We start from the raw sequence: 72,089 nt of genomic DNA, 5'->3' as shown, positions 1-72,089 counted from the left end.
TTTTAAACTTAGGTGAGTACTAGACTGCAGCTAAGCCCCCGAGTGGGAGGCTTGCTCACCACTCGATAGGATTTTTAAACTTAGGCGAGTACTGGACTGCAACTAAGCCCCCGAGTGGGAGGGTTGCTCACCACTTGGTAGGATTTTACAAACTTAGGCGAGTACTGGACTGCAGCTAAGCCCCCGAGTGGGAGGCTTGCTCACCACTCGGTAGGATTTTTTAAACTTAGGCGAAATGGATTCGCGGCTAAGCCTCCGAGTGGGAGGCTTTCTCACCACTCGGTAGGATTTTCTTTTAAACTTAGGTGAAACGGATTCGCAGCTAAGTCACCCACTGTGGGATTTCATATGCAAATAAAAGCAACAACAATCGTTTACGAGGACTGTAAAGCTCTTGTCTTTGATAAGCACATTACAAAGGTATTTCTTATTACATTTTATTCGAATGAGTACTTAAGTGTAAAAGGGGCTGAGCAACTCCGCATTCCAAGCCCGTGGCTCGTCCTTCTTATGCTCGACATTGTAAAGGTGGTATGCTCCGTTGTGGAGCACTCTGGTGACAATGAAGGGGCCTTCCCAAGCAGGAGCGAGCTTGTGTGGTTTCTGCTGATCCACTCGAAGAACCAAATCTCCCTCTTGAAAGGCTTGACCTTTCACATTTCTGACGTGGAATCGATGCAAGTCTTGGTGATAAATGGTCGACCGGATCAAGGCCATCTCTCTTTCCTCCTCCAGGAGGTCGACTGCGTCAGGCCGAGCTTGTTCTGCTTCATCTTCAGAGAAGAGCTTGACTCATGGTGCATTATGAAGCAAGTCACTCGGTAGAACAGCTTCAGCTCCATAGACCAAGAAGAATGGAGTTCGACCAGTTAATCGATTGGGAGTTGCCCTCAATCCCCAAAGAACTGATGGAAGTTCATCAACCCAGGCGCCCGCTGCATGCTTGAGGTCTCGCATCAGTCGGGGTTTCAATCCTTTGAGAATCAGGCCATTTGCTCTCTCTGCTTGTCCATTCGACTAGGGATGGGCGACTGAAGCATAGTCGACTTGTGTGCATTGGGAGGCGCAGAAGGCTCTGAATCATCTGAATCAAAGTTCGATCCATTATCAGTGCTGATGCTGTGTGGAACTCCGTATATGAACGTCAATTCTCTGATGAAGCTAACGGCAGTACTAGCTTCCAGATTCTTGATAGGCTTGGCTTCAATCCACTTGGTGAACTTGTCGACTGCTACAAGCACGTGAGTGAAGCTGCTCCTACCAGTCCTCAGCGGTCCAACCATATCTAATCCCCAAACGGCAAAGGGCCAGATGAGTGGAATGGTCTTTAGGGCTGACGCGGGTTTATGGGACATATTGGAGTAAAACTGGCAGCCTTCACATCTGTCGACTATATCTTTCGCCATTTCATTTGCTCGTGGCCAATAAAATCCAGCTCGGTATCCTTTAGCCACAGTGGTCCTAGAGGACGCATGGTGGCCACAGGTCCCCGAGTGGATGTCGTTGAGGATCGCTAGACCTTCTTCCGGGGTTATGCATTTCTGGCTGACTCCGGTTACACTTTCCATGAACAGCTGTCCTCTTATCACAGTAAAGGCTTTGGATCGACGGACGATCTGTCGAGCCTCTTCTTCATCCTCTGGGAGTTCCTTCCTAAGGATATACGCAATGTACGGCACTGTCCAGTCAGGAGTAATAACCAAAATATCCATGATTAGGTCGACCACAGCTGGAATCTCGACTTCAGTCGGATTGGTGGCACTCTTTGGCTGTGGGGGCTCTTCAGTGAAGGGATCTTCTTGAACTAAAGGTGCATGAATGTGCTCCAGGAACACATTACTGGGAATGGCTTCTCTCTTGGAGCCTATCTTTGCTAAATCATCGGATGCTTGATTTTTCAGTCGGGGTATATGATGGAGCTCTAACCCCTCAAACTTCTTTTCCAACTTCCTCATCGTGTTGCAGTAGCCAGTCATGGCTGGGCTTCTGACGTCCCACTCCTTCATCACTTGATTGACTACCAAATCTGAGTCGCCATAGACCATGAGGCGACGGACACCGAGTGAGATGGCCATATGTAACCCATACAAGAGTGCTTCATATTCTGCTTCATTATTGGAGGAATCAAAGTGAATCTGGAGGACATATCTGAGCTTGTCTCCTCGGGGGGATACCAGTACTACCCCAACACCGGAACCATTCAGAATCTTGGAACCATCAAAGAACATGGTCCAGTGCTCCGAGTGAACTTGAGTCGGCCGTTGCTGTTCGATCCACTCGGCGAGGAAATCCGCTACTGCTTGGGACTTGATAGCTTTCTTTGCCTCGAACTTGATATCTAAGGGAAGGAGTTCAATCGCCCACTTTGCCACTCGACCAGTTGCATCTCTGATGTTCAAAATCTCTGATAATGGAGCGTCGCTGATGACTGTAATGGAGTGGTCAGAGAAGTAATGTGCAACCTTCTTCGTGGTCATATAAATCCCATAAACAAGCTTCTGATAATGTGGATATCTTTGCTTTGATGGAGTCAAAACTTCAGAGACATAGTATACTGGGCGCTAAACTTTGTAAGCTTTTCCTTCTTCTTCCCGCTCGACCATAAGTACTGTACTGATGACTTGTCCAGTGGCTGCAATGTAAAGCAGTAAAGGCTCTTTGCTAATTAGAGCAGCAAGCACCGGCTGGGTGGAAAGCAGGGCTTTAAGCTCTGCAAATGCTGCATCAGCTTCAGGAGTCCACTCGAACTTATCTGACTTCTTCATCAGTCGGTAAAGAGGCAGTGCCTTTTCACCAAGGCGGGAAAATGAATTGACTTAGGGCGGCCAAACAACCAGTAAGCTTCTGGACATCATGCACACGCACAGGGCGTTTCATCCGGAGTATGGCACCCACTTTCTCTGGGTTAGCATTGATCCCTCGTTCAGAAACGAGAAAACTGAGTAATTTTCCGCCTGGAACTCCAAACGTGCACTTTGATGGATTAAGCTTGATATTATACCTTCTAAGGTTGGCAAAGGTTTCAGCAAGGAAAGCCAGTAGGTCGGAACCTTTACATGACTTGACCACAATGTCATCCATGTATGCTTCCACATTCCGACTGATTTGAGTGAGTAAACACTTCTGAATCATCCGCATGAATGTGGCTCCAGTGTTCTTCAAGCCAAATGGCATAGTGACATAACAGAAGCACCCAAATGGGGTCATGAAGGCTGTTTTTATCTCATCGGGCCCATACATACGGATCTGATGATACCCGGAATAAGCGTCCAAAAAGGACAAACACTCACACCCTGCAGTCGAGTCGACTATTTGGTCGATGCGAGGGAGAGGAAAGTGATCTTTCGGGCAGGCCCGATTGATATGTTTGAAGTCAATGCACATGCGAAGTGAGTCGTCCTTCTTTGGGACCATGACAACATTAGCTAACCACTCGGAGTGGTAAATCTCTTGAATAAACTCAGCTGCTAGAAGCTGAGCCACTTCTTCACCGATTGCCTTTCTCTTCTGTATGGCGGACCGTCGAAGATGTTCTTTGATTGATTTCACTTTTGGGTCGACTCGCAAACGATGCTCAGCCAGTCCCTTGGGAACACCTGGCATGTCAGAAGGTTTCCATGCAAAGATGTCCCAGTTCTCATGGAGGAACTGGATGAGCGCTTCTTCCTATTTGGAGTCGAGTGTTGTTGAAATGTGAGTCGGAGCAGCATTGGGATCCATTGGGTGAATATGAATCGGCTTCATTTCACCACACGACTGGAATGCTGAATCTGTGGCAGGCTTCTTAGCTCGCAACAAATCACTCGGATCTGCATTTTTTTGATACTCCTGCAATTCCACTACTGCCATCTATGCATCGGCGATCCTTGAGCCCTTCTAGAAGCACTCTTCTGCCTTCTTTTGATTGCCAGTGATCACCCCTTTAGGACCAGGCATCTTCAATTTGAGGTACATGTAACATGGCCGAGCCATAAAACATGCATAAGTTGGCCTGCCCAAAATAGCATGATAAGCACTCTGGAAATCCACAACTTCAAATGTCAACTTTTCTTTGCGGTAATTCTTGGAATCACCGAAAACTACATCAAGGGCGATCTGGCCGAGTGATGCAGCCTTCTTGCTAGGAATAACTCCGTGGAAACTCATATTGCTTTCACTGAGTCTGGACATCGAAATGCCCATTCCTTTCAACGTATTTGCATACAGTATATTCAGACCACTGCCACCATCCATCAGAACCTTAGTCAATCGAGTGCCTTCGACTACTGGGTCGACCACCAGCACTTGCCTCCCAGGGGTGGCTATGTGCGCTGGGTGATCGGACTGGTCAAATGTAATGGCAGTCTGAGACCACTTCAAATAACTGGGTGTCACCGGAGCGACCATGTTCACTTCTCTGTTGATGACTTTCGGTCGACTCTAACTTTCAACATCAGCGAAAATCATTAGAGTGGAATTGACGTGGGGGTAACCATCATCGTCGTCTTCCTCATCCTCAACTTTGTCCACTTCCTTCTCCTTTTCCTTGGGTTGTTTCTCTCAGAATTGCTGGATTAGGAGTCAACACTGTCGAGTGGTATGCTTCGGGTAAATGAAATTACCCTCTTCATCTTTCTTGGTGTGAATGTGGCATGGTAAATCTAGCACATCATTTCCATCTTGATCTTTTACTTTCTTGGGGTTCCATGGTCCTTTGGGTTTCCCTTTGAACTTTCCTTGAGTCACGGCTAAGGCTTGTCCAGGAGCAGCTGGCTCAGCTTTGCGCTTCTGCTTCCGTCTGGAGTTCCCTCCTCCGGTTTCGTGGGCGACTGTTTTGTGCTTGCCACTCCGGAGTCGGTCTTCCTCTTCACCATTGGCGTATTTGGTGGCAATCTCCATCATCCGAGTTAGAGTCATATCTCCTGTCTGACCGAATTTCAGATTCAATTCCCGATACTTAACACCTTCTTTGAAGGCACAAATTGCTTGGTGACTTGACACATTCTCCACTGTATGGTGTAACGTGATCCATCTCTGGATATAATCTCTCAGAGTTTCATTCGGTTTCTGAACGCAACACTGTAATTCTGTCAGCCCTGCTGGCCGTTTGCAAGTACCTTCAAATGTTATGACAAATACTCGGGCAAGATCTTCCCAAGTATAAATACTACGAGGCGCTAACTGATTCAGTGACGCTCTGGCCGAGCCCTCTAACATCAAAGGGAGATGCTTCATGGCAACTTCATCGTTGCCACCACCAATCTGTACAGCCACTCGGTAATCCTCAAGCCAAGTGTCAGGCTTGGACTCACCAGTGAACTTACTGACTCCAGTCGCCAACCTGAAGTTGGGAGGAATCACTGCAGCCCTGATGGCTCTGCTGAAGCACTCTGGACCTGATACATGCACTCTATTGCTGGTTGGAAAATCTCTGCCATGGCCTTCTCTGTAAGCTCTGTTTCTGTCGACCAGACCCTGAACGAGAATAGATCTCGCATCAAAGTCCGGTTCCCTGGGGTCGACTGGAATCCTTCGCCCACCATTGTGAGGACGTCTGCCATCATGCTGCCGAGGCACGTATGACCCACTCCTTGGGGGAGGCGTGGGCACTCGACGACGATCATCGTGATCGAGTCGGTGATCATACTGCTCGCGGTTTCTGTACTGATCTCGCTGGTCCCCATGTCCCTCACGCCTCGGGGGCGATCTCGGGCTGTGAGCCGACTGGACTGTGTCTGCAACCACGGTCTACTATGGATCCTATTCCGTGACTGAGATATTGTTGTATTCTTCTCTCCCGCTGCTCGGAGCAAAGCCCGGATCTGCACCAAACCTCGACCAGCTTCTGACTTGGAAGGTTGAATTGACTCCACTATTCAGGCCGCGGCTGCAAGATTTTGGATCGGAGTTCGGTATACCTGAGTCGGAGGCGGAAAAAGTTGGCTTCGACTGGACTCAGGATACGCTACCGAGCACGCTCGTCGAGTGCGCGCTGGAGGTTCTCCAGTCGAGTGCGCTCAGCCAAGTTGGCCAGGCGCGCCTCCTCCAAGGCCTGGGCCTCAGGGGTTTCTCCAACGATAGGAGTGTGAAGCGCATCCATGTTTCGGCGGCGAAGTTCTTCCCTCCGCTGCGAAGAGAGGGGTTCGGGGTGGTACTCTTCGTGAACATGCGACGGATCGCCGCCCCCATCACCTCTGTCTTCATGGGTGAAGCTAGGAGGACTGCGTGGTCCATTGACCATCAAAACTTCCGCCGCAGGGTCGCTGCTGATGCACTCGGATGCAGTCTCTATGGAGCCAGTCAAACAGGCCGTAGAGAGTTTCATCGGGCTCGATTGCCGTGACTTGGGGGGTGGCCGACTGGCGAGCCACCGCATGCCTCACCCACCGCTGAAGCCACGATCGACCAGAACGTTTGCTCCGGCGGGCTGTAGGGAGGGAGGTCAGCACAGGAGCCGACCAATACTGAGTCGACGGCTGCCGTAGGAGGACGCCATGAACGCACGCGCGAAAGTGCGTTGCCCCGCGGACGGGGAGCGCCTCGACGTCAAGTGGCGCTTCTTGGAGCCAAGCGGAGTCGTTGGCGACGAATACGAGCGCGCCGAGCCGGATCTCGCGGCCCTCGGCCAAACCTCCGCCTGAAACCATGTTGATGGGGATTGGAAAAATCGCAACTTCTCCAACAAGTCGCTAAGACAGCAGCCCCACGGTGGGCGCCAACTGTGGTGGTTCTAAGTCTGACAGTAGAATAGGGGGCGTAGGGATGTAGAGGCAAGATCCTAGCTATGGAGGAGTTGTACACACGAGTTTTACGAGTTCAGGCCCTTCTCGGAGGAAGTAGCAGCCCTACGCCTAGGAGCCCGGAGGCGGTCGACTGGAATATATGCGTGTGAGTTACAGGGGGTGTGAACCCTTGTCCTAGAGGAGGGGGTGGCTTATATAGAGTGCGCCAGGACCCCAGCTACCCTCCATTACACAGGGTTCAATGTTCATTACAAGTAACGTATGTAATAAAGTGCTACAAATGATCACTAAATATACGAGTAAATGCCCGATTGTTGCTGTGCAGAACGGCTTTAGGTCTTCTTGTACGTCGAGTGGTCTTTTCCATGGTCGAGTGGTTGAATAGTCGAGTGACTCAAAGAAGAAGTAGTCTCTGAGTGAATGGTGGGTCGAGTGGATTGCACTCAACGCCTTTATTGGGTCCGCCTTGTTTACTCTTGAACTTCTTTGCTTCTAAGACAAGGACCTTAGATAGGACGTATAGGTCAAGCCTATTACCCTACCCCAGGTCTATGTCCTCATCAGACCCCGCTGCCACGAGAGGGTAGGACAAAAGATGCCATGCAAGTTCTTTTCCATAAGCACGTATGACTATATTCGGAATACATGCCTACATTACATTGATGAATTGGAGCTAGTTATGTGTCACCCTATGTTATAACTATTGCATGAGGAATCGCATCCAACATAATTATCCATCATTGATCCATTTCCTATGAGCTTTTCACATATTGATCTTTGCTTAGTTACTTTTCCGTTGCCATTGTTACGATTGCTACAAAAACTACTATTGTTACTTTTGCCACCATTACCGTTACTTCCATACTACTTTGCTACTAAATACTTTGTTGCAGATATTAAGTCTTTCAGGTGTGGTTGAATTGACAACTCAACTGCTAATGCTTGAGAATATTCTTTGGCTCCCCTTGTGTCGAATCGATAAATTTGGGTTGAATACTCTACCCTCGAAAACTGTTGTGATCCCCTATACTTGTGGGTTATCAAGACTATTTTCTGGTGCTGTTACCGGGGAGCATAGCTCTATTCTTTGAGTCACTTGGGATTTACATGTGTTGATTACTATTAGGAACTTGAAAGATGAAAGAACTAAGATTTTCCCCTCAACTACGAGGGGAGGTAAGGAACTGCCATCTAGCTCTGCACTTGATTCACCTTCTGTTATGAGTAAATTTGCGACACCTACACCTGTTATTGATTCTGATATGTCGCATGTTATTGATGATGCCACTTCTGCTATGCATGATGCTTATGATGAAACTACTTCTATGCTTGATAATACTATGCCATTAGGTGAATTTCTTGATGAACAACTTGCTAGGGTTAGAAAGAATGAAATTATTGAAACAGATAATATTGATGAAAGTGATGATGAAGATTCTCCCCCTAGATATGAATTGCCTGATGTGCCTGAGGGTTATGTTATGGATGAAGAAACTGCTAGAGACCTTTTTGCTTGCAAAGATAGATATGATCTTAAGAAACTGTTAGCTAAGCTGAAAGAAAAGTCTTTGAACGCTAGAATGAAATATGACCCTGCTTTTGCTACTTCACCTATATGTATTTCTGATAGGGATTATGATTTCTCTGTCGATCCTGAGTTAATTACTTTGGCTGAATCTGATCCTTTTTATGGCTACGAATCTGAAACTGTTGTGGCACATCTTACTAAATTGAATGATATAGCCACCCTATTCACTCATGAGGAAAAAATTAGTTACTACTATATCCTTAAGTTATTTCCGTTCTCATTAAAGGGTGATGCTAAAACATGGTTTAATTCTCTTGCTCCTGGTTGTGTGTGTAGTCCCCAAGATATGATTTATTACTTCTATGCTAAATATTTCCCCGCTCATAAGAAACAATCTTCCTTAAGGGAAATATATAATTTTATGCAACTTGAAGAAGAGAGTCTCCCACAAGCTTGGGGGAGGCTTCTCTGATTACTTAATTCTTTGCCTGATCACCCTCTCAAGAAAAATGAAATACTTGATATCTTTTATAATGGACTAACCGATGCTTCCAGAGACCACTTGGATAGTTGTGTTGGTTGTGTTTTCAGGGAAAGAACTGTTGAGCAAGCTGAATTGCTATTAAACAATATATTGAGTAATGATATTGATTGGACACTTCCTGAACCAACTCCCAAGCCAACTCCGAAGAAAAGGGGTATTCTATTTCTCAGTCCTGAAGATATGCAAGAGGCAAAGAAATCTATGAAAGAAAAGGGTATTAAAGCTGAAGATGTTAAGAATTTACCACCTATTGAAGAAATACATGGTATTAATAACCCGACACAGGTAGTAAAGGTAAATTCTCTCTATAGATTTGATGAAGGTGATATTCCTCGTAATAAGTCTGCTAGCCAATGCTTGGATGAGTTTGATAATTTTATTGTTAAACAAGAAAACTTCAATGCTTATGTTGGTAGACAATTGAAACGTAATGCTTATGTGGTTGAACACTTGAGTGATTATATGTCTAGAGTTAAAGGTGGCCTTAAACTTATTAGTAAACATGCTTCTATGGTTACCACTCAGGTAGAACAAGTGCTTAAGGCTCAAGATGATTTGCTTAATGAATTAAATAATAAGAAAAATGATAATGTTGTTAGAGTTATGACTAGAGGGGGTAAAATGACTCGGGAACCTTTATATCCTGAGGGCCACCCTAAGAGAGTTGAGCAAGATTCTCAGAGAACTAATGTTGATGCACCTAGTCCTTCTAAGAAGAAGAAGAAAAAGAAAAATGATAGGACTTTGCATGCTTCTAGTGAACCTGCTGTTGACACGCCTGAGAATCCCAATGATATTTCTATTTCTGATGCTGAAACACAATCTGGTAATGAACATGAACCTAGTGATAATGTTCATGATGATGTTCATATTGATTCTCAACCTAGCAATAACAATGATGTAGAGATTGAACCTATTGTTGATCTTGATAACCCACAATCAAAGAATCAACATTATGATAAGAGAGACTTCGTTGCTAGGAAGCACGGTAAAGAAAGAGAACCATGGGTTCAGAAACCCATGCCTTTTCCTCCTAAACCATCCAAGAAAAAGGATGATGAGGATTTTGAGCGCTTTGCTGAAATGATTAGACCTATCTTTTTGCGTATGCATTTGACTGATATGCTTAAAATGAATCCTTATGCTAAGTATATGAAAGATATTGTTACAAATAGAAGAAAGATACCGGAAGCTGAAATTTCCACGATGCTTGCGAATTATACTTTTAAAGGTGGAATACCAAAGAAACTAGGAGATCCAGGAGTACCAACTATACCATGTTCCATTAAAAGAAACTATGTTAAAACTGCTTTATGTGATCTTGGAGCCGGTGCTAGTGTTATGCCTCTCTCTTTATATCGTAGACTTGATTTGAATAAGTTGACGCCTACTGAAATATCTTTGCAAATGGCCGATAAATCAACTGCTATACCTGTCAGTATCTGTGAGGATGTGCATGTTGTGGTTGCAAATATTACTATTTTAACGGACTTTGTTATTCTTGATATTCCCGAGGGCGATAGTATGTCTATTATCCTTGGTAGACCCTTTTTGAATACTGCAGGGGCTATTATTGATTGCAACAAAGGCAATGTCACTTTTCATGTTAATGGTAATGAGCATACAATACACTTTTCGAGGAAACAACCTCAAGTCCACAGTATCAATTCTATTGGAAAATTTTCAATGATTACTATTGGAGGTTTTAAATTCCCTCTTCCTACTGTCAAGAAGAAATATGATATTATTATTGTTGGGGACATGCATATCCCAGTTGAGGTAACCTAGTGTTATTCGAAAATTCTCTGGTTTCATGCGATTCGGAAAGAATTTGTTAACAAGACTTGATCAACCTTGTTAGTGGATTCCATTCGATGAGCATGAGATGGAAGAAGTTAGAAAGCACAACTCTCTGTACCCTCCTTTTACTTTCTATTATTTAGATTAAATAAAGCAAATATAATATTTTCTGTCTATTTTCTAAATTATCCTTGCAATAAAAATACCCCAAAAATAAAAGTTCTCCAAATGTCCCGAAAATGAAATATGATTTTTTGTAGAATATTTAAGAATTTCTGGCACTGAGAACACACCAAGGGGGGCCACCATTTGGCCACGAGGGTGCAGGGCATGCCCCTTGCCTCGTGGGCCCCATGTGGACCACCTCCACTTATTCCAGCACCCACTCACTTCGTCTTCCTTCAGAAAAAAAATCCTCCCATAGCTCAAACCCGTGTTCTAGCTCATCTTGCTGCCATTTTTGATCTGTTTGCTCAAAGCTCCATTCACAAAACTGTTTGGGGAGGTTGTTCTTCGGTATGTGACTCCTCCAATGGTCGAATTAGTTTTTGTTCTAGTGATTTATTTATTGCAAATTTTTGCTGCTAAGGTGACCCTGTTCTTGAGCTTGCATGTCAATTTTATATGGTCCAAAGTAGTTTTAATGCATGATATAGCCTCTAGGCGCCTGTGGGAGTAGTTGCTATCAATCTCGTTGAGTTTAATTCACTTTTATTTTGAGTCACTAAAAAATTTCAGAAATTTTTCAGAGAAATAAAATGATGAAGAGATTGTTGAGGGGCTATTTGAGCCGAAGCTCGAAGGATAAGCGGAATGAGGAGAATAAAAATCCCAAATACAATCTTCATCTCACTGCAGAGGTTCGGCCGTGCGAATGGCCTTGTGATGCGTTCTTGAGAGCCGCCGAAATTTATGATGACTTTTATTACTTGGCTGAGAATGCAGGCCTCACCGACTTCCTCCATGACCAGCGCGAACAGTATCTCCTACTCACTAATATTTTTGTGCAAATTTTTTATTTCCATGCTAAGAAATCACCACCTTCAATGGAGTTTCACTTATATGATGAGGTTAAGGAGATGTCACTCCATGATTTTTGTCGGGTTTGCAAGATACCCTTTGTGGGCAGCATCGAGGAACCACATCGTAGTGATGTGGATGGATTTATTGATAGAATTGTTGTAGGGGAAACGAGGAAAGTTTCCGATGCAAGAATTGCTAGTATACATTTTCCTGTTCTGCGTTACTTTGCGATATTTGCTAGTAGATGCTTAATTGGTCGCGGGAACAGTGGAAATCTTAGTGCTCTTGATCTTGTCATTTCGCGCCATGCTTTGTTTCGTGATACAACTTTCAGCTTAGGCGCTATTGTCGCTAAACGATTAAGTCTGAACTGTACAAAGGTCCCCATCTTCGGAGGCATCTTTGCTTCACGCCTTGCTGAACACTTTGAGATACCTATTAGGCATTATGAGAAAGATGAAAAGTTGTTGCCCCCTGTTTTTCTAGATTATAAGAGTATGGTAGCACATGAATTTATTGTTACAAATAAGAACAAGATGCTTAAGTATACTTTGATATTTGATAAAACTCACTGTGAGATTATTACCTTGCATGCGCCCTCTTTGTTTAACATACTTTCAGGCATGTACCTCATCCTTCCCGAGGCCATTTATGCATACTGGAGGCTGACACAAGTCCCAGAGCCTGAGCCACCACTTGACCCTTCTCGACAGTCTATTTATCAGTGGGATCTGGAGGAGATCGCCAACCAGTGGCACCCTGAGGACCCTCCTCGGTACACCGGAGAGAGTAGCTTCGATCTATGGGCATAGACCAACTTAGGCCAAAAGCCTAAGCTTGGGGGAGTACGTATTTCTTAACGACATTACATTCATGTTCACACACTCATGCCAGTTGTCGGTGCTCATACTTTTTTCACTATACTATCCATGCTAGTTTATTTTCTTTTCTAAGCATTCTTCTTGTGTGTTTGAAAAACCTTAAGAAAAAACAAAAAATCTTAGTTGTAGCTTTTAGCTAGTTTACTTTCCATGCTTGTAGTAGTAGTAATTAAAAGAAAACCCAAAAAGATTTCTCGTTCTTCTTTTGCTTGTTGGGAGCTTTCCCGTGTAAATAGTTTTATTTTTTTTTTCTTATTCTTTGGGGGTCGAGAGGAGAAAACCATGATGAAAATGTTGAGTGGCTCTCATATGCATTATTATTGATTTAACCAAGAGCCCATATTACCTTATCTTCTCCCTTGTATTAAATGCTAGCAGATTCCAGCTTAATCCAATGCACGTGCACTATTATTATTATCCACACCGTTCGGTCGTGTGAGTGAAAGGCAATAATGACGATGTATGATGGACTGATTGAGATGAGATAAGCTGGTATGAACTCGACCTATCTTGTTTTTGTAAATATGATTAGTTCATAGTTCCTGATTCAGCCTATTATGAATGAAACATGTTTGCAATGACAATTACAGATTATAGTTGCTCATGCCATGCTTAATTTGCTAGGAGTTTATAATAGTTTACCTTGCATGCCAACATGCTATTAAAATGGTTGTGATGTGGTATGATAGGGTGGTATCCTCCTTTGAATGATTCGAGTGGCTTGACTTGGCACATGTTCGCGCATGGAGTTGAAACAAAATCAACATAGCCTCCACGATATTTATGTTCATGGTGATTTATATCCTACTCATGCTTGCACTCATTGTTGATTAATCTTAATGCATCTTCATGACTGTTGTCGCTCTCTAGTTGGTCGCTTCTCGGTCTCTTTCTAGCATTCACTTGTACTAAGCGGGAATACTGCTTGTGCATCCACTTCCATAAACCCCATAGTTATCCCATATGAGTCCACCATACCTTCCTATACGTGGTATTAACCTGTCGTTCCAAGTAAATTTGTATGTGCCAAACTCTAAACCTTCAAATGAAATTCTGTTTTGTATGCTCGAATAGCTCATGTATCAACTAGGGTTGTCTGTATCTTCCATGCTAGGTGGGTTATTCTCACGATGAGTGGACTCCGCTCATCACTCACGAGAAAATGGCCGGTAACCGGGATGCCCAGTCCCATGCTCAAATCAAAATAATTGCAAACAAAACTCCCCCAGGATTGTTGCTAGTTGGAGGCACCCGTTGTTTTGGACAAGCCATGGATTGATGTTTGTTGGTCGTGGGGGAGTATAAACTTAACCATTCTATTTGGGAACCGCCTATAATGTGTGTAGCATGGAAGATATCGAGATCTCTTGGTTGTTATGTTGACAATGAAAGTATGCCACTCAAAATATTATTTATCTCTGTTTCAAAACTCGAGCTCTCGCACCTTTGCAAATCCCCGCTTCCCTCTGTGAAGGGCCTATCTATTTACTTTTATGTTGAGTCATCATCCTCTTATTAAAAAGCACCAGTTGGAGAGCACCGCTTTCATTCGCATGCATTGCTATTAATTTACATTGAGTATGACTATGACTGGATCTCTTTTACCATGAATTACAATGTCTAGTCAGTCCTTCATCTTCAGAGGTGCTTTGCATTTATGTTTTGCGGTCTCAGAAAGGGCTAGCGAGATACCATCTTGTTATATCATGTTATGATTGTTTTGAGAAAGTGTTGCCATCCGAGATTTATTATTATCGCTCGGTAGTCGATTATGCCATTGATAAGAGTAAACATGAGACCTAAATTTTATTGTGAATATGGTTAGTTCATAATCTTTGTTGAAAACTTGAATGCTCGCTTTACATATTTGCAACAACAAGATCAAACAGAGTTTGTAAAAGTTTTTGTTTATCACTTTCAGTTTGTCAACTGAATTGCTTGAGGACAAGCAAAGGTTTAAGATTGGGGGAGTTGATACGTCTCCAGCGTATCTACTTTTCCAAATACTTTTGCCCTTGTTTTGGACTCTAACTTGCATGATTTGAATGGAACTAACCCGGACTGATGATGTTTTCAGCAGAACTGCCATGGTGTTATTTTTGTGCAGAAATAAAAGTTCTCGAAATGACCTGAAAATCCACGGAGACACGTTTTGGGATTAACAAAAAATACTAGCGAATGAATCAGCATCAGGGGGCCCACACCCTGTCCATGAGGGTGCAGGGCACGCGCCCCCCTGGAGCGTGCCCCTGCCTCGTGGGCCCCCTGGGACTCCACCGACCTCAACCCCAACTCCATATATTCGCTTTCGGGGAGAAAAAAAATCAAAGATAAGGATTCGTCGCGTTTTACGATACAGAGCCGCCGCCAAGCCCTAATCTTCCTCGGGAGGGGTGATCTGGAGTCCTTTCGGGGCTCCGGAGAGGGGAATCCGTCGCCATTGTCATCATCAACCTTCCTCCATCACCAATTTCAGGATGCTCTCCGCCATGCGTGAATAATCCCATCGTAGGCTTGCTGGACAGTGATGGGTTGGATGAGATTTACCTTGTAATCGAGTTAGTTTTTTAGGGTTTGATCCCTAGTATCCATTATGTTCTGAGATTGATGTTGCTATGACTTTGCTATGCTTAATGCTTGTCACTAGGGCCCGAGTGCCATGATTTCAGATCTGAACCTATTATGTTTTCATGAATATATGTGAGTTCTTGATCCTATCTTGCAAGTCAATAGTCACCTACTATGTGTTATGATCCGACAACCCCGAAGTGACAATAATCGGGACCACTCCCGGTGAAGACCGTAGTTTGAGGAGTTCATGTATTCACTAAGTGTTAATGCTTTGGTCCGGTACTCTATTAAAAGGAGGCCTTAATATCCCTTAGTTTCCAATAGGACCCCGCTTCCATGGGAGGGTAGGACAAAAGATGTCATGCAAGTTCTTTTCCATAAGCACGTATGACTATATTCGGAATACATGCCTACTTTACATTGATGAACTGGAGCTAGTTCTGTGTCACCCTATGTTATAACTGTTGCATGAGGAATCGCATCCGACATAATTATCCATCATTGATCCATTGCCTACAAGCTTTTCACATATTGATCTTTGCTTAGTTACTTTTTTGTTGCCATTGTTACGATTGCTACAAAAACTACTAATGTTACTTTTGCCACTGTTACCGTTACTTCCATACTACTTTGCTACTAAATACTTTGCTGCAGATATTAAGTCTTTCAGGTGTGGTTGAATTGACAACTCAACTTCTAATACTTGAGAATATTCTTTGGCTCCCCTCATGTCGAATCAATAAATTTGGGTTGAATACTCTACCCTCGAAAATTGTTGCGATCCCCTATACTTGTGGGTTATCAAACATTTAGACCAGAAGGAATTCCTCCGATGCAACATTGAAGCGCAATGGCCACTGATTCTTCAGTAAGAGGAAAGGATGCTAAAGAGAAATACATGACCAAGAAGAACTCGTTGGTCGATCCAGTGGGGGAGAAGTGGACATGAGAGCCAAAATGGCGACGCACCTGAGCCGCGACCGCAAGGCCAGGTGAGAAATCCCAGTGTAGGAGTCCCTCCATGAACTCCTAGGTTAGAGGACGCCATAGCTTGGTGGTGGTGGTGGAGTAGTCATTTTTGCGGGAGGGGGGAGGAAATTCCTCTTTACCACCCACATATTACTATCTCTATATGACAAAACTATTGCGAGGAATCAAACATATCATATTCAATGATCTACAAGTTTTATGTAGGATTTTGTGACTAACCATGTGAGTGACCAATTCCTGTTGACTCTCTAAATAGATATAAGTGAAGCATGAGAGTTTAATTCTTTCCACAAAAGATTTTCCCACGCTCTAACAAATATAAGTGAAGCAAAAGAGCATTCTACAAATGATGGTTTTTCTATGTAGAGAAACAGGCATCCAAACTTCAAATGATATAAGTGAAGTTGAAAGGATCAAGAAGAGGTGTCTAGAGAGGGGGTGATTAGACCCTCAACAAAGAAAAGTAGCAGTTTTTAATTTCTTCAAGTTAAGGTGGAGTTTTAGCACAAGTTTAAACATTCACAATACATTTCAAGCAAGCATGGCAAGAGTATATGAGCAGCGGAAAGTAGAGCATGCAACTTGCAAGAAAGTAAAGGGATGGGATTGAAGTGTACAAACACAATTGGAGACACGGAGATTTTTGGCATGGTTCCCATAGGTGGTGCTATCGTACATCCATGTTGGTGGAGACTTTAACCCACGAAGGTAACGGTTGCGCGAGTCTACGGAGGGCTCCACCCATGAAGGGTCCATGAAGAAGCAACCTTGTCTATCCCACCATGGCCATCGCCCACGAAGGACTTGCCTCACTTGGGTAGATCTTCATGAAGTAGGCGATCTCCTTGCCCTTACAAACTCCTTGGTTCAACTCCACAATCTTGACGGAGGCTCCCAAGTGACACCTAACCAATCTAGGAGACACCTCTCCACAAGGTAATAGATGGTGTGTTGATGATGAACTCCTTGCTCTTGTGCTTCAAATGATAGTCTCCCCAACACTCAACTCTCTCTCATAGATTTGGATATGGTGGAAAGATGATTTGAGTGGAAAGCAACTTGGGGAAGGCTAGAGATCAAGATTCTTGTGGTTGGATTGGAATGTCTTGGTCTCAACACATGAGTAGGTGGTTCTCTCTCAGAAAATGAATGCTGAAGTGTAGGCACGTTCTGATGGCTCTCTCCATGAATGGAGAATGGGTGGAGGGGTATATATACCATCCACACAAAATCTAGCCGTTACACACAATTTACCAAACTCGGTGGGACCGAATAGTGAAACTCGGTCAGGTCGATTCACTTCAAAATGTGAACGTTAGAATTTTTGGTGGGACTGACACGATCAACTTGGTGGGACCGATGTGCTAGGGTTAGGGTAAAACCTCAACTCGGTTTGACCGATTACACAAACTCGGTGAGACCGATTTTGGTAATAAGCAAACAGAGAGTTGGTCAAGCAAACTCAGTGGGACCGATTTCTTATTTTGGTGGGACCGAAATAATTGTAACAGACAACAGAGAGTTTGCAAGCCCATCTCAGTGAGACCGAGATCCCATCGGTGAGACCGAATTGATTAGGGTTTCTGGCAGTGGCTATGTCAAGTGAACTCGGTGGCGCCGGATGGATCAAATCAGTGGGGCTGAGTTTGAATTTAGGTTTAGGACATATGTGGAAATGAGAAAGTGGTTGAGGGCTTTGGAGCATATCACTAAGCACTTTGAGCAAGCAAGCCATTAAGCAACACCTCATCCCCTTTTAATAGTATTGGCTTTTCCTATGGACTCAATGTGATCTTGGATCACTAACATGAAAAATGAAGAGCCTTGAGCTTTTGCCAATCTTCTGTCCTTAACTTTTTGAAGGGGTTCCACATCCTCTTGTCCATGCCACTCCACTGTTGAACTCATCTGAAATATGCTAGATAAAAATATTAGTCCAACAAGAGATATGTTGACATTAATTACCAAAATCACCCTGGGAGCACTTGTGCTTTCAATCTCCCCCTTTTTGGTAATTGAAAGGATCGATATAGTTGAGTAGAGGGGGGTGAATAGGCAACTAAGAATTTTTAGCTTTTCTTTACCAAATTAAACTTTGCATCAAAGTAGGTTGTCTAGATATGCAACTAGGTGAGCAACCTATATGATGCAACACACACAAGCACACAAGCAAGCAAGGGAAGTAATACAAGTAAGCTTGCAAAAGTAAAGGGACGAGATGACCAAAAGTGGAGCCGGTGAAGACGAGGATGTGTTACCGAAGTTCCTTCCCTTTGAGAGGAAGTACGTCTTCGTTGGAGCGGTGTGGAGGCACAATTCTCCCCAAGAAGCCACTAGGGCCACCGTATTCTCCTCACGCCCTCACACAATGCGAGATGTCGTGATTCCACTATTGGTCCCCTTCAAGGCGGCGACCAAACCTTTACAAACTAGGTTGGGGCTCTCTCCACAACTTAATTGGAGGCTCCCAACCAAACCACGAAGCCTCACCACAATGGAATATGGCTCCGAGGTGACCTCAACCATCTAGGGTGCTCAAACACCCAAGAGTAACAAAATCCACACAAGAAAGTATGGGGGAAGCAAATATCCTTTGGTGGAAGTGTAGATCTAGGTCTCCTCCTTCAATCCCTAGCAAGTCAACAAGTTTGAGTGGCTAGAGAGAGAGATCGGGCAAGAGAGCTTGAGGTGCATTAATGGTGGAGTGAGAGAGGTCAAAGGTGAGAGTGGTAGGTGGGAGAGGCACCCTTATATAGCAACCCTAAATTCCAGTCGTTACTGCATTTTTTGTACTGCAGCTGTACAACCGGTCCTTGTCCCGGTACAACCGGGACTCACGGTGTATCTGCAGAACCCTACCAAGCGGTACAACCGGGCCAGTAGGCGGTAGTACTGGTTAAGAAAATAACCGGACTAACCGCCTAGCCACCGCACAACTACCGCATCAAAACAGAAGCTTGACCGGTACTTGGGCGGTGCATGGCCGGAACAACCGCATGGCCTTGAGCTCTTGGGCGGCTAAGTTCTGAGCGGAAGAACCGCTCAGATCATCGGTGGTACCGGTCATCGAGGCACGACCGGACCAACCGGGCCACTACCGCCCAAGAACCGCATCAAACCAGAGCCTTGAGCGATACTTGGGTGGTGCATGGTCGGAACCACCGCCCTAGCTTTTGTACAGCATGGTGGCAGTATCACCGCCCGGAAGCAGCGGCACAACCACTCGATCAAAGCTGGTGAGCGTCAAGACCCAGCGGTACAACCGCTCCAAAGAGCGGTACAACCGCTGGGAGGTAACAGTGAGCAGAAGAAGATACTCTCTCTCTCTCTCTCACCTGAGAAAGACAAAGGAGGGGTGAGGAAGGTGTACGTGAATGGATTCCCCCGGTTCTTTCCAATGAGGATTCCCTCTTGATAGTATGGGTTCCCTACGACCAAAGAGATAAAAAGCATAGAGGACTCCATCTTCGATCTTTTCCTACGAGAGAGAATAGCTTTCCGATGTAGGCCTAAGCATCGAGAACCTGAAACATTTAGCACACGATTAGACCAACAAAGGGTTGTCATCATCATCCAAAACATGAAGTAGGGAAATGCCCTTTCAATCTCCCCCTTTTTGGTGGATGATGACAACAACATGATTTGCAAGAGAGAAGTCTATGAAATCTAGTCAGAACTCCCCCTAGATGTGTGCCCCAATAAGAAGTAGCTGTTAGAAAGCATGGGCACACTTTTAGGGCTAGACTCCCCCTAGATTTTATGGACTCACCACTCTAAGCACATAATATGAGAGACAACAACGGATAGAAAGCAATAATAATAATAATAATAATAATAATAATAATAATAATAATAATAACCGACAAACTGAAATAATAAAAGGAGTAGCACAAGTCTCACACACAAGTCTCACAACCAGCAAGAAACGAAGCACGGCCACGAACAAAGTTCAACACTAAAGAGAAACACGAGAAAACGAGAAACCCATGCAAATCCCGTGACCTATAGAACCCTCTCCCCCTTTGGCATCAAGACACCAAAAAGGAAAAGAGCGAAGCTAGCGTCCCAAAGCTCAGTCGTCCTCCTCTGACTCCTCGGTCGCATCTGAGTCCTCATCAGCAGAGTCGTCATCGTCGTCGTGATCGGATTCCTCCATGGCATTGTCAGCTGCAGCAAAAGAGGTGGATGGCTGGGGAGGGGCTTCATCATCAGTCCAAGAGCTGTGGATAGAAATCCAACGCTCCTCCGGGGTGATGCTCTTCTCAGAGCCACTCTGAACCTGCATATTGAGGTGCTTCATCATTGCAATTTGGCGACGCCATGCAAGCTTCTCATTGACATGTGTCGCATACATCTTTTTCTGGATGTCAGTCTGGAGACAAAAGGTCTTCTTCACCTTGGCAGTGAGCTTGGCCACCCAAGAGGGCTTGGCCCCTGGCTCCATCTCAAAGTCCTCATCATCAGAAGTGGCATAGACATCCTCAGGAGCATTGGCAGGGAAGCGAGGCTCGGCGTGCTTCTTCTTCTTAAGAAGTGGAGAAGTGAGGAGCTCTCCAGGACGACGAACAGCCCACCCAGAGTTCAGAAAGCACATGACAAATGGAGCATAGATTGGGACCTTACGGTAGATGACCATGTTGTACATCTCATGCCACGGCCAATTGGACACATCAAACGTTGCACCAGTCCCCACCATGGTCTTCATAGCAACCATCAAGTCAACTTGATATCCATGAATCTCATCTTGATTGCCCACCTTGGGCAAGAGCACATTACGGAACACTTGGTACATGATGTCATAGACCTTCTCCAAATCCTTGGATTCTCCAATAATCCCACGGCCCCGAATGTACAGAGGGGCAAGCTTCTCCTTAGGCATGGACTCAGGATGGTCATGAGGACGAATGCCACCCCTTCCTTCCAGATCGGTATCATCATACCCAATAGCATTGCAAAAAGCCCTCCAGGGAACGTGAAAGAGCTCATCACGACACATGAAAGTGAGAGTGCGCACATCATCTTCTCCAAAGTGAACCGTGGCATAGAACTAATGGATGAGTTGAACATCAAAGTCACAGTTGACTGACATGAGCTTGACAAGATCAAATTCCTCACAGAGAGCCAATGCCTCACCAAAATACTCCAAGTTGTTCCTCCAATGGTCAAGATCGATGGTCCACTGCTTGGCATACCTGTTCTTGTTGTGCTCAAAGAGTTCATGAACAATTCGGACTTGCATCTCATTCCGGAACTGAACGGTGGTCCCACGAGGAGCAATGGGAACCTCATAAGGATTCTTCGAGCGGAAGGCTTCCCAATCCTTGGCTTTCCAACGGTGCAACGGCATTACCACATGTTGCTTTGCAGCGGCAGACTTTTCACGGCGAGTGGGCTTGGTGGGAATCACAACCTCTTCTTCGTCATCAGACACAACCGGACGCAAGGTTCGTCATGCCCTCTTCTTGGTCTTGCGAGGAGCAGAGCGAGAACTAGAGCCACCTGAACACACACACAAGGAGAACACAAGAGACCCAGCAAAGATGAGAGGATTGCACACACAAATGGAAGAAAAGATATATAGCACAAACTTAGAAAATGAAAGAGGGCTACATGGTGCAGATATCCCGGTTGAACCGGTTCTCCTACCGGTAGTACCACTCCAGCAGTTGTACCGCCCGCAGAGGCGGTAGAACCGCTGAACAGTGGTACTACGGGTAGAGACTAGGTTTAACCACGAAATATGAATCATACTAGCCATATTCTACTCTCAAAGATATGCAATCTAAGCAGGAGGCAAAAAGTGATCTCTTCCACCCAATAGTTTAAACAATAAATGCGGAAAGTCAAGTAATGCCCTAGAACAAGGGGAACAAACCCTAGAACGAAGAACGAAGGACAAAGGGGCATTACCGGCATCCATGGGAAGAAATCGGGAAGGAGGAGGCCTCCTTGGAGAGGATCCACGGAGACCCCATGGATTCGAAGCGCGAGAAGCACTCCGGGGCAGAGGCAATGGCGGCCGGTGGCTAGGGCACAAGATGGGAAGGGCTGGGGAAGAAAGAAAAGAAACCCCCACCAGCCGCGTGGGGAATATATAGGCCCAAAGTCGCGCGGCGGTTGTACCGCTCAAGGGAGCGGTTGTACCGCCGCCTGGTATGAGCCAGTGGTTACGGGCGGTACTTCTGTCGCCAAGAGGCAGCGGTAGTACCGCCGTAACCAACCGGTAGAACCAGCCAGACGGGCACCCTAGTGGTTGAGCGGTGGAACCGCTCAGCCACCGCTGGGAGACCGCCTGGAGAGCACCAGCGGTAGAACCGCCTGTGACCCCGGTTGTACCGCCCGGTCACCAACACCAAAGCCATGGACAAGAGTGTGCAATTAGACTAGGAGGCTTGAGTAAGGGAAGGCTTGGGATAGAGAAGGCACGGGGAAAAAGGTGGGTCTCCAAGAAAAAAGAAAAGAAAGAGAACCACACTTGGAGACCCCTACACCTAACGCCGAAGAAAACAAACTAAGGCACTGACAAGAAGGACTAACACAAGGCACAACACGAACAAGGGGGTCGGTGGCCGTAGCCACCTATGTATGAGTCAATTGGTATGGCACCGCGAAGAATTATCCTTGGGCCCATGACCAAAACTCGTCTTTCAACAAGATAATGTGAAAGAGTTGATCAATTTATGCATAATGAGGGGAGGAAGAGTTCATTGAGAGAACACCACTCCCCCTATGTCCATGCCTGCATCTAAACAAGATAACAAGTTGAGTATGGTGGGGTGTGCAAGGGTTCAAGTAGCATTGCTCAAATCAATGATATTTAGCTCATGCCTTAACTCGCGAAATCTTGCTTCATCCAACGGCTTCGTGAAAATATCTACAAGGTTATCATGAGTGTTGACATAGTTGAGCTCGATCTCCCCTCGCCTAATGTGATCCCGGATGAAGTGATACCGAATCTCAATATGCTTCGTCTTGAAGTGTTGCACCGGGTTGAGAGAAATCTTGATGGCACTTTCATTGTCACACCAAAGAGGCACTTTGTCACAAATGACACTGTAATCCTTTAAAGTCTGCCTCATCCATAAAAGTTGAGCACAACAACTACCGGCAGCCACATACTCCGCTTCCGTGGACGAGAGAGACACACAACGTTGCTTCTTGGAAGACCAACTCACCAAAGAGCAGCCAAGGAATTGGCACCCTCCAGAAGTGGACTTCCTATCCACTTTGTCTCCCATCCAATCCGAGTCTGAATAACCTACAAGCTTCAAGTTTGCTCCTCTTGGGTACCATAAGCCAAAGTTTGGGGTATGAGCCAAATATCGAAAGATTCGTTTGACCGGCACATAGTGACTTTCCTTAGGTGCAGCTTGAAGCCGTGCACAAATTCCCACACTCAACATGATATCCGGTCTAGATGCACAAAGGTAAAGCAAGGAGCCAATCATGGAGCGATATACCTTTTGATCCACCGCTTTACCATTGGGATCAATGTCAAGTTGGCACTTGGTGGGCATGGGAGTGGACGCCGGCTTGACATCACTTAGCTTGAATCTCTTAAGCATGTCTTGAGTGTATTTGACTTGGTTGATGAAGGTTCCTTCTCTCCTTTGCTTCACTTCGAACCCGAGAAAGAACTTCAACTCTCCCATGGAAGACATCTCGAACTTTGAGGTCATGAGAGTGGCAAATTCCTCATTGAAAGCTTTGTTAGGGGAACCAAAGATAATATCATCAACATATAATTGGCACACAAACAACTCCCCTTTGACCTTCTTAGTAAAAAGAGTGGGGTCGATTAGCCCAACTTCAAAACCACGGTCTTGTAACAACTCGGTAAGGTGGTCATACCACGCACGTGGGGCTTGTTTAAGGCCATAGAGTGCCTTATTGAGTTGATACACATGATCGGGAAAGTAGGGATCCTCGAATCCGGGGGGTTGCTTGACATAAACCAATTCATTAATAGGACCATTAAGAAAAGCACTCTTCACATCCATTTGTTGTAACTTAAAGTTATGATGAGAAGCATATGCAATCAACATGCGAATGGATTCAAGACGAGCAACGGGAGTGAAGGTTTCACCGTAGTCGATACCCTCGACTTGGGAGTAGCCTTGTGCTACCAAACAAGCCTTGTTGCGAATGATAATCCCATGAGCATCTTGCTTGTTCTTAAATATCCACTTGGTTCCAATGACATTATGGTTCACCGTCGGCCTTGGCACCAATCTCCACACTTTGTTGCGCTCGAAGTTGTTGAGTTCTTCATGCATGGCATTGAGCCAATCCGGATCTTCGAGCGCCTCATAGACCTTGTGGGGTTCGACACAAGAGACAAACTCGTGATGTTCACAATAGTTTGCTAATTGTCTACGAGTGCTTACCCCGTTTCTTAAGCTCCCAAGAACATTCGCCATGAGATGATCCTTGGTGGAGAGCTTGGAAGCAACCTTGGCGGCACGACGCTCCAATTCCTCCTCGGTGGTGAGTTGAGGAGCGGTCACTTGATCATCTTGAGCGACGTCTTGAGCTTGTTCTTGATCTTGAACTTGCTCGGAGGAGAGAACTTGACCTTGGGCATCACTTGGTGTGTCATCACCGTCTTGAGCATGATCTTTCCCTTGGTCTTGTTCATGAGGATGAGGGCCTTCACTTTGTTCTTCGGAAGCATGTGGGCCTTGGGTTGGTGATGGCTCCACTTGAGTGGAGCATTGTCCTTCTCCTTCGGCCACAAGGGGTTCCTCAACGGGTAGGATAAAACCAACACCCATTCTTCTTATTTCTTGAGGAGGAATTTCATCACCTATATCACAAGTGCCACTTTGCTCCACTTGGGAGCCATTATTCTCATCAAACTCCACGTTACACATCTCCTCAATAAGTCCCGTGGATTTATTGAGGACACGGTAAGCATGAGAGTTTGTAGCATAACCAACAAATATGCCCTCATAAGCTCTAGCCTCAAATTTAGACAACCGAACACCTTTCTTGAGAATGGAACACTTACACCCGAACACCCGAAAGTACTTGAGGTTGGGCTTGTTACCGGTGAGTATCTCATATGGAGTCTTGTTCAAGCCCTTGCGGAGGTAGAGCCGATTGGATGCATGACATGCGGTGTTAATGGCTTCGGCCCAAAAGTTGTACGGAGACTTGAACTCCGCCATCATGGTCCTTGCCGCATCCATCAATGTTCGATTCTTCCTCTCTGCAACACCGTTTTGTTGAGGGGTGTAGGGTGCGGAATATTGATGCTTGATCCCCTCATCACTAAGAAACTCATCCAAGGTGTAGTTCTTGAACTTGGTGCCGTTGTCACTTCTTATTGTCAAGATCTTTGCATTGTGTTGATGTTGAGCTTCATTTGCAAAGTCAATGACGGTTTGTTGGGTCTCGCTCTTCCTCTTGAAGAAATACACCCAAGTATATCTTCAGTAGTCGTCCACAATAACCAAGCAATACTTCCTACCCCCAAGACTATCAAAGGATGGAGGCCCAAAGAGATCCAAGTGAAGGAGTTCCAAAGGCCTCTTTGAGTAAATGATAGTCGTGGGAGGGTGAGCCTTCTCATGTAGCTTTCCTTCGATACAAGCACTACAAGCACGATCTTTAGCAAAACTAACATTCGTTAGTCCACGGACATGGTCCCCCTTGAGAAGACTTTGCAAAGATCTCATATTGACATGGGCTAAACAGCGATGCCAAAGCCATCCCACATCAACTTTAGCCATTAGGCATGTCGCAGTTTTAGTGGGTCGCTCCGAAAAGTTAATCACATATAGACCGTTCTCGACATGCCCGATAAAGGCTACTTTAAGAGTCTTGCTCCACAAGAGGGCCACGGTATCGATATCAAAGAAAGTGGCAAAGCCCGTGATTGCAAGTTGACGAACGGAAAGTAAATTGTATGCAAGGGACTCAACAAGCATGACCTTCTCGATCGTGAGATCATGGGAGATGACTACCTTGCCAAGTATCAATACCTTAGAAGATGAGGCGTCACCCCACTCGACATTGGTGGGCATAGATGGAATCTCGTGCACGTCCACCACCAAGTCCTTGCTTCCGGTCATATGATTTGTAGCTCCACTATCGAGCAACCATGATCCCCCACCGGAAGCAAACACCTACAAGAGATCAATGCTTGGTTTTAGGTACCCATTTTGTAATGGGTCCTTTAATGTTAGTAACAAGGGTCTTAGGAACCCAAATAGACCATTCAATGTACTCATGAGGAGAACCAACAAATTTAGCATAGACATGCCCATCACTAGCATGACATAACACATAAGAAGGATTAAAGTCGTCGGCTTTGTTGGGAGGGGTGGCATTGCCCTTTTTGCCACCGCCACCCTTCGCATTGTTCTTCTTCTCCTTGGAAGCACTCTCTCCCTCCTTCACAAAAGTTTGCTTGAGAGGAGGAGGTCGTTTGGTCTTGTTATCCTTCTTCTTGTTCTTGGGGTTGGGCCTGAACCCAATCCCCTCCTTGGCCACAACTTCATTTTGATTTCTCAAAAGGTCGTTTAGGTTCTTCTCCCCTTGTATGCATGACACAAGACCTTTCTCAAGTTGCTCCTTCAACTTAACATTCTCCTCAATAAGATGCACATGCTCACAACAAGGGTTAGTAGCACTTGCATTATCAATTAATAGCATACGAGGAAATGTGGCTTTCTCCTTGGTTAGCTTTACTTGGAGTTGATCATGAGACTCTTTGAGGCTAGCATGAGCACCCTTAAAGACCTTGTGAGCCTTGTCAAGTAGATCAAACTCCTCTTTGAGTCTAGCAAGATCAACCCCAAGTTTGGCCTTCTCGGAGTTTAGCACACGAGAAACAACGATAGCATGATCAAGATCTTTCTTTAACTTAGCATGCTCATCGTTGTGTGACTCCTCAAGAGCCAAACGAAGACCACGCTCTTCCTCAAGAGCATGGGAAAGATCCGAGATCTCATCGGCATAGTCACGACTATGCCCCTCCATCTTGGAGATGGTATCTTCATGAGATTCGATCACGTCATTGGCTTCACCAAGTTGTTCCAACAGAGCAACAAAATGCTTCTTGGATTTACCCTTGAGTTTACCCATAAAGGACTCAAACTCATTTTCTTCCACATTAGATCCCTCACATTTGTCAATGCAATCTGTCAAGGAAGGATTATTAATGATGGTAGTTTTGATGTTGGGAGTTACCTTGTTGGTGGATTTAGCCATGAGGCACTTGGCGGTGATGTTCTCATTGGGTGAGTCGAAGAGAGATATTCGTGGAGTTTTTGCAATGGCAACGGAGGCCATGGCAACCGACTCACCATCTTCATCATCATCATCGTCCTCATGGTACTCTTCTTGAACCACCAATGCCTTGTGAGGGGTTTTCTTGATAAAGTTGCTCTTGTTGAGGAAGGACTTGGCTTTGTCCTTTCGAATGAGCTTGCCACCATTGTCTTCCCTCTTCTCATACGGGCACTCCGCAACAAAATGAATCACATTGCCACAGTTGTAGCAAGTCCTTACACGTTGCTTGCTCTTCGTGCTACTTGAGTTGTTTTTGTTGAAGTTTGGCCTTGAGTTTTTCTTACTCCAAAATTGCCTTGAAGCAAGTGCCATGTGTTCATGATATGCATACTTTGTATCTTCGGGATTGCTTTCCTCTTCTTCCTCCTCTTCCTCCTCTTCTTCTTCAACGCAAACCTTGGCCTTCAATGCAAGGTTGGGCTTCTTTGACCTTTGAGAACGAAGCATCGCATTGTCGGCGGTCTTGTCCAAGATGTTCATGGCCACAAACTCATCCAACACTTCGCTTGAGGTCAAAGTGTGGAAGTCCGGCCTTTGACGAATGACGGAGGACATGGCCTTGTGGTAGGGCATCATTGCCTTGAGGAATTTGCGCTTGATCCAATTGTCATCCGTGTCCTTGCTCCTGAGATCTCGGAGTGAGACCGCGAGTTTTGTTACTCTCCGATAAAGCTCACGAGGTTCTTCATCTTCTTTCATTGGAAACTCATCGGCTTCATCTTGCACCACTTCATAGTTGGAGCGTTGAATGCTTGCGCTTCCCCGGTAGAGCGAGACAACACAAAGCCATGCGTCTTTGGCCAAGACGAAGGGCCGAAGATGAGGTAGATCTTCGGGTAGAATTGCATCTTGAATGATGAAGAGAGCATTCTCATTGAATTGATTATCTGCGGCTTCTCGAGGAGTGAAGTTGCTTGGATCATGCGGATGGAAACCTTCTTCAATGATTCTCCAAAGATTAGTGTTCACATGATTTAAATGACGCTTAAAGCGGTAAACCCAAGAATCAAAGTCCTCATTTTTCACAATCTTAGGGGGAGGACCGGCATGATTCAAATGAGTGGAAGGAACCGGTCCACCATAAACAAGTGGTGGTTCCACATGAGCAAAGATGCCAGTGCCATTTTTACCACTAGAAGAAGGAGCCTTTTCACTACTAGCTTCCCCCTTGTCGGAGAAAGCATCCGTCACCTTGTCGGTGGGATCACCCACTTTCAACGGTGCGGTGGATAGTTTAAGCCCTTCAAGGAATTTAGTAAACATGCTTTCAACCTCGGTCGTCATGGAGGTTTTCAATGTCTCCAAGGCTACATTGAACTCCTCACGAGAGACCGAGGTTCCCCCATCGCCCATAGACGAGATCGGATTCACACCGGAGTGTTCCTCCACACCGTCTACGGTATCAACCATACTCTTCGGACGGCAAAGTCCTTAATAAAGAGATGAGGCTCCGATACCAATTGAAAGGATCGATATAGTTGACTAGAGGGGGGTGAATAGGCAACTAACAGTTTTTAGCTTTTCTTTACCAAATTAAACTTTGCATCAAAGTAGGTTGTCTAGATATGCAACTAGGTGAGCAACCTATATGATGCAACACACACAAGCACACAAGCAAGCAAGGAAAGTAATACAAGCAAGCTTGCAAAAGTAAAGGGACGAGATGACCAAAAGTGGAGCCGGTGAAGACGAGGATGTGTTACCGAAGTTCCTTCCTTTTGAGGGGAAGTACGTCTCCGTTGGAGCGGTGTGGAGGCACAATGCTCCCCAAGTTTGACCGGTACTCTCCACAACTTAATTGGAGGCTCCCAACGAAACCACGAAGCTTCACCACAATGGAATATGGCTCCGAGGCGACCTCAACCATCTAGGGTGCTCAAACACCCAAGAGTAACAAAATCCACACAAGAAAGTATGGGGGAAGAAAATATCCTTTGGTGGAAGTGTAGATCTAGGTCTCCTCCTTCAATCCCTAGCAAGTCAACAAGTTTGAGTGGCTAGAGAGAGAGATTGGGCAAGAGAGCTTGAGGTGCATTAATGGTGGAGTGAGAGAGGTCAAAGGTGAGAGTGGTAGGTGGGAGAGGCACCCTTATATAGAAACCCTAAATTCCAGCCGTTACTGTGTTTTTTGCACTGCAGCGGTACAACCGGTCCTTGTCCCGGTACAACCGGGACTCATGGTGTATCTGCAGAACCCTACCAGGCGGCACAACTGGGCGAGCGGGCGGTAGTACCGGTTAAGAAAATAACCGGACTAACTGCCTAGCCACCCCACAACTACCGCATCAAAATAGAAGCTTTACCGGTACTTGGGCGGTGCATGGCCGGAACAACCGCATGGCCTTGAGCTCTTGGGCGGCTAAGTTCTGAGCGGAAGAACCGCTCAGATCACTGGTGGTACCGGTCATCGAGGAACGACCGGACCAACTGGGCCACTACCGCCCGAGAACCGCATCAAACCAGAGCCTTGAGCGGTACTTGGGCGGTGCATGGCCGGAACCACCGCCCTAGCTTTGTAGAGCATGCTGGCGGTATCACCGCCCAGAAGCAGCGGTACAACCACTCGATCAAAGCTAGTGAGCGTCAAGACCCAGCGGTACAACCGCTCCAGAGAGCGGTACAACTGCTGGGAGGTAACAGTGAGCAGAAGAAGATAAGGGAAACTCTCTCTCTCACACACCTGAGAAAGACAAAGGAGGGGTGAGGAAGGTGTACGTGAATGGATTCCCCCAGTTCTTTCCAATGAGGATTCCCTCTTGATAGTACGGGTTCCCTATGACCAAAGAGATAAAAAGCATAGAGGACTCCGTCTTCGATCTTTTCCTACGAGAGAGAATAGCTTTTCGATGTAGGCCTAAGCATCGAGAACTTGAAACATTTAGCGCAAGATTAGACCAACAAAGGGTTGTCATCATCATCCAAAACACAAAGTAGGGAAATGCCCTTTCAGTAATTGATGACAACATACATCAAAGCTTTAGATAAAGATATAAGGAATAGCAAGTAAAGCTTTGGAAAGACATGTAACATGCATATGCTCCCCCCTACATGTATGCAATCATGTGAATATAGAGTATAAGAGCATGTGAATGCATAGACATGTCAGAGCAAGCAATGAGTTACATGTATCTTGGCTATATGCATCAGAGCAAATGATGTGACTATAGGAAATGTACCTCCATGTTCATGATTCCTTCTTACAAACAATATGTACATTAGCAAGAGATCATCATGCACATGAGGATGATGCATATACTTACTTTGTGGTCATGAGCTAGCTTTGGAAGAGATGAACCTGAGTAAACAAGGTTAGATAACACAGGAAAATCTACTAAACAGAGCTAGAATAGTAAACCACAAAATTACCAAGATTGGGATGACATGTAGTGAGTGAGTACTTAGTACTCTATTGGACATAGACATGTCCCCAAAGAGTAAAGATATGCAATGAATGCAAGATTTCCTTCTTCCCTTAGATGTATTTCTCCCCCTGAATCTGATATTGGATAGTGGGAGAAGATAGGGCAAAAGAAAATCAGAGCAAAACAGAAAAACATAATGAAACAACCATAACACATACTAACATGTCTTTCCCCTCTTGAAGACATGTGACTTCTCTCCTCCATGGATGATAGGCATCTAGAGAAGCTTAAGTTGTGCATTCTCTCTTATGTGATAAGCTTTGATGTGCTCTCTCTCCCCCTTTGACATCAATTTCCAGGAAGGGGCCTTCTGGAGCATGAGTCAAGTAGGTTTGGTCCTTGAGTCACATTACAAAGCAACATGTAATAAGATGCTGGTAGAGGACAAGAATCATAGAGTGGAGCTGGAACAAATATGCAGGATGCCAATGGGAAAGTGTTTTCTCAGCATTGAAATCGGTAACACCGAGCCTTTTTCTTCGGTGGCACTGAGTTGTTTCGGTTTGGCCGAAAAAACCAACCGGTGAGGCCGAATTCAACACAAAGAGAAAACAATTGTCATCTCAGCTCACTAGGCAAATAAGATCTCACAAATATTTGCAAGGAATTTACTAAAAGATTTGCAATGAATTGGATGCAGGGAATGCAGAGAATAACAAAGAAAAGAAATCTAGATGAAGTTTTTTTTGAAATGGGGAACAAGCATGCAAGAGACAAATGCAAGAACACATAGAAACACTAGAGAACTTCATCTAGACTTGGTCGGTGACAAAGTCACCTATGTTAGAGTATATTGACTCAGGAGTCAAGTGAGAGCACTTGATCGTAGGTCATACTCATCGTTTAAGCTCAAAATGGGGTTCCCATTTTTCGTTTAAGCATATTGATGTATTCACATCTTGTTGAGCTGCTTTGACCCATGTCTTGGGGTAAAGCTTCTCTAAGATGGAATAACATACCTTGGGTGGTGGTTGTCGGATGTCGGTTTCCGGCGAAACCCTCAAGGTTCGAACACTGGGGTGCGCGCAAAGATCTCCCCCAACCGATCCACGTCCTAGCTAAGATCTCAAGGGCTAACTCGACGAACTCGCAACACAAGGGACACAAGATTTATACTGGTTCGGGCCACCGTTGCGGTGTAATACCCTACTCCAGTGTGGTGGTGGTGGATTGCCTCTTGGGATAACGATGAACAGTACAAGGGGAAGAACAGCCTCCTAAGGCTAGGTGTTCTTGTGCTTGGTGAACTTGTGGTTCTTTGGATCTCTCCCCCCTCTCTAGATGAGTCCATCCTTATCTATGGTGGTGTCTAGTCCTATTTATAGAGGCCTTGGTCCTCTCCCCCAAATATTGAGCGGGAAGGGAGCCAACAATGGCCAATTTGAAAGGGGACAGCTAGTACAACTTATCCTGACAAAAGCAGTCTTCGCCTGCAAAAGGCTCTGATGGTGATGCCGCCTTGGGCTCCATGGTGACCTCCGTCTTGCCGTCCTGCTGGTCTTGGTCTCGTTGCACTAATATAGAAACCTTTGCCTGACGCCTCGATACTCCGCTCCTGCGCTTGCCTCCTTAGCACCAAAGAGGAAACAAGGACACTGTGCGTGTTGGTGCCCACCTGGCACCCGCCTGGCCTTGGTCATCAAGGCTCACGTCATTGGAACCTCACGAGGTTTGCCTTGCCTTGAGCTCTACTCCCCTCGCGAGCCAGTCTGGTGAGGGCGCTCCCGAGGAGGTCTTGTGTCGTTCGCCTCGCGAGGCTTGGCCCCTCGCGAGGGTCTTGAGTGCTTGTTGGTGAAGATGGGCCATACGGGTCCGCTTGCAGAGCCACGTCGTGGGCCGTAGGTAGGCAAGTCTGGGGACCCCCGTTCCCAGAACGCCCACAGTAGCCCCCGGGCCCAAGGCGCGCTCGGGCTTGGCTTCGAGGCGAAGCCAAGGGGCAAGTGCGGAGCGCCGCGGGCCCCAATAGCCTGCGGCCTTGGTCGACGCGTGGCGATTGCTTGGACGTGGGCGTCTCCTTTTCCCCATGTTGCCTCGGCAACTGCCCGACTTGACGAGTCCCTCCTGCATGCAAGGAAAAACCATCATTATTACCTTAGATCATGGAGGCCGACGGTTGGCCTCCCCTTGGCTATAAATGGGAGGTGGGGGCGGAGCCCCATCACCCGTCTCTCCTCTGCCTCTCCTGCTTCTTCTCCTTCCTTGCTCCACTCCTTGCTTGTGCAGTCATGCCGCCGATTTGGAGGTTCTCGACCGCGGAGAAGGGCAAGGCTCCCCTCAACGAGCCCGAGCTGCTCCCGCCGAAGAAGAGGAGGTCTCATCGTTGTGAGATGGTCGTGAAGCCGGCGGTGTCGCAGCCGTGGTATGAAAGGCCGCCTCCTGGGTACCCGTTGCCCTTGTATGCTCATGCCAATGATTCCGGAGGGAGGAGCGACGAGCGTCGCCGCCTGCTCCAGGCCCATGGCCGCCGTGTCGCGGAGCCGCAAGCCGTCGGCCCAGGGGTCCACGCTGCGGACTCCTTGTGTGAGTTTGTTTTGTGGGCGGCGATGCCCCCAAGCACTTGGATTCACCTCCCGCAGTTCTTCACCGCCGAGATGCCGCCGAGGGGCCCTCTCAAGCTTTGCCTGCAGCATGCCGACTATGACGCCCCGGTGACTGGAGCGGAGATTGAAGCCGTCGCCTCCGGGAGGATCTTCATGACCCGAGGCTGGGGCGAGATTGCCCAAGTCTGCCACGCGGAGGGCGCCGTCGCGATCCACTTCGAGTACGATGGCACCTCCATGCTGTTCTTCAAGGTCTTCGGCGAGGAAGGCCACCGTCTGGAGTGCTTCCCTCAAGGAGGTCGCCAGGACGGCGCAGCGGCGGGCGCTGGGCCTGCCACAGGCCTCGCTTGCAGCTCCTCCAGTGACAACGGTGACTCCTTGTGGTCCAGCGACTCTCCCGAGCTTTACGAGACTCCAGAGACGAGCGACGACAGCTACATGCCCCAAGCTCTCGCCGAGCCCGGAGCAGGGCTGCAGCGTCAGGCCGCCGCCGCCGCTGATCTGGATGAGGTTGGTGCCGGCCTCTGGTGGCCCACTGTTGATGATGGTGTCATCCTCAGGGGCACGCGTAATTAGCATTCCCTAAGTTCTTGCCTTTTGTTCTCCGCGAGGAATCAAGAAATGCCCCGTGGGGGTGTGTAAAGGTTTTGTAATGCCTCTTGTCAATATTATCCTTATTATGAACTTGCGCGAGCGCAAGTCCTACTTCAGCTCGGTCTCCCTTTCCGACCTCGCGACGACTTGACGCTCTATGTTGTCAAGTCCCGGTCCCCAGGCAGGCTGCAGCAGTCGCTGGTATGCCAGGTCGTGTGCCGTGGTCAAGGCTAGGAGGTGAGCGGCCCGAGGTCTAGTAAGAGCTCCTGAGGCGCGATGCTCAGGAGGTCCCCTTTAGCACTCAAGTAGCCGTCGAGAGGTAGGAAAGGGGGGTGACGTTGCTGCAGCAGGGCTGCGGTTAGCATGGTTCTGAGTCCTAAGCGGTTTAGCCAACCCGGGCTCGGGACTTATCTTGACGGTATGGAGTTGATTCCTCATGATGCACCAGATTTGTGCATAGGCGCCCGAAGCATAGCTAAGCCAGGCTCGTGCGAGCCTCCCCCTTCTCCACGCTCTCCTTCGTGCTTTGCGTCCTCAGGTCCCAGCCCTCGAGCGAGCTCAGCCGCCGCTGGTATGCCAGGTCACGTGCCATGGTCAAGGCCAGGGGGTGAGGGCTGGAGAGCCAGTAGGAGCTCCTAAGTCATGATGCTTAGTAGCCCCCCTTTTAATGCACAAGCGGATTGCATGGGAGAAGAGGGAGCTCGCGGTCCAGCCTACCGGCGCCTTCAGGAGATTCCTGCAAGCCAACACAAGGAGAGACACAGTTTGCCATTATGGTTGCCGGTCCGCCGCTGGTCGCTCCGCGAGGAGATGAAGGCACTGAGGGCCTGGTGAGGTGACGTGCGTGGGGAATGCCGCGAGCTAGAGCTCGACCGCTCAGGTTTGTCGACGTTGCAGGGATGGACCCGTGCACAAGTGTCATGCCAGCGTGAGTAGCCCCTGTGGTGGGTGAGAATCAAGCAGGTGATAATCATAGATAGATTAAGCATGGAAGGCAAACTAGCTCAGGTAAATGCATGAACGATATGCGCCACTGGGTCAGGCCCGAGCGGCTTGGGGATGATGCAGCCCGAAGGGCGCCCCCAGCAAGGTAAGTTAAAGACATAAAAAAGAAGGGATACATACATACCACATGGACGGATCCAGGCGGCATGGGAATGATGCAGCCCTGAGGGCCTCCCGGCTAAATGAACTTGGAAATTTTCACCTGGTTCCGTTGATGAAGGGGTGTTGAGGCAGCTGAAGGTACGCGGCGAAGGGGTTGCTCCTCACGAGCCACCGGGGCCCTGAGCCTCGGGAGGCTCTGGGGGTCCAGGCGGTTCCTTGAGGACCATTTCCATCTCTGCCAGGACTACGTGGTGCCTGGCCTCCTGACCCGCCATGACACTCCGCAGGTTGCGCTAGAAGGCAGCAGCCATGCTCGGCAGGTCGAACGGCATACGAACATAGCTGTGAGGTGGACCTTCGCAGCAACCAACACACGAAGGCCAGAAGCGCTCCTGAGATGCGGCTCGGTTGAGCCTTGGTATGTCGATGCAGACGTGCAGCTCACCACCCTCGCCTGGGTGGGGAGCAACGCCAGGTGGGCGGCAGTCACCGCGTATTGCTCTTGCTTCCTGAAGCTCCTGAGATACCTTGGTGATGAACTCCTGAGCGTCGGGCGCTCCTTGCCCAGTGTCCTCCTGAGGGAGACGTGCCGCGAAACACTCCTCCAAGTGGTGCCCGAGCGCCTCCCTCGTGACGTTGGCAAGGTCTGAGGTCCTCCAGAAGAGAGCCCCTGAGCCCTGCCCGAGGAGGGCACCGGGCGCGCCTTCCTATGCGACAGAGGGAGGCGCCCCAGGTGCGGGCGCTGATCCTCATGAGGCGCCACTTGCGACGCTGCCCTCCTGAGGTCCGGCATGGAGCAGCTGCTTCTTCTTCTTGGGGACGACCTCAAGAGGGTACCGAGCTGCATTGTTGCAGGGGTCTTCGATTGACGTTGCTTGGAAGGCGCGCTCGAGGGAGCACACCGCATCTCTTTCTTCGTAGGGGACTGTGATGATCCCGCCACTTCCTGGCATCTTGAGGACGTTGTAGCCATGGTGTGTCACGGCCATGAACTTGGCCAGGGCCGGATACCCGAGGATGGCATTGTACGACAGACGAATGTGGGTGACGTCGAAGTTGATGAGCTCGGTGCAGTAGTTGTTGTGTTCTCCAAAGCTGACTGGGAGGCGGAACTGGCCTATCGGCGTGGTGGAGCCGTTGGTCACTCCTGAGAAAGGCTTGGTGGGCTGAAGCTGATCATACGGCACTTGGAGGTTGTCGAACGTGTCGATGCATAGGACGTTGAGCCCTGTGCCGCCATCAATGAGAGTCTTGGTAACTTGCACGTTGCTAATGACTAGTGAATAGAGTATCGGGAGGGCGCCGGTGGCAGCTGCACACTTGAGCTGATCTGCCGAGCTGAACGTGATGGCGCAATTGGACCACCTGAGCGGGCGCATGGCCTCGAGCTTGGGGAGGACTGCATTCACTTCGCGAGCGAACTGTTTGAAGATACGCTGTGAGGCTGGGGCTTGAGCTCCTCCCAAGATGCAGGCGATGGCACGCGGCTCCTGGAAGCCCCCAGCCCCCTCGTCCTGATGGTGGTCGTCATTCCTTCTTGGTGGTGGCGGTAGTGGAGGGAGACCGGCGTTGCCCTGAGTACGTTCCTCATGAGGCTGATCCCTCTAGGCGCCCTCGCGAGGCTGATCCTGCCAGCGGTCCTCACGAGGCCGGCCGCGCCACTCCTGGAACGGGCCACGGTCATCCCAGTGTCTTCCACCATGTCCTCCTCCTCGGTCGTAGCCCCGGTCGTTGCGCTTGGGGCGTCAACCGAGGCGTCCTTCTCAAATGGCTCTGAGCTCTTGACAGTCGCTGGTGTTGTGGCTATGCAGGTTATGGAAGGCGCAGAACAGCCGGCTGCTCTTGGATGACTCGGGCTAGTCCCTGCCGCGCTTTGTGTCCGGCTCCGCCGCGAGCACGGCGACTCCCTTGCGCTTCACATCCTTGGCCTTGGATTTCTTCTCCTCTGGGTCGGCAGCCGAGAGCTCGAGGAGGGAGAGGCGCCCCTCCTCAACTCTTGCACACTTGGTCGCCAGGTTGAACAGCTCCAGAGACATGCACAACTCCTCATGGATGGCGATCTCCTCCTTCATCTTGACGTCACGGACGCCATCGAAGAACACGGAGATGATGGCCTCATCCGTCACCTTGGGGATCTTGAGGCGAACATTGTTGAAGCGCTGGATGTACTTCTGGAGGGTCTCTCCTGGTTGTTGCTTGACGCGGCATAGGTCACCCACAGCCGGTGGGCGGTCGCGAGTGCCCTAGAAGTTGGTGACGAAACGGTCACGCATCTCGTTCCAGGAGGAGATCGAGCCTGGAGGCAGGTTCAGGAGCCAGGAGCGGGCACCATCCTTGAGAGACATGGGGAACCAGTTCGCCATAACTTTCTCGTCGACGTTGGCCGCCTTGATGCTCAGCTCATAGAGCTGCAGGAACTCCGTGGGGTCGGGGTGTCATCATAGCGAGGAGGCAGATCCGGCTTGAACTTGCCCGGCCAAGCGATGCTACGCAGCTCAGGGGTGAAGGCGCGGCAGCCTGCCGTGGTCACTGGGACTCTGCGCTGGTGGAGAACTTGTCCTTGATGGGGTTCGCGCACCGCCGCCATAGGTGGCATGCGGTCTTGTCGTGGTTGCGCAGGAAGCACGGGGGCATTTTCTCATGGCCGAGGGACTTCTTGGCAGCTTCTTTCTTCTTGCGCGGGCGCCGGACGCGGCAAGTCGCGCTGTGGGGCCGCGCGCCTGGGCGCCAAGACTCCGTCTTGGGGCAGAGGTGGTAGAGGTGCTCCATGGGCCACGCCGCCTGCAGCTGGCGGAGGGCATGGCAGCGAGAGGGACAGCGCGGGGGAGCCCCTGCGGCGCTGACAAGCTCGACGATGTGGTCGAGCCAGTCCTCGTAGAGGTCGTCGACGGAGCGCAGGAGCTCGCGCGCCATGCACAGAGCGGCCTGCGCGTCCACGGGTGTGTGACGAGCGTGAGATGACGAACAGGACAGGGTCAGCGATGGAGTGATGGTGCGGCCGTCCCGCCGCACCGAGGGGTGCAGAGAGGATACTTGCTGCTCGTTCCCCGCCGGGCCGGTGGCGGCGTTGGCGGCAGGCGACGGAGAACGACGAGGCGGCCCACCGACGGGAGCCGTCTGATCAATGCGAGTGGCGAGGGCAGCCTGGTGCTCAGCACGAGCGCGGCGAGCATCCTCCATGGAGACGATGGAGCAATGGGACGCGGAGCAACGAAAGGGAAGCTTCAGCACACCCCTACCTGGCACGCCAAATGTGGGATGTCGGGTTCCGACGAAACCCTCAAGGTTCGAACACTGGGGTGCGCGCGAAGATCTCCCCCTACCGATCCACGTCCTAGCTAAGATATCAAGGGCTAACTCGACGAACTCGCAACACAAGGGACACAAGATTTATACTGGTTCCGGCCACTGTTGTGATGTAATACCCTACTCTAGTGTGGTGGTGGTGGATTGCCTCTTGGGCTAAGGATGAACAGTACAAGGGAAAGAACAGCCTCTTGAGGCGAGGTGTTCTTGTGCTTGGTGAACTTGTGGTTCTTTGGATCTCTCCCCCCTATCTAGATGAGTCCATCCTTATCTATGGTGGTGGCTAGTCCTATTTATAGAGGCCCTGGTCCTCTCCCCAAATATTGAGCGGGAAGGGAGCCAACAACGGCCAATTTGAAAGGGGGCAGCTAGTACAGCTTATCCTGACAAAAGCAGTCTTCGCCTGCAAAAGGCTCTGGTGGTGATGCCGCCTTGGGCTCCATGGTGACCTACGTCTTGCCGTCCTGCTGGTCTTGGTCTCGTTGCACTGATATGAGAACCTTTGCTTGACGCCTCGATACTCCGCGCCTGCGCTTGCCTCCTTAGCACCAAAGAGGAAACAAGGACACTGTGTGCGCTGGTGCCCGCCTGGCACCCGCCTGGCCTTGGTCGTCATGGCTCACGCCATTGGAACCTCGCGAGGTTTGCCTTGCCTTGAACTCTCCGCCCCTCGCGAGCCAGCTTGGTGAGGGTGCTCCCGAGGAGCTCTTGTGTCGTCCGCCTCGCGAGGCTTGGCCCCTCGCGAGGGTCTTGAGTGCTTGTTGGTGAAGATGGGTCATACGGGCCCACTTGCAGAGCCACGCCGTGGGCCGTAGGCAGGCAAGCCTAGGGACCCCCGTTCCTAGAACGCCGACAGTGGTGTTGATCTTGATCATGTAGTTGAACTTGTGTGGGATGCTCAAGGTTGATGTAGCTCATCAAGAGTTGGGAGCACCACTTGTAGTTTGAGTTCATCTACCTACATGGGTTAGTCTTGCAAGGAAGAGCACTTGTGTATCCAAAGTAACAATCATGAAGTTTGATACCAAATGAAATTTGATATAAAGGAATTGTCAAAGGATATTGAAAGGATCCATGCTTCCTTGTCTTGAACCACCATATTGTAGAGATTTGGTGATGTAGAGATTGCTCAAGATACGAGTGAGTTGCAATATCATAGATTTGGATTCATCCATGTACCTACAAGGTTTATATGACATGCAAGGGTACAAATATAGATCCAAGACATATGATCATCATCATAAGAGAAATATCAAGGATTAGTCAAAGGCTCATGCCTTGCATGCATCAAATAGAGTTTCTACTCGAAGTTTGAGGCATCAATGATGTTCAATTCACCTCTCAAACGGCAAAATACTTTCTCATCAAGTGGTTTGGTGAATATATCCGCCAATTGCTTATCGGTATGAACATGCTTAAGATCAATGTCTCCTTTAGCAATGATCTCGAATGAAATGATGACGAACTTCAATATGCTTAGTTTGAGAATGTTGCACGGGATTGTGAGCACTCTTAATAGCACTTTCATTATCACAAAGCAATGGAACATGTTTCACATATATCCCATAATCTTTAAGAGTTTGGGTCATCCAAAGTAATTGAGCACAACATGAACCGGCGACAATGTATTCCGCTTCGGCGGTAGATAAGGATACCGAGTTTTGTTTCTTGGAGGACCAAGGCACAAGAGATCTACCAAGAAATTGAAAAGTACCCGAAGTGGACTTTCTATCAACCTTGTCACCGGCATAGTCCGAATCGGAGTAGCCAACAAGATCAAAAGAAGACCTCTTAGGATACCAAGTGCCAAAATTTGGTGTATGAATTAAGTATCTCACTATCCTTTTCACGGCCTTAAGATGCCATTCTTTGGGGGCCGCTTGATATCGTGCACACATGCACACACTTAGCACAATATCGGGACGGGAGGCACATAGATATAACAATGAACCAATCATAGAGCGGTAAACCTTTTGGTCAACCAGTTCGCCACCCTTGGTCAAGTCAAGATGTCCACTAGCTAGTAGGCATGGGTGTGTTCATACCTTTGCTTTCTTGCATGTTGAACTTCTTGAATAAGTCCTTGGTATACTTTGTTTGAGACACAAAGGTACCCTCCTTAGTTTGCTTGATTTGCAAACCGAGAAAGAACTTGAGTTCACTCATCATAGACATATCAAACTTCTCCGACATTAGCTTTTCAAACTTTTCACTAAAAAGAGGATTAGTCGAACCAAATATGATATCATCAACATAAAAATGGCACACAAATAATTCACCATTAACCCTTTTAGTAAAAAGAGTGGAATCAATTTTTCCAATCTCGAAGCCTTTTTCAATAAGGAACATGGTCAATCATTTATACCACGATCTAGGAGCTTGTTTAAGACCATAAAGAGCTTTGTGAAGTTTGTAAGCATGGTCGGGTTTCTTAGGATTAACAAAGCCGGGAGGTTGTTTAACATAAACTTCCTCCTCAATTTCACCATTTAGAAAAGCACTTTTAATGTCCATTTGATATAATGTGATATCATGATGATTAGCATAAGCAAGTAAGATGCGTATGGACTCAAGTCTAGCTAGCTACGGGGGCATATGTCTCACCATAGTCCATACCTTTGACTTGAGTGTATCCTTGAGCGACGAGATGATCCTTGTTGCGTAGAACTTGTCCATCTTCATCTTTCTTATTCCGAAACACCCATTTGGTACCAATGATGTTGTGGTTGTTGTCGGGCTTCTCAACCAATGTCCACACTTGGTTCTTCAAAGTTGTGTAGCTCTTCGTGCATGGCATTTATCCAATCTGGATCTTCTAGTGCTTCTTCAACCTTTCATAGGTTCAATGCTAGATATAAATGAATAATGTTCACAGAAATTAGCCAAACGAGTTTTAGAGCGAGTGATTCTCCCGGTTTGAATACTGTTGAAGATTTGTTTGACGGGATGTCTCTTGAGACTCTTGCTCTAACTCGTGAGATCTTTTGTTTGGGTCAGGGTGGAGAATCTTCTTCATCATCTTGTTCTTCCTCTTAGCCTTCTTCGTTGTTGGTGTTGTTGTTCTCTTGTGCAGGTGGAGAAGGAGGTTGATGAGGTTCATCTTGGTGTACTTCCTCGTTTTCTCCATCTTGGCGTGTTCCACTTGTGCATGCCTCTGAGTCAATTTGTGGTTCACCTTATCATGAGGTAGAAGCTTCCACTTGGACGGACGAGGTACTCTCCTTCACCTCCGTTGGACGAATCTTGCCAATAGACAAGTCTTGGATTGCTTCCGAAGGGTCTTTGTCTCCTACATCAATTGGCAATTGCTCTACTTGCGAGCCGTGAGATTCATTAAACTTCATATCTACCGTCTCTTCAACCTTTCGGGTGAAATTGTTGTAGACACGGTAAGTGTGAGAGTTTGAGCCATAACCAAGAAGTAAACCCTCATGAGATTTGGGAGCAAATTTAGAACGATGATGCTTATCAATAATATAGCACTTTGAGTCGAATACTTGAAAGTATCCAACTTGGGGTTTGTTACCGGTGAGAAGCTCGTATGCCGTCTTTCCGAGTAGCTTGTGAAGATATAGACGATTTCTTGCACGACAAGCTGTCTCAACCACTTCCGCCCAAAAGTGTTTTGGTGTCTTGTACTCATCAAGCATCATTCTCGCCATCTCAATAAGAGTCCGGTTCTTCCTCTCAACAACTCCATTTTGTTGAGGCGTGTGCGTAGCCGAGAACTCATGTGAAATCCCTTCTTCGTCAAGAAAGGTGTCCACATTGGCGTTCTTGAACTCCATTCCGTTGTCACTGCGAACCTCCTTGATCTTCACTTCAAATTGATTTTGGGCCTTCCTAGCGAAGTTCTTGAAGATCTTTTGGACCTGCGATTTATCATCAAGCAAGAACACCCACGTAAATCTTGAAAAATCATCGACTATGACTAAACCAAATGAGTTTCCACATAGACTTTTATAGGTGTTTGGACCAAAGAGATCCATATGAAGTAGCTCGAGTGGTCTTCTCGTGGTCATGATGTTCTTCACGGGGTGGCTTCCTCCAACCTGTTTTCTTGCTTGACGAGCACTGCACAATCTATCCTTGTCAACTATAACGTCTTTTACTCCAAGGATATGATCACCTTTAATAAGCTTATCAAGATTTCACATGCCCACATGACCTAACCTTCTATGCCACAACTAGCCTTTAGAAGATTTAGCAATTAAGCAAGTTCTAGGTTGAGCCTTTTTAGTGAAATCAACAATGTATAGATCACCTCTACGTATACCGATAAAGACCATTCTATGATTATCTCTTTGAAACACTTGGCAATCTACTTCAGTAAATAGGACATTGAATCCAAAATCAGCTAGTCTAGATACGGTAAGTAAATTATAGCCGAGAGATTCAACGAGCATAACATTTTGTATGGAGCTATCATGTGAGATGGCCACCTTACCAAGGCCAACCACCTTACCCTTTGAGTTATCACCAAAAGTGACATACTTTCGAGGGCCGTCGTTTTCAGCAAGCTCATGAAACATATCCTTGTCTCCGGTCATGTGATCGGTGCATCCACTATCAAGAACCCATTCCTTTCCTCTAGCCATGTAGTCGCGAAGATTAGCCATAAGACCAAAGTGTCTCATAGATTCATCGAGATCAAGATCACTATCATCATCCTCATCATAGTATCCATGTTCAAAATCGTCTTGTAATTGATCATTTCCTAGAGAGAGTGATTCATTAGATATATGATCATGACAATGTTCATCTTTATGAATTCTAATGGCTTCGAAGATGATATTACTAATGATTCCAACATCTCCCTTGGCACGCATAAGGTCATGAAGCTCAAACAAACAATCACCAAACTTAGGATCTCTAGGATTCATCTTACTTAAAGCAATTGACTTATGAAGAATCTCATCTAAGTTTTGCAAGAAATAGTTTGCAAATCATTCCTCGAGAAATCTCCATATGGTGTAAGAACAATCAAGAGTAGGCAAGCAACCAATCAAGTTTCTAGGCAAACCTCTACTGATAAGATTGACAGTTCTAAGGTTGCGGATCATGTCAAGAGACTCATCGGGAGTAGGATGCAAAGGATCGATAAGGGGTGCACAAGGGCTAGTAATGTACTTGTTTAAGTGATATTCATTAAAAATCTCAAGCATCTCATTTTTTCAAGCATGAAAGAACTCTCCATCAAGTATAGGCACTCTATGTCTAAAACTCCCCAACGTAGACGCATCCATCTTCCTCCAATGGTGATTAAACCAAAGCAATGGAGACCAATGCTTTGATACCAATTGAAAGAATCGAGAAGAGGTGTCTAGAGGGGGGTGATTAGACCCTCAACAAAGAAAAGTAGCAGTTTTTAATTTCTTCAAGTTAAGGTGGAGTTTTAGCACAAATTTAAACATTCACAATACATTTCAAGCAAGCATGGCAAGAGTATATGAATAGCGGAAAGTAAAGCATGCAACTTGCAAGAAAGTAAAGGGATGGGATTGGAGTGTGCAAACGCAATTGGAGACATAGAGATTTTTGGCGTGGTTCCGATAGGTGGTGCTATCGTACATCCACGTTGGTGGAGGCTTCAACCCACGAAGGGTAACGGTTGCGCGAGTCCACGGAGGGCTCCACCCACGAAGGGTCCACAAAGAAGCAACCTTGTCTATCCCACCATGGCCACCGCCCACGAAGGACTTGCCTCACTTGGGTAGATCTTCATGAAGGAGGCAATCTCCTTGCCCTTACAAACTCCTTGGTTCAACTCAACAATCTTGACGGAGGCTCCCAAGTAACACCTAACCAATCTAGGAGACACCACTCTCCAAAAGGTAATTGGTGGTGTGTTGATGATGAACTCCTTGCTCTTGTGCTTCAAATGATAGTCTCCCCAACACTCAACTCTCTCTCACAGATTTGGATATGGTGGAAAGATGATTTGAGTGGAAAGCAACTTGGGGAAGGCTAGAGATCAAGATTCTTGTGGTTGGATTGGAATGTCTTGGTCTCAACACATGAGTAGGTGGTTCTCTCTCAAAAAGTGAATGCTGGAAGTGTAGGCACGTTCTGATGGCTCTCCCCATGAATGGAGAATGGGTGGAGGGGTATATATAGCTTCCACACAAAATCTAACCGTCACACACAATTTACCAAACTCGGTGGGACCGAATAGTGAAACTCGGTCAGACCAATTCAGTTCAAAATGTGAACATTAGAATTTTTGATGGGACTGACATGATCAACTCGGTGGGACCGATGTGCTAGGGTTAGGTAAAACCTCAACTCGGTTTCACCGATTACACAAACTTGGTGAGACCAATTTTGGTAATAAGCAACCAGAGAGTTGGTCAAGCAAACTCGGTGGGACCGATTGCTTATTTTGGTGGGACTGAAATAATTGCAACAGGCAATAGAGAGTTTGCAAGCCCATCTTGGTGAGACCGAATTGATTAGGGTTTCTAGCAGTGGCTATGTCAAGTGAACTCGATGGCGCCAGATGGATCAAATCGGTGGGGCCGAGTTTGACTTTAGGTTTAGGACATATGTGGAAATGAGAAAGTGGTTGAGGGATTTGGAGCATATCACTAAGCACTTTGAGCAAGCAAGCCATTAAGCAACACCTCATCCCCTTTTAATAGTATAGGCTTTTCCTACGGACTCAATGTGATCTTGGATCACTAACATGAAAATGAAGAGCCTTGAGCTTTTGCCAGTCTTCTGTCCTTAGCTTTTTGAAGGGGTTCCACATCCTCTTGTCCATGCCACTCCACTGTTGAACTCATGTGAAATATACTAGATAAAAATATTAGTCCAACAAGAGATATGTTGACATTAATTACCAAAATCATCGAGGGAACACTTGTGCTTTCAGAAGTACATGAAGCATTCTATGAAGCCATACTCAAAAGATATAAGTGAAGTGCAAAGAGAATTCTATAAATCAACCAAGGACCATCTCATACCAGCATGGTGCATCACTAAAATAAAATAAAATAAAAGCACACAACGCTCCAAGAATTTACGCATATCATGTGAACAGAACAAAAACTGAAACATACTGATAATTGTTGAAGAAAGATGGGATGCCTTCTGGGGCATCCCCAAGCTTAGATGCTTGAGTCTCCTTGAATATTTACTTAGAGTGCCTTGGGCACCCCCAAGATTTAACTCTTGCCTCTCCTTATTCTCCTCATATCGATACCTCCTCGATCTTTGAACACTTCATCCACACAAAACTTAACCGAACTTTTTATTAGCGGGGTTAGCACATATAACATCAAATCCCATCATGTCCTACTATAACATTATTGTATAAATTATAATCAAACATTACCCACTTTATGATATCACAATTCTATGGCTCCCAAGTCAACGGGGCTCAACAAGATTTCAAAAATAAGAAAATAACAAAACTATAACAGCAATCTGTAAAGATGCAGATGGTACATATACTTCCGTAACTCGTTTTTTTGCAAATTAGGACAAAATAAACAATTTGCATAGCAGTACTCTGTAAAAAAATTAGAAATTTTTGACTTTCCAATAAAAATGTAAATTCACGCACTATAGCAAAAGTTTTTGTTTTTTCACCGCACACACCAAACAATCAATTTATACATCCTAAAGGTAAATCTTGGCACATCATTTTTATAATACAATGGATTTGTACAAGGGGATAATTTTTTTGTGAGAAACTTCCATGAAAAATTCTACATTGTTTCCTTGAGCATGAACAAAAGTGTTCAAGGTCGACCCTCACTTCTCCAATGCATAACCTTCTAATCGCTTCTCTTTTTCAAAAAGTTTTTAGGTTCCCCTCTATATTTTTTGTTTTTAAACTTTATAGAAGCACACAACAAAATAAAATGTCTCTCTAAAACTTCTGGGTTGTCTCCCTGTTAGCAAGGCATAAAGTGCTCAGGTAATTGATCCACCCGGATCCCAAGGTATATCAAAGCCAATTTTAATTAACAATGGTTTGTGATTAGTAGTGAGCACCAAGCAACATATATCATGCAATGACGAAGTCTATCTCTCTTCCTATGCATCGGCATGTCATAAAAGAACAATTCATGCATATCAAGTAAAGGCCAATACATAGCATAAATAGTTTCTTGCAATTTTATCGTATTGGATACATAGAGAGGCGATGTATTCGTCTCCCATAATAATTGCAAGTAGGAGCAGCAAGCACATGCATATTATATTCATCAAAATCATCATGTGCAATGGTAAAACGCAACCCATCAATATAATCCTTAATAAGCGCAAACTTCTCCGATATAGTGTAATTGGGAGAATTCAAAAAGATAATAGGACTATCATGTGTGGGTGCAATAGAAAAAAAATTCATTCTTAACATAAGGAACTATGGCAAGTTCATCTCCATAAGCATAATTCAAATTGGCATCTTGGCCACAAGCATAGCAAGCATCAATTTCATCAAAAAGGGATATTTCAAATGAAACAACGGGTTCATAGAATTCATCCTTTGGTAAGCACGAAGGAAAATTAAACAATGTATGAGCTGAAGAGTTACTCTCATTAGAAGGTGGGCACGGGTAGCTAATCCGATCCGCTCTTCCTCCTTTTGTTCTTCGCTCTCCTCATCATTTTTTTCATCTAATGAGCTCACTGTTTCAGCAATTTCTCCTTCCATAGATTCCTGCAAAATATTAGTCTCTTCTTGGGCAGCGGAGACTTTATCAATAAATTCATCAATATCGGCATTGTATTTATAATTCTCATAGAAATATTTAAGTATAGCATAATTTTTAGATCTATAAATAGCATCATCACAATTTTCACACTTTTCAAACAAAGATTCAATTTCATAAGCACCCTTAAAAGCGACAAATTCTTTTATTCGTTCCACATCATAGTAATCATATATACCATTAGCATAAGAAGCCAATGTTTCATTATCATTAAATTCACATGAAAAGGGAAGGTGTCGAGCCTTCATCCTAGAGCAACAATGATGCGGAGCATCCCAAGGTCATCCCCATGGACCTACCTACGTCTCCTATGACACCACTTGGACCAATGACAAGAGCCCGAGCGAAGGCTATTGAAGATAAGGTGAACTCACTACTCTCCGAACTACCTCCTTCCACGCATGAGAATTGGCTACTACCTCGAGTGGAAACCCTATGTGTGATCAGGTGCTTGGAGGAAAGCCACGGACCAACTACACTCAATGGACAAGACGGTGAGGACGCCAAGTCCATTGGACAAGAAGAAGCTACAGGCTCCGGACGACCGACCAGGGCCGGACGTCCGACGATCTCCAGGCTCCGGACGTCCGACCCAGACCGTACGTCTGACACACCCACACCCGAGCCAAAACTATGGATTTTCGAAGCCACCCGGACGACCGACCCCGACCGGATGTCCGAGCGAAGCACACCCGAGCCGAATCTACGGACGTCCGTCGAGCACCCGATGTCCGGACCCTCATGAGCCTCCGGACGACCGGTGCCTCCCGGACGTCCGACGCTTATGTGTTGTTATGTGTTGGACCACAGCCCATGTACCCCCCACTTCGTCCCCTTTTGCACTAAGACTATAAATAGACCTCCTATTCCTTCTAGTTAGGGTTAGCATTGGTTTAGCTCATATTAGAGATAGAGCATTTGAAAGTGTGTTATATCGACTAGAGGGGGGTGAATAGGCAATTTTTATGAAAGTCTTCAAAACATGGAAGTTTCAAAGACAAATGATAGAAATGAACCTATTACCATGCAGCGGAAGGTAGACTACACTAGGCAGACCATAGTCAAGCATTCAATGAAGTGAAACCACAATGACTAATAGCAGCTAGGCAGTAAGGATCAGGTACACAGTGAAGACAAATAGATAAAGCAAATAGGCACTGACTTCACAAGAGCCAACTGTAAATAAAGAGATGGGAAGGATAGAACCAGTGTGCGTGATGAAGACAAAGGTTTGGTAGACCAGTTCCAACTGCGGTGACAGTTGTACGTCTGGTTAGGGCGGATAGGTATTTAAACCTGAGGACACTCAGTCTCGGACACTTAGTCCTGAACACGCAGCTCAGGACACTTAGTCCTCACCGTATTCCCCTTGAGCTAAGGTCACACAGACCTCGCCCAATCACTCTGGTAAGTCTTCAAGGTAGACTTCCAAACCTTCACAGACTTCGTTCACGGGCGATCCACAATGACTCTTGGATGCTCAGAACGCGACGCCTAACCGGCTGGAGGATTCACAGTCCTCAAGTGTAATAAGTCTTCAGATCACACAGACAAGAAGACTTAAGTGATGCCTAACACTCTTTGGCTCTGGGTGGTTAGGGCTTTATCCTCTCAAGGAATTCTCTCTCAAAGGCTTCGAGGTGGGTTGCTCTCAAACGACAAAAGCCGTACTTTAACTCTGAGCAGCCAACCGTTTATGGTTGTAGGGGGGTGGGCTATTTATATCCACTAGGCAACCCGACCTGATTTGTCTGAAATGACCTTGGGTCACTAAGGAACTGACACGTGTTCCAACGGTCAGATTTCAAACACACACGGCAACTTTACTTGGGCTACAAGCAAAGCTGACTTGTCCAACTCTAAACAAGATTCGCTCTCATAGTCTTCACTCGAAGACATAGGATTTTGGTTAAGCATCACTTCAGTCATTCTGACTGGTTCTCTTGGACCCCACTTAACAGTACGGTGGTTCCTATGACTCAACAAAGAAGAAAAAGAACTACGAAAGATCTAAGTCTTCGCGCTCCATAGTCTTCATGCGACATCTTCTCTTGTCATAGTCTTCAATGTGAATGTCTTCACATACCACCTTTGACTTTAGTGTCTTCATACATTTTTAGGGGTCATCTCTGGTAGGAAAACCGAATCAATGAGGGACTTCTACCTGTGTTATCCTGCAATTCTCACAAACACATTAGTCCCTCAACTAGGTTTGTCGTCAATACTCCAAAACCAACTAGGGGTGGCACTAGATGCACTTACAATCTCCCCCTTTTTGGTGATTGATGACAAACTAGTTGAAGTTTTCAACGGGGAATATAATATGTGAAATTGTAAAGGATAAGGAATTGTCTTCATAAGTTGCAAGGGCTCCCCCTGAAGATGTGCATATAAGTAATTTGCTTTTGGAATGCAAATGCACATGGCAGGTTGTACTTGTGGAGATCCTCTTCAACTTATGATGACAATTCATCATGCATGAAAAGTATGTGAAGATAATGACATGCATAATGAAAAATGGACGTCTGCAAAATGATCTAAGTGCGGAATTTATCGTCGCACATGCGGAATTTATCATCGCATCACAGAATAGCAAATAAGTAGCAGACGACCATCGAGTTTAAGTGTTACAACTCAAAGAACCAAATGTATCAAAACGAGAGTTGTAAACACTAGGCAAAACATAAAATAACCGCCCATATGGACCCGCTTGAAGACTATCAAACTCATATGCTTCTCCCCCTTTTGTCAGTAAGGACCAAAAAGGTTTGAAGACATAGAGCATCTACTCGTTCCCATGAGGAGTAGATGAAGCAGCAACGTCGTCGGTGGTGTTCGGCGGTGCAGAAGAACTCGGAGCAGTGTCGATGCGTGCAAAAGTAGGGGGCGGTGAAGTGGCATCATCTTCATCCTCGATCACTCTGGCATTCACAGTTGCCGCAGAGGAAGAGAACTCAGAGTCTTCAAGAGACGGAGTTCATCGCAGCACAGTCCTTCTTGGAGGTGTGGAGTCAAACTTGAAACGTTCAGACAAGCCATCCTCTTGAAGATCATCCTCAGAACACATAAGCGTCAGCCCTTTCTATGTACGCCGACAGGTTTCATGGGCAACAAAGGCATTCTTGGTGGCAAGATTTCGGATGCGGTTGACATCCACCAAGAGGCTTTGCATTTGGCGCTTCAGCCAGTCATGATGCCTATCCTGTTTCTGATGAAGAGCTACTATAAGCTCTCGGTCATTGAGAACACGAGATCGCTTCTTGGGCCATTGGGCAATGGTGCTTTCAGTGGCTTCAGTGAGGGCACGATGAGGTGCACGTGTAGTACCAGCCAGAGGATAAACACGAGTGACTGCTTCAACTCCTTCAATGTTTTGAGAGAAACTTTGATGCTCAGCATTCTGAAGACTAAGAGGCTCCTTGGCAGGCTCTGGATAAATGGCTTCAACGGACATATCCATGTCAGGCAGAAAGATCCTATGATTGTGAGCAGATGGCTGATATGAGATAGCTGAGTGGAGTTTGATCAGCCGCATTATCCATGGAGCGTAGAACTTCAAGCCAAAAAGATCAGATCCTGATGCAGCAAGTTAGCGGATGAAGAAGTCTTGTGCGTTGAAGCATTTGCCGTGAAGAATATAGAAGACCAAAGTCTTCATTGCACCTTCCAGCTTTGCATGTGGAGAATGTCCTTTGATGGGCCAGAGAGTTCGCCTACTCAAGGTCTTCAACAAAGAACTCCTTAGGATATGCAGCATCTGGAGGCAAAGGCTTCATCATACTGAGCATCTGACTCATGTTCGGTTCAGGCTTCTGAAAGATGCTCTCCATAGCTTCACTGTGAAGCTGACAGCCAGGTTCATAGAGATCTCCAGGAGTGGGCAGACCAGTGAGCTCAATGATATCAAAGGCTTTGGCTTCGTGATGAACATTTCCTATCATCCACTCAAGGACCCAAGTCTTCGGATCTCTGTTGTAGCCACGTATGTGAAGAGTGGCATAGAATTGGAGCAGCAACTCTCCGTTCCAGTGCTCTTGGTCGGTGACGAAAGGCAATAATCCAACCTCTTTGAAGCAATCCAGAGCTTCTTCCAAGCAGGGCAGACCAGTTATTGCTTCGGTGTCAAGACGCATATGAGGGAAGATGCGACCTTGATTGTACAGAATGCATGAGTAATAACTTCGCTGCGGATAGCTCCAGAACCGATCAGAAGATATTCTTTCCCTTGAGTAGGGGTTCTTGGAGCTATTGAAGAAGGTGTTATCTGCTTTGAAGCCATTGACATTAAAGGATCCAGGTGCTGATGCAGGACCTAGAAACCTGGGCAACCTTGGCATTGGCTTCTGTACCTGAGGCCTGTGCTCAGCATGATAATCAAACTGAGGACCAGCGGCAGGTGCAGGAACAGGAGCAGTGGCAGAGGCGTTGGGCTGCACAGCAGAGGCTTCAGGAGCAGTTGCATCAATGGCTTCATTGACTTCTGGCATTGGTGTAGACTCCACATTTGCTTCAGCCATGACAACGTCATTGGCTTCATTTGTGTTGGTGGTGGCAGCCTCAAGATTTTCTACCTCCACTTGATGAGCTGGAGGGTCGGGCACAGACACGTTCTCCTCGAGAATAGCTTCTTCAGTAGTTGGGAGAGTAGGGACATGTTCTTCTTCTTGGGTGTCGTCGGCTGATGCAGCCGGAATGTCTTCAGCAGCTTTAGCCTCAGACTCGAAGACATTCACAGTAGGAGTGGCATCTGGAAACACTTGACGTGCAACAGATTGGTGGGGCACTTCTCCTTCTGGAACGCTCGAAAGAGGGACTTGAGACCTTGGTCCTTTGCGAAGCCTGCGTAACGCTGGCGGCGCCTTTGGAGATGGGGTTGGCTGGGCCTCAAAGTCATCTTCTTCTTCTTGCCGGGGTGGTGTGACTTGTTGTTATGGGTGATCAGCCCATGATGCATCCTGAGCAATTGGCGTCAGAGGACGCTGATGAGTTCACTGTGCGTAAGCACAGGCGATGATACCTGTTGGTGCTTGATCAGAGGAAGAACTACATCATCGTCAACATTGTCATGGTGACCAATGTCTTCAGTAGCGGTGGGATCAGCTGCTGGAATGTCTTCCGCTTCATGAGCCTCTGTGGAAGCAGGCTCATGGACAGTCAGTTGGCACTCTTGATGTTTAGCGGTAGGGCGAACCATGTAGATAGGTTCAACAACTAAGGGCTCTGTGGGAGCAGCCCGTTCCTTCTTGGTCTTCCGCTTCTTCTTGGAGGGAGCAGCATCAGAGGCTTCAGGATGTTTCCTCTTTCTGGCTTCAGCCTCAGCAGTCCTCGTCTTCGTCAGTTCTGAAGCGGTTGACCTGGCCTTTGGCTTCGAGCCAGTCATGCTGGCTGGGAAGACAATGGGATGTGCTTCCTGCCTTGGTGCATCGGGTTCGGCCACAGCGGGCTTCTTCTTCTTCTTTGTAGCCATCCTGGGGTCGATGCCAGGACGACCAAGGGCCTTGCGCTTCTCAGCCTCATTGTAGGCTTGCACACACTTGTCAGCCAGGCTCTTCATGCGCTCACAAGAACCTTGAGCTTCTTCACGCTTCTTGAGAAAGGCTTCTTTGAGCTCGTGCATCATGATCTTGAAGTTCCTGACCTCTTGCACGCTCAGCTTGGCCATATGCTTCTTAAACTGAGCTTTCTTAAAGTCGATCTTTTGCTTCAGTTCAACGATGCGCTGGGCTATAGCTAGCTCTGAAGCAATGGCGCCATGGAAGGCAACACTGAGGCCAATCGGAAGTTGCAGATCTTCAAAGTTGAGGTTGGGCGTGACAAACCACTCATCAATGAAGTTATGGATGATTGCCACGTCAAAGAGAGGCAAATCATTGAAGATTTCTGCTTCTTCTTTGCTCTTGATTAGTTGCTCAAGAGCGTCATCTGCTAGATCTTCATCGCTGGACAGATCAATGGCATCGTTGCATAGAATAGCAGCAGCAATCAGTTCTTGGCTGGTGTGTTGCAGAGGCATCTTGACTTTCGAGGGCTTGGAGATGCGTGACAAATCTTCAAACTGCACACTATCTTCAGGAGGTGCAGTAGCCAGTGGCTTCGCCCGTGATATTTTTGGTGCTGAGGTAGGCTTTGATGCTTTAGGCTGCTTCAGTTTTTTGGCTTCGGCGGTGCAGGCGCTTCATCAGATTCAGCATCATCTGCAGGCTCATCCATGGCTGTCCCTTGAACCATGATATGAGTGATGAGACCGTCCAGGTTGTAGAAGGGCCCAACAAGATTGGGTTCAGCTTTGCGGGTGCCATCGGCACGGGGAGCAGAGGGACCAGGGTTGAAGTCTAGTCCTAATGACTTCTTGTTCTGCTTCGCTGAATTCTGGGCAAACTGGAAGTTGCGCTTGAACAGATTGTCGTCACGACACCATAGCAATGATGATGGGTCAGCATCCGCAGGCTGTGGTCCACGGACCATGCAGGGATAGAAGCCTTGTTCAATGGCTTCATCTTTGGACCTGGGTTGAAGATTTCTGTATAGGATGTCTCCCCATGGTCGCTTGATGGCATTCTTCTCAGCATATTCCTTGGTCACAAACCTGTACTTGAACCACTGTTCTGCCCAATATCGTCGAATCCATTGGATTCGTGTCTTGCGCTAATTGTAATCCTCTTCTGGATCTATCTTGTACAGCTCTGAGAGGTCATCGGGCAGATCTCTTGATGTTTCACCTTGACGCTTTCTGCCCACCCTTCCTTGCTGATTTCTCTGCAGCCATGAACTTTAAACTGAATGGCTTCAATACGTTCAAAGTCTTCAAAGGTTTTCGCTTGCTGGACAAACAGGAACTGGCTTCGGGAGAATTTATATGATGATGTAAGAATTCTGCAAATGAATGCAGACTATGAGAACCAAGGAATTCTCCCACGGACATGTACCTGTGATAGCATTAAGGTGCGAGGGAAGGGGAAGAGGTCATATGCATTCTCAGAAGATTTTGAAGATAAATCAGTTTAGAAGACATTGACCTCATCGTGCGAAGACATTCACTCATAGATAAGGAGTTGGTTCTAGATTTGTACGAATCCATGGATCAGTACAAGTGAGGAATCTAACTACTTTGTGAAGCATAAGTGAACATACTAGGCATATTATGAGATGCAGTATGAAATAGATCCAACTTGTGTGAACAGAAACTGCTTGTGGTAGAAAGTGACGAATCTATAGGATCAAAGGGGCCGTAAAAAGGAAGTTTTATTTACCACACAAAGAACTGCTAGACGGAGTGGTAGAGGAGGCCGAGCAGTTCGATCGTCCGTGCCCTAACTTGGCGACGGAGGACACCTACGGTGGTGGCAGAGAAGATGATGTCCGCAGCCGGCATGAAGACGGCGTCGGAGAGGTCACGGCAGCTAAGCGCTTCGTCGCCGGCGTCGTCGAGGGCTAGCGGTGCCGCTAGGGTTTGAGCGAGAGTGGAAGAAAGGATAATGACTGTGGTGAGGCGTGTATTTATAGGGATAGGGACGACATAGTGTTATTACACAGGTGCCCCTGGCGATTCACATCTGAAGGACACGTGGCCATCATGCAACATATCGGAGGTTGTTCCACGTTCCCACGCATGCCTGGATTGTCGGGTGGTCGTTCCTACTTCTCCGGGTTTCATGTGAAGGAATTAGCATTGAACACAGACTTAATGTTTGTCTTTGTATCTTCTGCTGACAAGGACACAGAGAAGACATTCGACAGTTTCAAGTGAATGCATATGATTTGGAGAGATAGAGTTTGAGATAGAAAGCATAGAGAGGTTAGGGTCCGATCACATTCACTTAGTTCAAAAGATTCAACAAGAAGACATAGCTATAAGTGAATGCTGTAGAGGACAGAACACTAGTATATATATGTATATATATATATATATATATGTGTGAAAAAAGACAATCAAACCAACATAGTGAAGATAATCATGAGGACAAGTTGAGAATGAAGAAAAACAAAATGTGAAGACATAGCAAATGTAACGCCATGGGTAAAACACTTCAAACAGAAGAATTTGGTGGTGGCGTTACCCACCGTATAGGAAGTATTAGACCCAGACACGGCGCACAATTATCGTGGTGCTCCGAAGTCAAATTCCACATTAATGTATTCACACTTAGAATGTATGTCTTCATTGATTGAAGATATACTTTACTTCGTGTGTTGCACATCTAAGTCATCAATATGCATAAGTGTTAGGATGTGTGCCTGATCACAGGACATTTGAGGATTCCAAGATATTTAGCTCACACCGTAACTTGCAAAATCTCTTCTCATCCAAGGGCTTGGTGAAGATATCTGCCAATTGCTCTTCAGTGTTGACGTGTATGATATCAATATCTTCCTTCACAACATGATCTCTGAGAAAGTGATGACGAATTTCAATGTGCTTTGTCTTCGAGTGCTGAACTGGGTTGTTGGCAATCTTGATGGCGCTTTCGTTGTCGCAGTAGAGTGGCACTTGCTTCAGATGAATGCCATAGTCTTTGAGTGTTTGCTTCATCCACAGAAGCTGAGCGCAGCAAGATCCAGCAGCGATGTATTCAGACTCAGCAGTGGAGAGAGATACACAGTTCTGCTTCTTTGAAGACCAACATACAAGTGATCATCCTAGAAAATGACATGTGCCTGATGTAGACTTGCAATCCACCTTGTCACCAGCATAATCAGCATCCGAGAATCCAACCAGATCAAACTCTGAGCCCTTTGGATACCATAATCCTAGAGTTGGGGTGTAAGCCAAATATCGAAGAATTTGCTTCACAGCTAAGTGATGCGATTCCTTTGGTGCCGCTTGGAATCGAGCACACGTGCAAACACTAAGCATAATATCTGGCCTAGATGCACATAGATAAAGTAAAGAACCAATCATGGAGCGGTATACCTTTTGATCGAACTCTTTACCATTGTCGTCGGGACCCAGATGATGTTTGGCTGGCATTGGCATCGTGAAGCCTTTGCAGTCTTGCATACCAAACTTCTTCAGGCAATCTTTGAGATACTTCTCTTGAGATATAAAGATGTCGTTGCGTTGCTGAAGTATTTGAAGACCAAGGAAGAACTTCAGCTCACCCATCATGGACATCTGATATTGCTCTTGCATCATATATCCAAACTCTTCACTGTATTTCTGATTGGTGCAGCCGAAGATAATGGCATCCACATATATTTGGCACACAAACAGTTCACCATCATATGTCTTCGTGAAGAGGGTGGGGTCAAGGGAACCAGATTTGAAGCCTTTGCTCTTCAGGAAGTCTTTGAGTGTGTCATACCAAGCCCGAGGGGCTTGTTTGAGGCCATACAGTGCCTTGTTGAGCTTGTACACCATGTCAGGATGTTTTGAATCTTCAAAGCCAGGCGGTTGTGCAACATACACTTCTTATTCAATCTTGCCATTGAGAAAAGCGCTTTTCACATCCATTTGATATAGAAGTATGTTATGATGATTTGCATAGGCCAACAGTATGCATATGGCTTCAAGTCTAGCCACAGGAGCAAATATTTCATCGAAGTCAATCCCTTCAACTTGAGTGTATCCCTTGAGCAATGAGACGAGCTTTGTTTCTGACAACTTGACCATGCTCATCTTGCTTGTTGCGATATATCCGTTTGGTGCCTATTATATTGTGCTTCCGAGGATCAGGACGCTTAACCAGTTCCCATACATTATTCAGCTCAAACTGTTGAAGCTCTTCTTGCATAGCTTGAATCCATTCAGGTTCCATGAAGGCTTTTTCAACTTTCTTGGGTTCTGTTATTGAGACGAATGCGAAGTGCCCACAGAAATTTGCTAGTTGTGTTGCCCTTGAACGAGTGAGTGGACCTGGAGCATTGATGCTATCAATTATTCTCTCAATCTGCACTTCATTTGCAACACGAGGATGTACAGGACGAAGATTTTGCTCTTGCTGATCATTGTCATTGTTAGAGGGATTGTCTTCAGGCTGAGCATTGTCTTCAGGTTGATCAGGTGCGGAGATGATAAGTTCCTCTTCAGGTTGAGCTTCAGAAGGTATGATTTCTCCAGTTCCCATAAGTTTGATTGATTCACTGGATGGAACTTCATCTAGCACATTTGGCAGGTGCTCTCTTTATGAGCCGTTAGTCTCATCGAACCGCACATCACTGTTTCAACCACTTTATAATGAAAGAGATTGAAGACTATATAGGAGTGCGAATCCTTTCCATATCCAAGCACAAAACCCTCATGTGCTTTTGGTACAAATTTTGAAGTGTGATGTGGATCCTTGATCCAGCACCTGGTGCCAAATACTCTGAAGTAACTGACATTTGGCTTCTTGCCAGTAAGGAGCTCATAGGATGTCTTGTTCAGAAGCTTGTGAAGATAAACACGGTTGATGATATGGCATGCAGTGTCAATGGCTTCAGGCCAGAATTTTCTTGGAGTCTTGTATTCATCAAGCATCGTCCGAGCCATCTCAATAAGTGTTCTGTTCTTGCGTTCGACGACGCCATTCTGCTGTGGCGTGTACGGAGCTGAGAATTCATGTGTGATGCCCAAAGTATCAAGATATGTATCTAGGCCAGTGTTCTTGAATTCAGTGCCATTGTCACTTCTGATGTGCTTTATCTTGGCGCCATAGTTGTTCATTGCTTGATTGGTGAAGCGTCTGAAGACATCCTGCACTTCAGTCTTGTAAAGGATTATATGCACCCAAGTATATCTTGAATAATCATCAACAATGACAAAGCCATAGAGACAAGTAGTAGTAGTAAGAGTTGAGTAATGAGTGGGACCGAAAAGATCCATGTGTAGCAGTTCTAAGGGTTGAGTCGTTGTCATGATTGTCTTCGAGGGATGCTTGGCCCTCGTCATCTTTCCTGCTTCACAGGCACCGCATAAGTGATCCTTCTTGAACTTGACGCCCTCGATGCCTATGACATGCTTCTTCCTTGCAAGGGTGTGGAGGTTCCTCATGCCAGCATGCCCTAGCCTTCTATGCCAGAGCCAGCATTCATAAGCTTTTGCTAGAAGACATGCTGCAAGTTGTGGTCCTGCTGAGAAATCTACCATGTACAAATCATCTTTCCAATACCCTTCAAACACTAGAGATTTGTCAGATTCCATTAGTACAAGGCAATGGTATTTTCCAAACATCACAATCATGTTTAAATCGCAAAGCATTGAGATAGACATTAAGTTGAAACCAAGGGATTCAACAAGCATGACTTTATCCATGTGTTGATCCCTTGAGATTGCAACTCTACCTAGACCCAATATCTTGCTTTTACCAGTGTCAGCAAATGTGATGTGACTTTTGCCAGATGGACGTAAAGTTGAGTCCATGAGAAGGCTTCGCTTGCCAGTCATGTGATTTTTACACCCACTATCAATAATCCATTCTGAAGCAGCTGGTGTTGTACCCTACAGTGCAGTTAGGGGGATAGGCTTCACGAAGAGAATTGTGAAGCAAAAACATTTGATGAACCAGTGGATTATTAAAGCTTAGATCGAGATTAGGACTGATAGGGCAAGTTGCGAGCGATTCAGGAACAAAGTACATGATAAGACCATTTGGGCATTTGATCTTGCGCCCTACAAGATGTTTAAGGTCCCCAGCAATAGTGTCAGACGATTTTGGTTTTCAGCTGGAGACCTTTCCCTGCAAAAGAGAGTTAAGCTTTCTTAGCCACCCACATCTTCAGGGGTGGCTTCGAAGCAATAAGTCTAAGTGCAGCATCTGAGAACTTTGGCTTTGGAGCCCTAGCAAAAAGTCTTGCAGGTGGACAATAGTACTCATAAGAATAAGCAGAATAGTTCTTGGTCTTATGAACATGGCGGTTTGATGGACCTCGCTCATATTCATAGGCCTGAGCATGGCTTCCCTGCAAAACATTTGCGTTAGTGTGACTCGGGTGAGTCCTCTGTCTGTATGAAGCCTTTGGACCGTATGAAGCCTGTGGTCTGGGGTTTGTCTTCTTCACTTGTGGTGTCATGATGACATTCATAGGGAGATTCTCCAAACACCTTTTAGGCACCCAGATCTTCTTCATAGGCGGTCCATTCCTGCAGTTAGTACCAATATACCTGGCAAACACTTCACCATTCTGATTCTTAAACAGTTTATAGTTTGCATCAAAGGATTCATCAATAACAATGGGGTTAGCACAAGTGAAGCTAGATAGGGTGGATGGATCTGCTGAAGGTTCCTTTGCAGCAACCCATGTGGTTTTGGGGTACTGCTCAGGTTTCCAGTAAGAGCCATCAGTAATAGCAGTGGTATCCTCAGCAGAGGGGTTAGTTACCACATCAACAGTTGAAGATAGTGCAATAGTGGCAGCAGTAGAACAATTAGCAACAGAAGTAGAGTTATCACGCTCAAGGCATTTAAGACATGGTGGTTCAAATCCTTCCTGAGCTGAACTGATCTGTTCGGCGCGAAGTGACTCGTTTTTCTTTTGAAGACCTTCATGAGTCGTTCTCAATTTCTCGAGTTCTTCATGAGTTGTTGAGAGTGTTTCATGACGACTTTCAAGTTCCTCATACTTAATATGTAGATTTTTTATGTCTTCAATTAAGGACTGAGATCGAGTCATTTTAGCGTCCAACAGGTCATCGCTTTTGTCTAACAGTTTTTGAATATGTTCCATAGCTTTCTGTTGTTTAGTGACAAGGGAAGCAAGTTTTGCATAGTTGGGTCCAAATTCATCACCAGATTCATCATCACTAGATTCAGATAGATAGCATTCAATTACCTTAGCATCATTTGCCATAAGGCATGATGCAGAAGATGATGATTCTGGTTCGAATGTCATCGCTTTGAGAGACTCCTTAAAGTCCTCGAACCGAGGATCATGACGAGTTCGATGACCCACATAGACCTCACAGAGACGGTCCCAGATGAGCTTCACATGATTGAGATGCATGATATTCCTAAACTGATTTTGAGATAGACAGGAGCAGATGACGTCCTTCGCCGTGAGGTTGAGAAGAGTGTACTTGCGAATGTCATCAGCTTCCGCCATCTTGCATAGATCGGTCAGACCAATCTCAGTGACGGTCCATAGCTCGTTGTTTGTTGCCATGAGGCGCTTCTTCATCATGGCCTTCCACTTGGGATACTCGTGACCGTCAAAGATGGGGCATGAAACAGTCTTCATACCTGTGGTCGACATAACTAAAACTCCAGGCGGTTAAACCAAAATCACACAGAACAAGGGAGTACCTTGCTCTGATACCAATTAAAAGTGTGTTATATCGACTAGAGGGGGGGTGAATAGGCGATTTTTATGAAAGTCTTCAAACATGGAAGTTTCGAAGACAAATGATAGAAATGAACCTATTACCATGCAGCAGAAGGTAGACTACACTAGGCAGACCATAGTCAAGCATTCAATGAAGTGAAACCACAATGACTAATAGCAGCTAGGCAGTAAGGATCAAGTACACAGTGAAGACAAATAGATAAAGCAAATAGGCACTAACTTCACAAGAGCCAACTGTAAATAAAGAGATGGGAAGGATAGAACCAGTGTGCGTGATGAAGACAAAGGTTTGGTAGACCAGTTCCAACTGCGGTGACAGTTGTACGTCTGGTTAGGGCGGATAGGTATTTAAACCTGAGGACACTCAGTCCCGGACACTTAGTCCTGAACACGCAGCTTAGGACACTTAGTCCTCACCGTATTTCCCTTGAGCTAAGGTCACACAGACCTCGCCCAATCACTCTGGTAAGTCTTCAAGGTAGACTTCCAAACCTTCATAGACTTCGTTCACCGGCGATCCACAATGACTCTTGGATGCTCAGAACGCGACGCCTAACCGGCTGGAGGATTCACAGTCCTCAAGTGTAATAAGTCTTCAGATCACACAGACAAGAAGACTTAAGTGATGCCTAACACTCTTTGGCTCTGGGTGGTTAGGGCTTTATCCTCTCAAGGAATTCTCTCTCAAAGGCTTCGAGGTGGGTTGCTCTCAAACGACAAAAGCCGTACTTTAACTCTGAGCAGCCAACCGTTTATGGTTGTAGGGGGTGGGCTATTTATAGCCACTAGGCAACCCGACCTGATTTGTCCAAAATGACCCTGGATCACTAAGGAACTGACACGTGTTCCAACGGTCAGATTTCAAACACACACGACAACTTTACTTGGGCTACAAGCAAAGCTGACTTGTCCAACTCTGAACAAGATTCGCTCTCATAGTCTTCACTCGAAGACATAGGATTTTGGTTAAGAATCACTTCAGTCATTCTGACTGGTTCTCTTGGACCCCACTTAACAGTAGGTGGTTCCTATGGCTCAACAAAGAAGAAAAAGAACTACGAAAGATCTAGGTCTTCGCGCTCCATAGTCTTCATGCGATGTCTTCTCTTGTCATAGTCTTCAATGTGAATGTCTTCACATACCACCTTTGACTTCAGTGTCTTCATACATTTTTAGGGGTCATCTCTGGTAGGAAAACCGAATCAATGAGGGACTTCTATCTGTGTTATCCTGCAATTCTCACAAACACATTAGTCCCTCAACTAGGTTTGTCGTCAATACTCCAAAACCAACTAGGGGTGGCACTAGATGCACTTACAGCATTGCTCATCCACATCGGATCTACTCCACGAGAGAGACCACGACCCCTCTTCGGAGAAGATCCCTTTGGATTCAAGACCTCCTTGCAGAGAAGAACCTCAAGACCTCCTCACGGATAAGACCGGCTACCTTTGTATCGTCCCTAGTTGACCGTGGATCGTGTGATCTCTTATGTACTCGAGGATCTAGCATATGTGTGACTATTTCTTGTTGGTTTAGTGTTTCCCCTTGTGTTTCCCCTTGTGTGTCCCCTCGTGTTCTTCGTGTTCATCGCGGGATCCGCTCCTTTCGTGAAAGACCGGGCGATTAGGGTTCTACCCTACATCATCTCGGTATCTAGAGCCACGTTGATCATGATTTCAGAGCCTCTCCATTTTGTTTCTAGCCTAGTTTTTGTTGATTTTGTCCCTAATTCAAAAATAGCCCCAATTTTTGTGTGATTTGTTGGGGTGTTGAAATTTTGTTGGATTTTATCCGTGGATTTGCTTTACCTTGAGTGGATCTAGATTTCCCCCCTTTCCCCACCTTTTCCATCCACGAAATCGGCCGAATTTGACCTCTTTCACCTCATCTACCCCGCCCACGTGTAGTTCATCCCGTGCCCGAATTTTTGCTCAGGCACCGGACGTCCGACTGTCTCCGGACGTCCGACGACCGGCCCATCCCGGATGTCCGATGAAACCTGATGAAACTGAATTTTCTTCAGTTTTGGTCACCACCACCGCTCCACTTCCGCATACGCATTACCTCCACCTATACACCATCACCACTTCCGCATACCACCACCATTGCTTACCCGTTTTGCATCCTGACACGTGTTGCCACTTCGAGATTTGAGAATTTGAGTTACGGTTTCGTGTCCTATTGTGTTTCGACTATTTAGGTACGGTTCGACATCAACATCACCGCCGCTCATCTTCGCCATGGACGCGTCATCAACAAGGACCAACTCGACTACATCTTGGTATTCGTGCCACAAGTTTGACACCATACCGTAAGCAAGAAGCGGTAACCTCACCTTGGTATTGGACGTATCATTCTTGCCATTACATTGATAGGCATCATAGCCTTACTCCTTTGCGTCGCTTACCCATCGAGACTAGCTTTGAGTATTGCCGGCAACGAGACTTGTGCACATTAGTGATCATACTTCCCATAGCATACATACATCATTGGTGCATATCTTGGTATCATCTCTTGTGTCACAAGGTTGTCATCGCATACACAATTGCTATCTTGGTTCGTGAAGCATTGCATGAGAAAAGAGCTCAAACAACAAAGAGCCAAACAAGATTTTAAGCAAAAGGGAAAGATAAGCAAAGAGCTTTTAAGCAAGAACCATAGCATCATACAACATTAAGATTGTCATACTAGATCATCTTGGATCATAGCATCGAAACACCATACATAGATCATACTTGGGATAGAAGTCGTTGCATTTTTGCCTAGTAGGTTGTGCACAAGTCTTTTATCCACCTATGGTGCAATCGTGCTAGCGTATCTCCAGTGTTGTGCAACAAGAGCATTTTTGTGGATTCCACATTTTGGCTCACCCTTGGTTGCACGACCCCACTTATCTTTTTGCGTGTGTGTTTCCATGTACCGTATATTGCTTGGTCTACTTGTTGCATTGAAAACTTGTGAATCTTTTCCAACATTATTGAATCTCACTTACAATTGCATCAAATTTTGTGCCACCATCCTAACCAAGCTCCACCATAAGCTTTTACTTGTGTAGGTGTGAGAAACCGACAAGAATTAGTACCAATTGTGCTATTTCCTTGTCCACATTGGAGTGATCATTGATCCACCTTCAACTTCGGTCAAGGTACATTTGGTATATGTTCTTCTCTTTCTACCACTCACATTTTTCTCTTGGAATGATGGATAGGCCAAGTACTTCTACCAACCCACTCTTCATTGAGCACGACGACGACATGAACTCCTACGTCACCAAGAGCCACCTCTTTGGTGAACAACGTGCTTTGCATCAAGAGAAACAAGCAATGAGTGAACGCATCGATAACCTCGCCGCCGACTTGCGACTCTCCGAGCAACGCACAAGGGACTACTTAGACCACACGCTCGATGATCACAAGCAAGAGAACGACGCAAGCATGGATGAGATTCGTGCTTTGTTGCTCAACTGCTCTTCTTCCACTTCGTCCTCATCAAGACGGAGCCGCTCAAGTCGACACTCCGACTTCACCCTCTCCGACTCAAGTACACCAACATCAAACACTCCTCGACGTGCCGCGCGCAACGATCGTCAAGCAAGCCTCAATCCTCTACGTGACACCAACTCACCGACAACGTCAAACCCAAGAGGCTTTTGCGCTAGCACGAGAATGGCAGTGACAATGCCAACATGAAGAGGAAGAGCGAGCGCGTCTACACCAAGATGCACAAGATGCCGAGGCACAACACCAAGAACAACAAATCTGTGAAGCTCAAGCACTTGAGGCGCAACGTGCCCTCCAAGATTCAAGTCAAGTCGTAGCCAACCGAGGTCGACAAGTTGGTGAACATGAAGAAGCACTTCGCGAAGAAGCTCACAAACGAAGATTTCAAGCTCGCGTGCAACGTCAAGCTCGACAAGTTCCTCCACAAGCTCGCCAAGGACATCAAGTTCACCAAGAGCATGAAGACAATAGGAATCCTCCATGACAAGAGCAACACGAAACCTCCTCGCCAAGAGCACAACGAGTTTGACCATCATCAACAAAATGGGCGTCATCATCCCCGACCCCAACACAATGAAGATCAACGCTATGGCAAGCTAAAGTTCACCATGCCCAAGCTCAATGGAAGCAACAACCACGAAGAGTACCTTTCATGGGCATTGAAGGTCGACAAAATCTTCCGTTTGCACAACCATGAAGAAGAGAAGAAGACCGCGATGGCATCCCTTGAGTTCCAAGACTATGTCCTTATTTGGTGGGAACAAGTCATCGAGCACCGTGAGGCAAGAGGTGAGCCACCCATCACTACTTGGGCGCAAATGAAGGATGTCATGAGAGCACGCTTCGTGCCAACCTACTACAACCACGACCTCTTCAAGAAACTTGAACTACTCAAGCAAGGAACCAAGAGCGTTGAAGAGTACTATAAGGAGATGGAGATTGCCATGATACGAGCCAATGTCACGGAAGATGATGAGAAAACTATGGCACGTTTCTTGAATGGACTCAATCATCCTATCAAGAAGATCGCCGACTTCCAACCATACTCGAACCTCATCGAGCTAGTGCATCAAGCTACCAAAGCGGAATGTCAAGTGCAAGACGATTTCAAGTATGCCAAGTTCTCATCCAAGTCATACGGCTTCTCCAACACCCAAGCTTCAGCGACTCCAACACCGTCTACCAAGCCTTCTACAAGCAACATCGACAAGTCGAACCACAAGAAAGGTTCGTCAACCCCAAGTCATCCTCCTACAACGAGCAACTTCAAGCCACGAGCTTCATCATCATCAACCCCCACCGATGAGACCGTCAAGACAAGTTCCTTAAAATGCTTCACATGTAGAGGCCGAGGCCACAAGTCCTATGAGTGCACCAACAAGCAGACCATGATCCTCAACGATGAAGACACTTATGACTCAATGAGTGAAGGAGAAATGGAAGCCCTTGAGCAAGTGGCCATACACCAGCAAGTGAACGAATAAGACACGGAACAAGTCTTTTGCGATGAAGACTCAAGTCCCGCTCTCGTTGTCTCCAAGGTCTTGACTCTCCAACATCAACAAGAAGAAGACCAAAGATGCCACATATTCCACACCACGACCGACATCAATGGAAGATCTGTCATGGTCATCATCGATGGAGGGAGTTGTCATAACCTCGCAAGTGAAGAACTTTGCTCCAAGCTCCAATTGCACAAGACAAAGCATCCACACCCCTACAAAGTTCAATGGCTTAGCGACTCCGGCACTATCCAAGTTGAGCATCGAGTACAAGTCTCCTTCAAAATTGGTGCCTACGAAGACACTTTGGAGTGCGACGTTGTTCCAATGACCGTTTGCCACCTTCTTCTTGGACGCCCAAGGAAATTTGATAGAGGTGTCATCCACAACGGCCGAATGAACCACTACATCTTCAAGATGAAAGGAAAGGAGGACGTACTTCGTCCCATGTCTCCAAGCCAAGTGATCACTGACAAGCAAGCCACCCATCATGGAGAGAATAGTGAGAGAGCGAGCCACCAAAAAGAGAGTGAGCACCACAAGCCCAAATTGAGCGCCTCCACGATGAGTGAAAAGAAGAACTTAGTCCTATTTGCCACCAAAAGTGAGATAAGAGGAGTGTGTGAGAACCCATCAAGTGTCCTACACTATGTCCTTTTATGCAAGGACAATGCACCAAACGCTAACACCTCTCACGCTCTACCTTTAGTGTTATCTTCTCTTTTGCAGGAATTTCAAGATATTTTCTCCGACGAGCTACCTCCGGGACTACCTCCACTACGAGGCATCGAGCACCGCATCGACCTCATCCCCGGAGCACCTCTTCCGAACAAATCTCCCTACCGCGTCAACCCCGAAGAAACCAAAGAAATACAAAGGCAAGTACAACATCTCATAGACCATGGACATGTGCGTGAAAGTTTGAGCCCTTGTGCCGCCCCGTTCATTCTTGTGCCAAAACGAGACGGTAGCTTCCGCATGTGCTCCGATTGTAGACCTATCAATGCTATCACCGTTCGCTATAGGTATCCCATTCCATGCCTTGATGATATGCTTGATGAACTTAGTGGTGCCACTATATTCTCCAAGATTGATCTTAAAAGTGGTTACTATCAAATCCGCATACAAGAGGGTGATGAATGGAAAACCGCTTTCAAAACCAAGTTTGGGTTATATGAGTGGTTAGTCATGCCTATGGGTCTATCGGAAGCACTGGGTACTTTTATGCATCTTATGAATCATGTCTTTCGCCCTTACATTGGTGTGTTTGTTGTGGTCTACTTCGATGATATCCTTGTTTATAGCAAATTTCTTCAAGATCATATCACCCATGTTCGAACCGTTTTGCAAACTCTTCGAAACGAGCGTCTCTATGCTAACATGGAAAAGTCCCTTTTTGGCATTGATAAGCTCGTTTTCTTGGGTTTTGTTGTATCTTATAAGGGTGTTCATGTTGATGACTCCACGATTAACGCTATTAAAACTTGGCCACAACCAACCAACTTGCATCAAGTGCGTAGCTTTCTTGGCCTTGCGGGTTTCTATCGTCGCTTTGTGAAATATTTTAGCACCATTGCTTCGCCTTTGCATGCTTTGAGCAAGAAAAATGTGCCTTTTGTTTGGGGACCATCCCAAGATACCGCTTTCAATGAGCTTAAGAATTTGCTTACTCATGCTCCCGTGCTTGCTTTACCCAACTTTGACAAGCCCTTTGAGATTCATTGCGATGCTAGTGGTAATGGTATAGGAGGTGTGTTAACGCAAGAGAAGCGCCCCGTAGCTTACTTTAGTGAGAAACTCTCCGGAGCGCAACTCAATTACCCCATCTATGACAAAGAGCTATATGCTTTAGTGCGAGTTTTGCACGAGTGGGAACACTATCTTCGTCCTCATGAATTTATCATTCATATCGATCATGAAACGTTCAAGTACCTTAAGGGACAAACCAAGTTGAACAAGCGTCATGCTAAATGGAGTGAATTTATTGGGTCTTTTCCTTATATCATCAAGTACATTAAAGGTAAGGACAATATTGTGGCGGATGCCCTTTCCCGCATATGCATGCTTGTTACTCAACTAGAATTGGATGTTATTGGCTTTGAGCACATAAAAGACTTGTATGATCATGATACTACTTTTGCTACCCCTTATGCCAAATGTTCGACGCATACATCTTGGGAACGCTATTACATAAAAGATGAATATCTTATGAGAGCTAACAAGCTTTGCATCCCCGAGTCTTCTCTTTGTTTGTTGCTTTTGAAGGAATCTCATGGAGGAGGACTAATGGGACATTTTGGATGCGACAAGACTTTTGCTACGCTCTCCAAGAACTACTATTGGCCTAAGATGTTTCGCGCTGTCAACCGCTTCACCAACCGATGCACTACATGTCACAAAGCTAAGTCTAAAGCTCAATCCCATGGCCTTTGCATGCCTCTCCCAATTCCATACCAACCGTGGGAAGACATTAGCATGGATTTTGTACTTGGATTGCCTAGGACTAGAAATGGAAAGGATTCGGTATTTGTCATTGTGGACCGATTCTCTAAGATGGCACATTTCATTCCTTACAACAAGATAGACGATGCTTCACATGTTGCCAATCTCTTTCGTAGGGAAATATTGTGTCTACATGGCATGCCAAAGACGATCATCTCGGACCGCGACGTCAAATTCCTAAGCTACTTTTGGAAGACCCTATGCGCCAAGCTCGGAATCAAGATACTCTTTTCCACGGCGTATCATCCACAAACCGACGGCCAAACGGAGGTGACCAACCGCACACTCTCCGCTCTACTTCGCGTGCTCATCAAGAAAAACATCAAGGAGTGGGAGGAGTGCCTACCTATCGCCGAGTTTGCCTACAACCGAGCAAGACACTCAACAACCGGCAAGTCCCCCTTTTGAGGTCGTCTACGGATTCAACCCATTGTCCCCATTGGACATTCTCCCTCTACCACTACAAGATCACATCAATTTGGATGCAAGTGCACGTGTGACCCATCTCAAGAAGGTGCATGAAGATACAAGGCACACCATCGAGCGCCAAGTGCAACGACTTGCGACCAAGCTCAACATCAACAAGCAACCCATGGTATTCGACATTGGTGATCTTGTGTGGCTACACCTTCGCAAAGACTGCTTCCCCACCAAACGCAAGTCCAAGCTTCTACCTCGAGCAGATGGACCCTTCAAGGTGCTCGCACGCTATAACAACAACGCTTACAAGATCGACCTCCCGCGCGACAAGTACAACGTGAGCGACATCTTCAATGTCAAGGACCTTTCGCCCTACCATGGTGATGAAGATTTTGATCTGAGGTCGGATCGTCCCCAAGGGAGGGGAGATGATGCGGAGCATCCCAAGGTCATCCCCATGGACCTACCTACGTCTCCTATGACACCACTTGGACCAATGACAAGAGCCCGAGCGAAGGCTATCGAAGATAAGGTGAACTCACTCCTCTTCGAACTACCTCCTTCCACGCATGAGAATTGGCTACTACCTCAAGTGGAAACCCTATGTGTGATCAGGTGCTTGGAGGAAAGCCACGGACCAACTACACTCAACGGACAAGACGGTGAGGACGCCAAGTCCATTGGGCAAGAAGAAGCTACAGGCTCTGGACGACTGACTAGGGCCGGACGTCCGACGATCTCCAGGCTCCGGACGTTCGACCCAGACCGGACGTCCGACACACCCACACCTGAGCCAAAACTACGGATTTTCAAAGCCACCCGGACGATCGACCCCGACCGGACATTCGACCGAAGCACACCCGAGCCGAATCTACGGACGTCCGTCGAGCACCGGACGTCCGGACCCTCATGAGCCTCTGGACGGCCGGTGCCTCCCGGACGTCCGATGCCTGTGTGCTGTTATGTGTTGGACCGCAGCCCATGTACCCCCCACTTCGTCCCCTTTTGCACTAAGACTATAAATAGACCTCCTATTCCTTCTAGCTAGGGTTAGCATTGGTTTAGCTCATATTAGAGATAGAGCATTGCTCATCCACATCGGATCTACTCCACGAGAGAGACCGCGGCCCCTCTTCGGAGAAGATCCCTTTGGATTCAAGACCTCCTTGCGGAGAAGAACCTCAAGACCTCCGCACGGAGAAGACCGGCTACCTTTGTATCATCCCTAGTTGATCGTGGATCGTGTGATCTCTTATGTACTCAAGGATCTAGCATATGCGTGACTAATTCATGTTGGTTTAGTGTTTCTCTCATGTCCCCCCTTGTGTTTCCCCTCGTGTGTCCCCTCGTGTTCTTCGTGTTCATTGCGGGATCCGCTCCTTTCGTGAAAGATCGGGCGATTAGGGTTCTACCCTACATCAAACAAGTGTAATCATATCCCAAACATAAATTCCAAGCATACCATTCAAACAATCAATTTGATCCCATAAGAGTTTCCCTTTGTGAGTCAAGCGATAATCACTAAAGTATTCACGTTGATCCAATGTGTCTCCCATTATCAAGTTGAATGGGGTTTTCTCAAGATTATCAAAGTAGTGTTTAATATTTTCCACATAACGAGCATCGAGGGTTTTAGGAGGTTCCCCATCTCCATGAGTAGCAAGTACAACTATTTTTTGGTATTTCGTGTTCCATATCCATAACTAAAGATAGAGAACAACTTAGAACAGAAAATAAGATCTACTTAGTGATAAAGCAAACAAGCACACACGAGAATATTCAACCCACGCTATTGCTCCCCAGCAACGGCACTAGAAATAGGTCTTGATAACCCACAAGTATAGGGGATCAATTGTAGCTTTTCGATAAATAAGAGTGTCGAACCCAATGAGGGGCTAAAGGTAGGATTTATATTCCCTTCAAGTTCTATCGACCACCGATACAACTCTATGCACACTTAACGTTTGCTTTACCTAGAACAAGTATGAAACTATTTTGTAGGTGTAGGGATAAGTTTGCAAGGATAACACTAGAGGTACTTAGCGAGAATAAATCTACGAGTAATTTGCAAGATCATAAAAGTTAGTTGTTTAGTAGAAAGCTTTTTGTAACACAAGATAAGGATTTTGTCCTTGGGCAGTCGATAACTAGACCGGTAATCATTATTGCAATTTTATATGAGGGAGAGCATGAGCTAACATATTTTCCATACTTGGATCATATGCACTTATGATTGGAACTCTAGCAAGCATCCACAACTACTAAAGATCATTAAGGTAAAGCCCAACCATAGCATTAAGTATCAAACCCTCTTTACTCCCATACGTAACAACTTCCTTACTCGGGTATGTGTTTCAGTCACTCACGCCACCCACTATAAGCGAATCATGAATGTATTGCAACACCCTACAACGGGAATCCCACATGCTTGCGCGACACGGAGGGCACCATAGGACATCACCAAAAAAACATACAACTCAAACCAATCACGATCATCAATCAACCCATAGGACAAAATGAATCTGCTCAAACATCATATGATAGCAACAAAATATTGGATAATAATATGTGGCATGAAGCACCATGTTCAAGTAAAGATTACAACAGGGAGAAGAGGTGTTACACCACTGCATGGAGGGCGAGAGAGTTGGTGATGACGGCGGTGAAGTTGTTGGTGTAGATCATCGTCACGATGATTGCAACATTCAGTTGCCACCGGGAGAGGGGGGAGAGAGCCCCCTCCTCCTCCTCCTTCTTCTTCCTTGGCCTCCCCCTAGATGGGAGGAGAGTTCCCCCTCTGGCCCATGGACGCCATGGCAGTGGAGGGGCAGGAGCCCCTCCGAGATTGGATCTCTCTCTCTCTCTCTCTCTGTTCTATTCTTTTTTGCGTTCCTGTTTTCTGGTCCTTCACCAGTTTTTAAATTCCTGGAGATCCATAAACCGATTGGGCTGAAATTTTAACATGATTTTTATCCGGATATTAGCTTTCTTGGGGCCGAAGAAGGGCACCAACCGCCTTACAGGGGCGCCACAAGCCTGACAAGCGCGCCTGGGGTAGGAGGCGCGCCCCTCGAGATTGTGGGCCCCTCGGGCATCGTCTTGCGTTGATTCTTTTTCCCCCAAACACATATATTCCAAAATAAATCTCCGTCAAGTTTTATCATGTTTGGAGTTCGTTTGATATGGATATTCCGCGAAACAAAAAACATGCAACAAACAGGAATTGACACTGGGCACTGAATCAATATGTTAGTCCTAAAAATAATATAAAATGTTACTAAAAGTATATGGAAGTTGTAGAATATTGGCATGACATGATAAAAAATTATAGATACGACAGAGACGTATCAACCGCTAAAGGGCCCAGAGTTACAAAGGGCCTCATAGGGGCGAAAGACGTTATGGGCCATACATGGGCCGGAAGTTACAACAGGCTGGAATCATATTAGACGGCCCACATGATACTGCTGGGCCTAATTCGGATAGGCCATAACGGGTCGTGAGTTAGCGGGCTGTAAATGGGCTATATGAGACTAGGCCGTTAACGGGTTTTCTGTGGCCGCCCGCTACCTTTTGACCAAGTCAAACAGTCTGGCCTTTTAACCTAAATGGGTCGATGTTGGGCCGAGCAACGTGTTGACGTATCATAGACTTGTCCTGTCCATTCACTAGATGACATCTATCCCAATGAGAAGCTGGCACGTGTTTCCTTCGGCCAATGAGAATTTTACACGTGGAAAATCGCCACTGGTCGTTGTTGTTAATGGGTTATCGGATCCAAAACCTGACCCGATAACTCAACGACAACCCGTTACGGTGGATGTCATATGTCGGTTACCCTTAACGAAAACACTTCCAT

The sequence above is a fragment of the Triticum aestivum genome, chromosome 5A (assembly GCF_018294505.1).
Source record: "Triticum aestivum cultivar Chinese Spring chromosome 5A, IWGSC CS RefSeq v2.1, whole genome shotgun sequence".
NCBI lineage: Eukaryota > Viridiplantae > Streptophyta > Magnoliopsida > Poales > Poaceae > Triticum > Triticum aestivum.
Note: the sequence above shows the minus strand (reverse complement) of the source record.